The following is a 64,734-nucleotide window of genomic DNA, read 5'->3' on the forward strand; positions in this document are numbered from 1 at the left end:
TTAACTCTACTGTAACTAGGTTATCTTGACATATACTTTTCTATTTGATATCTAAAAAAAATCTTTAATCATTATAGAATGTTCAATCATTCATCTTTCAATTCATTTGCGTGCAGTTATGTAAATACCTAAATTGTTTCCTTGAAGTTCATAACAAACAATTAAACTAATATTGTCTTAATTTTATTATTTTTTTACCAAAAAAAAGTTCTCAAAAATGGTTTGGATCACGGATCGGGTCAAGTTGACCCGGAAAAAACAGTGTTTTTGCTTTGGGTAAAAAAAAAAAAAAAAAAATTCAAGTCTGGTATTTTTCGGGTTGGGTCAAAAGATTCTGACCCGTTTTGCCATGTCTACCCTCAACCAGGAGGATTTCTTGTGGTGGAGGCCTTACTAAAAGCCGATTCAACCATGTTATGGTCCTCAGTAATTGCAGAAGAATGGAACAAGTTTGCAATGGGAAAAGGGCACCTTCCTAGAAGGAAGGAAATCAACATGAAAGCAGACTTGCAGCATCTAATCAACGTGGAATGGGAAAAGGGCATCTAATCAACATGTCTACCCTCAACCAGGAGGATTTCTTGTGGTGGAGGCCTTATTAAAAGCCGATTCAACCATGTTATGATCCTCAGTGATTGCAGAAGAATGGAACAAGTTTGCAATGGGAAAAGGGCACCTTCCTAGAAGGAAGGAAATCAACATGAAAGCAGACTTGCAGCATCTAATCAACATGGAATGTCTGTCACTCTATTTAATTAACCGATTGAATCGTGACTGGTTCAAGCACTATTTGCGAACAATATTAAAAATGTCTGATTTTCTAATGAAAAATACCGGATTAACTTTTGGTTTGCAGTTAACCTCATTGGACCGGACAGTTCAGTTCAAGTTTCAAAACCATGGAAATGACAACATTATAAATGATATCAAACATTATGGATTAAAGTTCAAAATTGTAAACTTCAAGTATCAAAATCAAAATTATCCCAAACATTTGCATTTTACATTTTAGTCTCTAAAATTAAAAATTACCCATTTTAAACATAGAAGGCTTTAGAGTTTCTTAGCGCTCCCCCCCCCCCCCAGCCCCCCCCCCCCCCCCCCCCCCCAAAAAAAAAAAGAAAAAAAAAACCTCAGAGTTCAGACAAAGAATTTGGGAGTAAAAAAACTATAGTAACTGCTGCAACGTTACCCTACCACTGCCATTGCTCATGTCTTTGTTTTTCTTAAGGATTTGCCTCCTTGTTTTATGTCTAACTTGGACTGTTAAACGATGATGATGTATTGTAATTATTTCTATTAATTGCCTTGTTTTGTGAGAGGCGGCTACAACATAGTGATACGTACACAATTTTTGAAGAGAGAAAATATAAATATTTAGAGGGCTAGGAAATAAAATTTTGGTTGTTTCTTTTTTTTTTTTAGGAAGAAATTTTGGTTGTTTCTAACGAAACACTAGATATGTAATAAGAACAAAAGATAACAAAAGAATAAAGTTTAGATTTAATTTAATGAAATCCTAACCTCTATGAACCTTTTGGATTTGATAGAGAAAATCATGACGTCAGAAAACCAATTAGGATCCAATTTGATAAAACTTAAAATAAGAAAACCAATTAGGATCCAATTTGGAGAGAGAAAATATAAATATTTAGAGGATAGGAAATAGAATTTTGAATGTTTCTAATGAAACACTTGATATGTAATAAGAACAAAAGATAACAAAGAGGTAAAGTTGGAAAGTGCCTTTCAGTCTAGTAAAGGTATTTTTGATAATATTTTGGTGGCATTTGATACTTTGCATCATATGAAATCTAAAAAATCTAAGAAGACGGGGTTTTATGGCTATGAAGTTAAATATGAGTGAGACGTATGATAGAGTCGAATGAGAATTTTTGATAAAGATTATGGAAAAAATGGACTTTTGTGAAAAATAGATGTCCCTTATTTTTTAGCACATTAGTACGGTGTCTTATTCAATTTTGGTGAATGGGGAGTCTAAGGGAGATATTAGACCATCAAGAGGGATTAGGCAAGGCGATCCTTTGGCCCCCTACCTTTTTTGTTATGCTTGGAAGGGTTAAATAGAATACTCCAAAAGGCAGACCATAATGACCAAATAAGGGGCTTCTCATTATGTAAAAATTAGGGTTGTAAATGAACCAAGCCATTCATAAGCAGCTCGGGCTTGGTTCGATAAAAAACTCGTTCATGTTTGTTTGTTTATAAACAAGTCAAGTTTAAACTTTAGTTTTAGGCTTGTTTAATAAATGAGCTGAGCCCGAGTAAAAAATATTGTTCATGAACAAGCTCGTGAACACCAAAACTCGATACAAAAGTAACAAAACAAGTTAAGTTTAAACTTATTTATGAGTTTGGTAATAAAATTGATATGAGCTTGACAAGTAAACTCATATCCTTCTAAGAATTTAATTAATTATAAGATGAGACTACTCATTCAAACCAAATAGGCTAGATAATAAACTTGATATAGGCTTGATAATATACTTGTGTTGGATCTCAAGTTCAAAAACATGATATTGAGCTTGAGTTTGGGCTTGATATAGAGCTCGAGCTTGGCTTGACTAATGAATCAAGCCAAGCCAAACTGAGCTCAAACTTTTATACTTTATAACAAGTTCAAGCCAAATTTGAACATTTTGTTTTTGCTGTCGAGTTGAGCTCAAACATTCATTACTCGACAAAACTCGACTCATTTACAACCCTAGTAAAAATGGTCCAAAAATCTCACATCTATTTTTTGTGGATAATAGCTTGTTGTTTTGTTGAGCTACTATGTCTGACCTACAAGCAATTCAAGCCATTCTCTCTTTATATGAACGTGCCTCAGGCCAAAAGCTCAACCGGGAGAAAACTTTCATATTTTTTAGCAAGGCAGCAAGTGAAGGAACAAGAGTGGTGATCTTGGATTTCTTGGAGGTACCAATAGTAAAAGAGTAGGAAATATACCTTGGCTTACCGGTGGCGGTGGGAAGGAATAAAAAAGCGAGTCTACAATATATAAAGGAAAGGATACGGAATAAACTCCAGGGTTGGAAAGAGAAGCTCTTATCACAAGCCGATAGAGAAGTTTTACTTAAGGCGGTGGTGCAAGCAATACCTACCTTTGCCATGAGTTGTTTTAAATTACCGGTGAGCCTTTGCAATGAGATTGAGGCCTTGGTTCGAAAATTCTTTTGGGGTAGAAGGAGCAAAGAAAAATCCATTGGAAAAAATGGAAAAATTCTTTGTAAACACAAATCAGCGGGAGGAATGGGATTCAAAGATTTGGAGAAATTCAATGATGCGATGTTGGCCAAACAAATGTGGAGATTGCTAAGGGATTAGAATTCTCTCCTTTACCGAGTCTTCAAAGCTAAATACTTTCCAAGGGGTTCAATGTTGTAAGCTTCAACCTCATCTAGGTCCTTTGCTTGGCAAAGTATTATGAAAGCAAGGAAGGTGATTCTAAAAGGAATGAGGTGGAGGATTGGAGATGGAAAGAGCATTGATATATATTATGACAACTGGTTACCAGGTGAGGGGTCTCCAAAAATTATATCTCCACGGGCACTAGAATTAGAGGGGGGGTAAAAGTTTCAATCCTTATATCTTTGGAAACAGGCACTTGGGACTAGAATCTATTACGCCAACATTTCATTCATTTTGAAGCTCAACGAATTATGGCAATCCCACTGTGTATGACCCTCCAAAAGGATGTTTTAATCTGGCCTGGCTGTCTTTACGGAGAGTATTCGGTCAAATTAGGCTAAAAACAACTGTGTGAAGATGAAACCAGTACAGAGGCATAGACGCCGGATGGTTCGCTCCAGAAGTCCTTTTGGAAGCGAATTTGGAAGATCCGGGTTCCAAACAAAATAAAAACATTCGTTTGGCTGATGTGCTCGAATGCACTACCTACAAAAGTGAATTTAAAGAAGAGGAAAATCCTTGAAGACACATGCTGCAGCATCTGTCTTTCAGCGCAAGAGACTACCTTTCATGCCATTTGGAGCTGCGAAGAATTACAGTAAGTTTAGTTCCCCTGTTTCAATTGGGTTAGAACAGAGTACCCGAACATTAGAGAGACTCAAGAATTGGTTAATCTGATCGGCTTGCAGAAGCAGAGAATGGAATTGTTTGCGGTAGTGGCGTTATTCGTATGGAATCACAAAAACAAATTACGGCTTAAAGAGCGTAGCTTGGATCGAGACAAAATTTTTAGTGCAACAAGGCTTTACCTCTCAGATTTCCAATTGAAATTTCCAATAAAAGAGAGCAAGCTTCCTATTGCATGGGGTAAAATGGAGCCCCCCCTTGGGCGAGATGTACAAAACTAATTATGATGGGGCAGTATTCGAAGATTCGGAAAAGGCAAGGATCGGAGTCGTAGTTCGCAACACCAAGGGAGAAGTGCTAGCTGCATTATCCTAAAAAATTCCTTATCTAGGCTCGGTGGATTTGGTGGAGGTCCTAGCTGCAAGAAGGGCAGTCTAGTTTATTATGGAATTGGGCATATCACAGTCCTATTTAGAAAACTAACATCTCGAATGTCTTAGACTCAATTTCACTGTAGCAACTCTAATATCAAAGACTCGATTTCTATAAAAATCAATGCGGAAATCGAGTCTAAGAATCGAGTTCCACAAACTTATTAAGAAGAAAGGGTAGAGATCACAAAAAAGGCGGTAAATCAACAAAGAAGAAGGAAACAACAAACCCAAATCAATCAAAAACAACGAACCCACTCCTCTGCTCTTTGAACTTTCGTGGCCAAGCTCCTTGGCTCTTCCTCTGACCATCCTCTCGAACCAAAACCATTTTTGTGATTTGTGGGTTTGTTCCTAAAGTGGGTGTGGTTTCGACCATAGGTGGGTGTTTTTGGGTTGTTAAGGTTGTTCTTGATTTTGTCTTTGTGGGTTTGTTCTTGATTTTGTCTGGCCTTAGGAGAATGAAGCCAAAAAAAAGAGCAAATTCCCTTAAACTTGAGACTTTTCTACTTAATTTGCTACAGTAAATTCAACCCTAAAAAACTCAGAAAATTTGAGATGTTAATTTCCTAAATAGTTATTAAATGATGCTAACTAACAAAATTGTTAGAAAAATAATGTTATTTTGAAAAAAATAACATCATTTTGTTTTTTTTTTAACAAAATTGTTAGAAAAATAATATTATTTTGAAAATCCTAACCTTTATGAACTTTTTAAATTTGATTGAAAAAAATAATGCCGTCTGGATACCAATTAGAATCCAATTTAATTAAACTTATTATACCCGTTGCTACAACTTAACAATAGAAAAATAAGACATTAAAATCTAATGGCACCTATTTTTTCTCGGGTCACTTAAACGTTGGCACCTACTATTTCTCAGCATCCCAACTCTTCCATAGAGGTCACCGTCTACACAAACACACGTCCAGTTTCATTACTTTTTAACTGAAATATTCTTTTATTTGAATTAGAAATTGTCATATTACCCGTTAATTAAATAAAAGGTAAAAATTAAAACTCACTGCCATACCATTTATCATTGTGTATTTAAAACAAAATGAAATTTCAATTACAAAAAGTAAGCCAAATCCAATTCCAAATACAAGTATGTATCACAGAGATTTTTCAATCACTTTATAATAGAAACGTATTTCACTCAAATATTTTTATTTTTATTGTTATCACGACTTTATTCTTCATTACCTCGAAAATAAAAAAAAAACAACAAAATATGGTAAAATTATAAATACAACATTGACAAAATATCAATCACAAAAACCGAACAAAATTAAAAATAAATAAATAAGTAAATAAATAAAAAAGAATGTTTGAAGCCATCTAGGAAAGGAACAGTAAAAGAGAAGAGGCGTTCCTTACCCTCAAACAGATTCAGATTACTGTGTGCCCCTGTCTGAACCACACGGCGTTTTTTGTTTTTTATTTGCACCATCTGGTTATTCTGAGGCGATCAAACCACTCAAAAAAAAAAAAACATATATTAATGTTTAAGAAAACCCATAAAAGAAGAGAAGAAAAAAGAGTAGTAGATGTGAAAGTAAAAAGAGAAAAAAAATGTGAAAGGCTTGTTTGGGGGAAAACAGATGAGAGAGATACAAAAGAGTCCCCATAAATTCAAAAAGGCCTTTTTGTTAAATTTGATATCTGCCTCCTAACTAAGCCAGGTATGAAATCCAGAGTTCATATGGCTACTCTTTGAGGCAATCACACTTTTTTACATCACACCAAATTCAAAAACCACAAACACACCCACACCGCAATAAGAAAGACAAAGAAGTTGATTTTCTAGCCGACTTGAGCTGCCACACTGTGGGATTAGGGTTTCAGATCTTTCCGCTTTATAAGATTGTGTGCTGACAACTGCAATTACTAAAATACCCTTATTTAAAATATGAAATTATCTTGGTCGGAAACCCTACCATTAAAACTAAATGCTATTCTTTTTTTTTTTTCTTTTTTTTTTTTATACTACTAAACTTTTTTTTTTTATATATTTATATTTATTATTTAAAAAAAAAAAAAGGAGCCCTTTTGAATATACCTTTAAAAAAAAAAAGGTGTAAAGTTAGTTTGTGTTTTTTCTTTTTCTTTTTTTTGTTAATCTCATTTCATTTTAGTCCTAAATTTTTTTGAGATGGTTTCAATTTCATCATTAACCTTATTTACCTCATTTTAAAAAAAAAAAAAAAACCTTATTTACCTCATTGAATATACTATGTAGTATTAATAAATTGCATGTGTCATTTAATTACAATTTAGGTTCAGTTAATGTATGTCTTTTGAGCATATAATAATCATCAATATTAGGAAACTTTTTATGGAAAATTTAAAAAGTTGTCAAAAAAGTTAATTCCCTTTTCACTCTCTCATAAAAAATTTCCTAAAATAGTTTACCCAATTTAATAAATATTTAAAAATAGTTTCAAACTATTACCTATTTCTGATTATAGTTATTTATTATCAGACCAAGACATCAATTAGTATTTGATGTAGATGGAGATTGAACAATATATCTCTTATTCAATCATCGAAGACTTTACCAGTTAAGTTCTCAAATATATATATATATATATTAAAATAATCATGTTAGCATCCACACCACACTAGTTTGTGTATAATAAAAAAAGATATGAAATTTACATATTTAAGCCCCAAAATTACTCACATCAATCTATCTATAAATGTGTATATTTTTTTATTTTTGAGAAAGATAAATGTGTATATTTATTATTTACACAATTGCTACAATAACCATGTAAAGAATCAACATCGTTTGTACCACTTTGTATTCCACAAATAAAAACTTGCCACATATCTCCATATTTAATTAAACCATCCTATTATGTTTTTTCGTATTTTAATTACCCAAAATATATTAAGAAACCAAACACCACCACCATCAACCTTGGTTGACGCCGACTACCTTCACCCTTGACGTGATCGGTCACGGCAACCACCATCGCCTGATCTAAAACACCGTCGGACATCCAAGCCACTACCCCCTCTCAATCCCATGGGCAATAATAGAATGCAAAATTTCACATCTTTCTTCATTTTTAAATTTCTATTAGACCCCATCGAACAGTACCCATTAGTTAAATTTCTCATCTTTCTTCATTTTTAAATTTCTATTAGACCCCATCGAACAGTACCCATTAGTTAAATTTCTCATCTTTCTTCATTTTATATTAAGAAACAAAATCAACAATAAAAGAATGGAAAATAAAACAACATAAACAAATCCAACATACAACAATCAAAACCAAAAGGATCTCTAGAACTAGAAGAAAAGTCCAGTGGTTTGAGATGGGGTTTAGTCCTTGGTGGCACTAGCAGTGGATGGCCATCAATGATTGATGGTGTTGATTCCGGCGAAGGTTGGTGGAGATGTTAGTGGGGGTGTATTGTGCTAGATCCACCATCCCTTCCTCCAATTCTTCCTCTCCCAATATGCTCAAAGACCATGGTGGCAGTGGGCAACCATAAGTGGCGGTGTTGATGTCGTCATAGACCATTGCTAGTGGTGCCGATGGAGTGATGCTAGCTATGGTTGGTAGTGGCAGCAAGGATGTATTGGATTATAAATTTATTTTATGTAATAAAATAAAAAATAATAGAAAATTAGGATGTGCTCAAATAAGTGGACACATGGCAGGTTTTTATTTGTGGAACACAAAGTAGTATAGGGAGAGTGGGATAGAAAATGTTGATTCCTATGTAAATATGCACGGTTATTTTAGCTTTGTATTCCATTATTTTACTAATTCACAATTTTTCTCCTTTTTGCTCTCTCTTCTCTATGCAAACCAAACTCTTTTCTTTTCTTCTCCCTCATCTCACAATTTTGCTTTTTTCTCCTTTGTTACACATAAGCACATCCACATGAATACACCGAGAGAGAGAGAGAGAGAGAGAGAGAGAGAACACTGTTGTGAATTTGTGGGTGGTTGACTGGAATAGAGATCGATGCTTGTGGGTCGATGAGAATGGGTCTCGATGCTTGTGGCAAAGATCGGTGCTTGAGAGAGAGAGAGAGAGAGAGAGAGAGAGAGAGAGGTATTTTGAAAAGGAGATAGAGTTGAGAGGTATTTTGAAAAGGAGATAGAGTTGAGAGGAAATAAAGCTGAGAGGAGAGAGAGACGTTTGAGATGAAATGTCAGAGACAATAGAGATAAGGACAAAATAAAAAGGGGGGAAAAATAAAAGAGAAATGATTGTTTGAATAAAATAGAGTGTAAAATAGATAATCTGATATAGGTGTTTTTAAAAAAGTGGTTGTGTAAAATAGGAAAATTAGGTTCTTATACTAAATAAACATAAATTTTTACATGAGTTGATGCAAATACTCTTAGATGGTTTAAAAAAAATGTCACCATCCATTAGACTTTTATCTTTTTATTTCTACATTTTGTTATTTATTTCTTCTCTCTTATTAGGTCCTCTTTCCCACTAGCAATTGCCATAGTATTTTCATTCATAAACATCTCCTATGGGCCAAAAGAAAAGGGTTTAACTATATATTTGGTCCCCAATCTTTGACTTTTGTTTCAAAATCATCCTTATAAGTTGAAATGTTATATTTCAGTCTCAATACTTCAAAAAATGTTAGAAAAAGGGTCTTATCATCATCCAATCAATGGATAAAATACTTAAAAAAAAAGTCTTTATCATCAATCATCAAATGGATTTAAAAAATGCTAACATATCAAACAGAATTTAAGCATGTTATACAATCTATGTTATCAAAGTGACTTGTTTCATGAATTTTATTTACTACGTCAGTATTTTCCAACTATCAGATGATGTTAATAAAAATTTTGAAACATTTAAGTATAAAGATAATTTTAAAATAAAGGTTAAAATTAAGGAATAAATTTGCAAATATATTACCCCCAACCTCCACGACCTAATGTCAAAACATAAAACACAAACTCTTTTTTTGGTATAATGTTAGAACTAACATTATTGACCTAAACGTTTGTATCAAGCAATCATGGGATTTATTCATAAATGGCCATATGTTTGGAGGTGTTTTTACACCCAATTAAAATGAATTTTATGTTACAAGAATGGTGAATAGGCAAAAGACGAGGGTTTTGATCAAAGTTATCAATACCATATTGGTATTAGCCGTATTCACCAATAAATTTACTTGAATATGCTTCCTTTGCTAGTTAGAATCTAAGAATATTGCTTTCGACTATTTGTTTTCATTGATGTGCGTGAAATACATAATAAAGTACTTCCATATTTGCATATGAACCTTACTTTTATGTTATTTCATAATTGATTATGAATTATCTCTATTTTTAAATAATAAAGACTTTACATGTTAATGGGTTTTATGTAAAGCATAATTATGGACTCTACTCAAGTGGGTTGATCCCAAGTCATACTCAAAGACCTACAATATGTGGTGAAACCTAATGAAATGAGGGAAAAAAAAAAAGGAATTGGGGGGAGACAAAGAATTCAAAAAAGTCAAAATTTGGAATCAAGAATTTTCTGCATATATCTTAGTATTTCGAGCATGACTCTCTACTCAAATATTGGATTGCAGTTATTCAAGTTAGACTGAAAAGTTAACTCAAAGGACTACAACTTTGTAGCCGCTCAGATTCACACTTATACTAGGTCAAAATCATTCTTTCAACATGGACCTGAAAATTTGACGAATTTCACCATCTAAATATCCTTATTCTTTTAGAGTTTCTCTACAATGATGAGAGATATAAAGAGGCTAGGACTGAACATGAAAAGGTGGCCAAATAGAAGAAAATCATATAGTGAAAAAGAGGAGATGGTCGTCGCATGTGAAGTTACTCTATGGTTTTTCTTCTGATAACAACACAATGACTTTTCTCCTTTAGTTTGTTTTTGTTTTATTTGTTTAGTTTAATGTTTATTATTTGCTTATTGTGTTTTATTTCAATGACCATGAATGGATAAATTTTTTATTATGGTTGATGATGAAACCTTGTTAATGATTATCACCATTTATTCATGTGATTTGATTTTCCCATAGTGATTAATCTTTAATGATTTAATTTTTCTTGTTTCATATCAATTGACAAAGATAGGATTCTAAATTTGAGCTCAATCATGTTTTTCTCATGATTTAGGATCATCTTAATCAATTGAATGCTTGGCTTACAATTTTTTGATTTTAAAGTTGAATGACTCTTGTGATTTGCTTGTCAATGAATGCAATTAATGATTTGATTTTAAATATAGGGAGCAAAAAGTAGCATGCTTTAGATTTTGAAATAGCAATTTTATTGAGAATATCTTCCTTGATAACGATATTGAATTTTAGATTATCATGCAGTAATTTGGGAAAAACTAATGATTATGAATATTTGCTAATATGAATTCAAAAAGTAAATTCCAAAATCATAATTCCTTTCTCTTGATTTTTGTTACATCTCTATATTGTTTTTTAATATATCTTTGCTTAAGTTAATTGTTTGCTTAGTTTTATTTAATTTTAAAACACCCGCTTTTTACTAAACTATATTAGGATTTATTTAGTTGAGATTCGGTTAATTTTCCTATATTCACATTGGTGTCTGTGGGTTCACACTCATACTTACCAAGCTAAACTATAGTATGGTTCAACGGTTTATGCATTTTCAAGTATTTTAAAATCTTTGATGGTTGTATAAGAGATCTAGGATTCAATCTCCGCCTACACCAAAAACTAATTGGCGTTTTGATCTGATGATAAAGAGCTATTATTAAGAACGGATGCCATAGGTTGAAACTCTTTCAAAAAAAAAAAAAGTATTTTAAAATTTCACAACATATCTCAATTATTCATTGCTAATTGCTTTGCACCTATGTCATTGAATTCGCTTCTCAAGCTATAATAGTATAGTTGCCCTTCACTTTAATGAAAGGAATGTTAAGTGAGTACCCTTTTGTTTGCCTCGAAATTGGCATGTCTCCTATGCTTTGCTTGTGTAAGCATTAAGTTCATAGATTCTAAACTCTTCCAACTTCGTTTATGTTTTTTGTCATCACCTTTGTAATCTAAGCATCTTGGGAATGGTTTATGGCTTCGGTTGTAGTATGAATTTGAACTAAAGGCCTCATCCAAAATGATAGTGAGGCTTCCGTTTGACACCCTGGCCAATGATAATTGTATTTTGGATCCACTTGATAATGGATCATGAGCATTTGGATATGTGAACTTGGAATCCCCTTTATAATGAATCATGAATAGGGAAATTCTTCATTTACATTATATAGTATAATATAAATTTACATTGTAAATATATAAAAAGTGACAAATGTTGTACATATTTATATAAAAAAATGTACAGAATTTACCACTTTTTTTAAATGTGTGCAAAACTATAAATTTACCACTTTTTGTATCTTTATAATGTAAATTTACTTTGTAAGTACAATGTAAACATATAAAGGCCTCGCGGGTATTAGTATATGTGAAATTTGGACCTTTTTGAGTATGATATTCTATGATTTGAAATTGATTCTTGATATGTGAAATTCTAAACCGTGAGAGACATTTTATACTCTTTGCGATCCAGGAATTCAGTTATTCATATTTGAAATTGAGAGCTACCATGACATTTGAATAGTATTTGATTTTGTTATTCAGTTATGAACTTAATAGTATTCATATTTTAATAGTTTTTGATTTTGTTATGAGTTATGAACTTTGAATCATTTGAATTATGATACTGTGATAAGATTTGTAATTTGAAATGCTATATAACTCAGATTAATACCAAAAACAAATTATATAAGAAATTGATAAGTTTCAATAATTAGAACAAAATTTATTAATCAAATGAATGGGTCATATAAGTCACAACCATACATATCACAATTATAGAAGAATAAACAATACAATATGAATGTGTTTGACCTATGGTCATTAGAACCAAAAACCACAAAACAGCCTCAAAGCCTTTCTCTTCCTCAATCCCATTATTCAACCCAATGATGCATCATGCCTATCAATTGGGATGGAAAATAAGGTCGAGATAGAAGCCTTCACACAATCCCATTTAAGAGAGGTGAAAACAAAGATAAAAAAGAAAGAGAGCAATTTAGAACAAAACTCCAAATGTTAAAGCAACAAGAGAAGCGAAAATGGTAGGTACAAATGCAGTGGCATCGGAGGTAGGACTAGGCGCTGAGGCTGGGGCTTCGGCAGCCATCACATTTTGGATTGTAGATGTGGCCATCAGCATAATCACCATGGCAAAGAAAAGTCTCATACTGAATGCCTCCATTGTAAGTTTGCTTTAGCTTAAATTTTCTTGGAAAGATTTTTGCAAAGAGAGAAAATGTGTGGAGGGAAGAAAATGTTGCAAAGCAAAGCAATAAAAAGACTCGGTGTATTGTTGGGCCAAATAAAGGGTTTTATAGGTGTGGGAGGAGAGAGAGAAAGTTGGGATTACAGCTTACAGGTAGGCTGCCCGTAGAGGCCGTTGCTCCAATTTCCAACCACTGAAATTGAAGTAATGCACACGGTTTCCTTTTCTGGGCTTTGTACAACTACAACATAATAAGCTTTTGGCTGCCCTATAGGGTGTCTCTAAAGCCTTTTGATACAATACAGCTGTTGCCAACCAATTTGTGGGCCTTTCTTTTTTTATGGGTCCTCATAAAATTTTAGCACCTCAAATTAAAATATATATATATATATATAAATAAAATATTGTAGTGTTGGCAAGGACATCTATAACCCCATTTCAGAAAATGTTGTGGGCTTCTACTTCTAAAAATAGTAAGCGCAATTCTGGGTTTGACAATTTTACTCCCCATTACCATATTAAATATGACATGTGATTGAAATGTGGGACGGTGAGCTGTTAATTACCTGGAATCACTCTCTCAAATTGTGGCTGTTGCTGATTGCTGAGTGGTAATGATGATTATTAATTCAATAATTTTGTTTCCCATCAAAAATTAGATTACTTTTTTTTTTCGCTTTTGCCGGCTAAATTGGGTCTGAGTTCTGCAACAGCTTTTTATGACCTTTGTTTTTTTTTGTGTTGGGCACTAGCTTGTTTTTTGTTTTTTGTATTTAGAAACAGCTTTTTATGACCTTTGTTTTTTGTATTGGGCACTAGCTTGTCATCTCCATTGCTATTTAAATTAGTGAATGAATGAGTTCTGCAATTTGAACCTCCATTTTTACAACAAGCCAAATTCTTCTGGTGGGTGTCACTCGATGCTGAATATTTAGCGCCCCCCCCCCCCTTTTTTTTTGTCTAACACAATAATGGAAAACATGTTTCTTGCCTATAAATAACTGCATTTTTCGCTTCCTTATTTCAATTGCCTGAAAAGTTCATGTTTATCATAAATGTTCGTTTGAAAAGTTTCTGGTTTCATAATTTGAATACTCATAAATTTACTAAAAATAAAGAAAACTTTAGCTTAAATTGCAAGGTAGTCTATAATTTAATCTAAACTATCATGTGATGGTGGGTCAATAATTAATAAGATTCCATAATTGGGACCAAGGACCAAAGTTGTTGAAATAGGTTATTTTGCCACATCGTTTCTGTTATCATGCACTTGGACTAGATGAAGAAAAGACAAAGTTTATGGTGAGATATTAACTCAAAAAGTGTTGTATGGCACTTCAAAAAAAGCCTAATGCACTATGATTTTATGTTATGGCCGTTGCCCATTCTGAAAACTAGTTACAATCTCAAAACTTTCTCTATGCTTTCTTTTGAGGGCAGTCAACATGATGATTTTGAATTGTGCATTGGACTTCTAATGCATGTTCCTTTCAATTCTAACATGTTTTTTTTCTCCTTTTTTACAACCTTTTTTTCAATTTGATAATCATAACATCAAATGCCAAATGAAAGGAATTTATAACTGATGGTCCAAGTTAAATGTCCTAGAATGGTAGTAAACATGCTAAGTAAGTATTTGGTATCCTCTAGTAAAGTTTATCCTTCCTTTTTCGAGGCATGAATAATTCTGTATTCTTTTCAGTTTTATTTGTTAACTTTGTAGTAGATTTTGATAACATGTTGTGTGTATATATATATATATATATATTTAGATGGGTTCAAGTTACATCTAGTGTAACTGTACAAGAGTTACATTTTTTTTAAGTCGTAGATTTATGAGAGATCCAACGGATAAAAACAAAGTATCATTATCCATTACAGCATTAAATACTTACTTAATTAATAGTCTCCTCATTAAATATTTCTTATGTCTCTTTTTCTCTCTCCTTATTAAGTCTTTCTTTCCATCTTTTTTGCAATTTCTCCTACGTTTCTACTTTTAGTTTTTTTTTTTTTTTTCCTGAATATCACTTCTCTTATACCTATTCAAAAAAAAAAAAAAAAAAAAATTCCTAACAAGGAGTAAGTACTATTGTATCTAAATTCCTAACAAATTTCCCAAAAAAAAAAAAAAAAAAATCAATTACGCTCAAGGATGCTAGAAAGTGCAGAAATAAGGAGAAATAAAAAACATTAGTAGAGAAAAATGGATGAAGATAGTAAACCAAATTTTATCAGATTGTATAGATTACAATAAGATAGAAACTACCCAAATTTGATCCAATTAGAATTTGTTTGTAATTCAAATTCGTCCTAATGTTTACCCTCATCGTATGACAAATTGACAATTGGATGGCTAGAGGCCTATAAGTTCTTACAATCATAAATACCTTTCTTTTTGTTAAATGTTTGAAGATGTAGTATATAATACAGCAAAACATTTCTCTTTATTTAAAGGCATCAAAGAATTTAGTGTTTTAATGTGTGCATTAGATTTAGAACCATACCTCCGAATAAGATCTGCTGGCAATGCCTCCATGTCAAACCGCCACATACTCTTACAATAGTATGCCTTTAAATAACTTTCTCATAATAGTGTAAGGAAAGTGATATTCAGGAAAAAAAAAAATGTAGAAACGTAAGAGAAATAGTAAAGAAAATGGAAAGAAAGACTTAAATTTCTGTTGTTAGACAACGTTCCTTCTTCTTTGTTAGACTTATTTTGTGTTTCAAATGGTTTTGAGGTTTCAATTTTCCTAATCTCCTAATTCACATACTCTCTTAAAAAAAATGATAGAAAACTTTATGGATAGAGGTGACAGCCACAGAGACAAAGCAAAGCCTCATAAAAAACATTACTCAAACATCATACTTATATTTCTACTTCAAAACCAATTAACCAAGTCTCCTAAACGGGGAAAAAATATCTCAAAATTAAAGCTTAAAAAGCCTCATGGGATTTATTTTCTTGCAAAGTGTTGGTTAAGCTTCTTAATTTGGTAAATTTTTTAATTCATAAAAAAACCATTTTGTTTTATCTTTTCTTCCTCTGCTCAGATCACGGTGAGAGAAAGAAGTAGAGAATTTTGTTTATTATTGGATAAGCAAGAGAGAGAAAATAGGTGAGAGAAAGAAGAGAATTTCTTTTTATATTGGGCAAGAAAGAGAGAGAAAAAAGGATAGAATTAATTTGTCATAAATAAGGAAGAGAAACAAAATAATCATTAAATGCTATTTTTCCAACCATTGGATCTATTAGAAATCTACGGTATAAAAAAGGTATAACTCCATAAGAGTTACACCAGGTGTAACTTGAAGTCTTGAACCCATCTCATTTTTTTTTTCTTTAAAAAAAAAAAAAAAACTGTATCTCCTTTTCATTCTCATCATTAATTATAAAATATTATTTTTGCCTCACCCAGAACCAACGGCCGTGAAGCTAAAGCCACAGCAGCCCTGAACATTAGTCTCAACGGTCAAGAAGAAAAAGGAAATCATGTCGTTTATAAAAAGACACTCACCTCAAGCACAAAATGGACGTTGTTGCCACCATTATTATTTTTTTTTTTTTAGAGTTATAACTTATGGCGACTACTTTTAAAGATAGTTTTTTTATCATCAGACCAAAACACCAATCAGTTTTTGGTATAGGTCTAGACACGAGATTGATCTCCAAATCTTTTCTTCAACTATTAAAATTATCAGTTGAGTTAACGATGTAAAACAGAAGATAAAGAAACAGTGCGGTTTTCATTATGCCAAACGTATCGTTTCACATAACAAAATTTGTTAACTTAGTAACACCACTGGACAAATTTTTTTTTTGGAGAAACAAAACCTAAAACAATCAAAGGCATTGTACATGTGTTTCAAAGGTACTCTACTACATAAAGTTCAAGATCATCTAGAGTTCTTAAGATACTCTATCACATAGAGTTCCTTAAATCTTGACTTTCCTTTTCTAATTTAAAGGTCCAAATTATGCCAAGTCATCCAAATTATGTCAAGTCAACATTCCACTAACAACTCATTAAAATAATAATTTTTTAAAAACAACAAACCCAATTAATTGTTAATATTGACGTTAATGCTAACGTTTCTAGAGAGAGAAAATACTATAAGTCTGTCCAGCCAAGACTCCATCGCTCCTCAATCATCCAAAACACTTGTCAAACCTTTGCATCACCATATGAAGCAATTTGGGCTCAAATTTTGGATCTTTCACTAACCGTGTAAAGGAGAAAGAATGATTCGGGAATGCAGCAGGATTTTTAAGAAGAAAATGAATACAAGTTAAGGCAGTGAAATGGATGATGCGGCCATGGGTGAGGTTGTTGTTGTTGTCGTTTTTTTTTTTTTTTTTTTTTTTTTTCGAAAGGGAAAAAAAAGTTCAGATCCAGTAACATGATGATAAACTAAGACCAAAATTAGCCCAATCTTAGAGGTAGTAAGATAGATAGAAAGAAAGAACACTATGAGTTCTCTATTTTCTTTCAAAAAGCCAGCCTTCTATGTGGAAACGTTAATGTCAAAGTGGGTTTTTTAATAAATGGGTTTGTTAGTGGAATTCTAACTTGGCATCATCTGGACCTGTAAATACAAAAGGAAATGTCAGGATTTAAGGAACTCTATGTGATAAGAGTATCCTAAGAACTCTAGGATCTTGATCCAAAAAACTCTAGTCCTACACACACACACACACACACACACATAAAACATAGACAAAATTCTTAGAGCATGAGCATCAAGTGTATGAAATACTAAATTTTTAACATTTGTCACACCAAAACCAAAAATCACCTTCATGAGATGTGTCAAATGCCAGATTTATTAGGCATTTGTTATAGTAACCTTCTAGAGCACTAGCATTAGGCGTGCTATGCCAAATGCCATTTTACCACACCAAAACTTTCTTTATCAATTTTAGTACATCATTTTACAATACGCTATATATCTAATATTCTATTTTAACATTACATAACATTAAAATAATAATAATAATAAAACTCAGCTATATTAAAAAAATTAACAAAAACAAAAACCAAACCAATCCAAGCACCACCGTCCATCATCCCCACATCCCACCACCACCAGCCATCACCCCCATAACCCTCCACCACTACCATTGGAACTCACCACCTGAGACAACAAAACCACCACAAAACCCATCCCAAAACCAACACACAAGCACCATAGGACAAATGAGAACAAGAAAAAAAGAAAAAAAAGAAAAGAAAAGAAAAAAAAGAGAGAAATAGATAAATAAAAGAGAGAGAGGCTAGTGGCCACTAGTGATGGATTCGCTAGTGTGCAAGAGAAGGACACCATTGCAAAAGCCGTCAATCTCAGCCCCACCACCACTTGAAACACTGATTTCAAGCAGTAACAACAACCAAAAAAAAAAAAAAACTTCCTACAAGTGTGAGATAAGAGAGAAGAAAAATACAAGAGGGAAGAGAATGTCGATCTCAACCCAGAAGAGAGAAAGAGAGGAAAAAGAGAGAGAGAGAGAGAGAGAGAAGAGAGATGGCCTTAATCTATCCACGTGGAGAAGAGATAAAAGAAAAAGTATAAATAAGAGGGGGAGGAGAGAGAGAAAAAAAATATTATTTGATTTTACAACATGCTATAGTACCATTCTAGCATCAGGTGTGCCAAATGCCAAATATTTGGCATCTAGCACACCAAACATCAAAAAACATCTCACATAAGATGTTCTAAATGACAAAAAAATTGGCATGGATGAACAGTATCATTCCAAATTTTGAATGGTACCGACACCAAATGCTAAAAAATAAATTAATTTTTTATTCAATTCATCTCTCCTCTCTCCTCTCACATCGTGTTACACTTCCTTCTCTTTGTCAGTTTCATATTTCTCTCACCTCTGTTAAAGATCTTTCCCCACCATTGGTACTTTCATCTTCTTCTTTGATTACTATTATTTTAAGCCAATTTGAATTCAGTTGTGTAGCTCACAGAATTACAAATAAAAGTAAAAGGTTTATGTCGATACCATATTTTGTCCAAGCCCAATTTACGCGTCAAAACAAAGGCCAAAAAAAAAAATCAAAAATTTTTTTTAAAAAAAGGTGAAAATCATGGATTTCAAAGCCAAAAAGGTGAAAATAAGTTCAATATGTTTGAATGGTAAATCCAAAAGTCACAACATTTGAAAAATCCATTTTTCAACAACTAAGACCAAAACCCTAACTACGTGTGGTCAAAAAGTTGACATTTTGATTCAACTGTTGGATCGTGTTGAATTTTAGACCATTTCGTAGGGCATATTTTTCCCTTTGAAATTCTTTTTAAAAACCAAAAATCTTTTTTCTCAAAAAATATAAACCAAACTCTTTTTTTTTTTTTTTTGAAGAAATCCGAAACTTCAAAAAAAAAAGATTTCAAAGCTTTTTATGAAATGTTCTCCAATGTATTTTCAAAAATGTTTTTTTTTTTTTTGCTTCCTTTAAAAAATACAAGTTTTCAAAAAAGAGTTTTCAAGAAGAAAATGTTTTCATAAAACACTTTTACCACGTAAAAAAATTGTTATTCTCAAAATCTCATAATAAAATATTTTCTAAGAAAAATAGGCATTTCCAACATAATATAGCTCACGGTGTAACCTTTTTATTTCTTAGCCTTTTTCTAGAATAGTTGTAATTTGTGGATTTGTGTTCAAAAGGCTCTTTCTCTTGAGTCTTTGAACACCCAGTGAGCTTACATTGTCCCTAACATTTCTTGGCACAAATAAGTTTCTTTTTGTCATGTTTTTACACAATTAAAAATGAGAAAATGGGAGATGACAACAAGGTCCAAAAAAACAAAAATGTGTAGATCCAATCAAAAAAAAAATTAGATTTAATTGCACACCGAAATCAAAATAGTAAAATAGCAAAACTATTGCTAATCGATTTTGAACATAAAAAAATAATGAACATATTAGATGCAAATACACTGACTTCTAAAATAAGAATCTAGATGAATATGGATTAAGTCAAAATTGATGTACTACCACGGATTTAGTTCGTATCTTATCTTATCCATTATTATCTTATCTGTTTTTTTTTTTTCAATAAAATAAATAAAGGCTTCTCGTATCCTAGCAAATCTGACGAATCCATCGTTTAAATAAGTAAAATAAAAAAACCAAGTCCATAGATGGAACAGAGGGAAATAGATACATTTATTCATGATCAGATTATATTTGTTTGATATACTGTTGTTAATATGAATGTAAATCTTAAGAAAAGAACACAATGTGGATAACCATAAATTAAAATAAAAATAATTAAATATTGAATTAATATAATAAAATATAAATTATACAAATAAATAAAAAAACTAATGACTTGTATTGAAAGATAGTGACTATTGTTGAGGGTCATTTTGTAAAACACAAAAAAAAAAAAAAAAAAAAAGAGGAAGGAGGCCCAATCCAGTAATACAGGCAGCAAATAGGAGTGGCAAGTAAAGAATAAAACCATTAAGCCCCAAGCGGTAGGAATAATGGGTCACAGGTCCATAAAATAAATAGATGGGCCTTGAGGAAGCAAGTGGGCTCGAAGGGCCCGGAAAGAGAAAATAACAACCCATGGGCAGTGTATGATGTGAAAAAGTAAGAATGAGCCGCGACAGGCTCAAAGTAATGTAAGCAAAGAGAGTAGGGAATTGTTGGTAGGCCCACAAACCCTAAGGATGAGTATGAAGTAATTGGGACGGGGAAGCCCAATGAAGTAAGTAAAAGCCCATGGGAACACAAAGTTAGAAAAAAGCCAAGGAAGCCAAAGCAAGTAAATGGGCCGAGGAAGCCCAAAACAAGTAAATAGATCGAGGATGCCCAAGAGGACACAAGAGCCCTAAGTAAGAAAGCCCATGGTCATGCAAAGCCATTTAGGGAAGAGAGTAAAACGGCAGGTCTAAAAGATGACCAACAGGACCAAGTCATTACAGCAAGAATGACAGAATAATATAGCAGGACATGAGGGCAACTAAGAAATAGGCTAAGGGAAATGTAAAACCCAGTATCAAATGAAGCCTAGCCTTAAAGGGAGCAATAAATTATGAAATGGTCCACTTAAAAGAACAAAGAAGCACGGCAAATTGTGCAAACAAAGCTCTAGATCGTGGCAAATGCATAAGCAGCAGGCAGATTTTAAACATACATGATAGGAAAGTACGTGCAAAGCCCAAGCACTAGCAGCCAGTACCCAGCCAATATAGGACGTGGTGGGGCCATAGGCCAGAGGTAAAAGGTAAGGGGGTGTGGTTTGGTGGTGGGGAGAGGGAAAAATATCTATTCCGTAGCTCCTGCTCAAGCCCTTTTGGGAGGTACGTCCTGCTGGGATGACAGACCATCCAAAAGAGGCAAAGTTGAGGGGGGACCGTTAGGTGCATGCCATGAGGGAAGGAGAGAGAAAAGCATTTACACCGTGGCAGGAAAGAATGCCACGGTGCACTAATAAAACAAAACAAACCTGCCTCCGTCTGGCGAGGGTAAGTGGTACACAGACGAACTCCTTGGTGGTCGGCAAGTACGCCTAGACCAAACATAGGCGGTTAAGGGGTAAGGTGGTAAAATCCAGTCACGGCAGGCCCTATAGAAGGACCCTTGCCGTGCCCTGTAGAGGGGATCAAAAAACAGAGTATCACTAAGAAAGAGGAAACAAAAGAAAAACAAAGGAAAGAAAAAAAGATAAGAAGGAAAATAGAAAACAGAGGGAGATAATACAATGGGCATGCACCAGTAGGTCGATTTCCTTCTCTCTCCCTCGAAATCCTACTCTCTTTGAGATAAGCAAACAAAAGAGATTCCTTTGGGCACCAACCATTTAGGTCCGGTTTCCTCAAAGTCATTAATCTCCACGGCAGGATCTTTTCCTAGGAGATTAGTTTCATTGAGAGGAGGCGTTCTTCCTCCTTGGTCTTTGCCTCCCCCCCCCCCCAATAGACCTAAACCTGACTTGACATTTATTTTCGATTAACTCATATCATCACTTAATCCTCTATCTCTTTTGTAAAGCTATTGTTATAACTACCGTTGCCATTACTGTGATTGGTATAAAACAGAGATTACTTGGTTATTTTTCATTAAGAAAAGGTCACTGTATTTTTGTTCTTTTGCTATTATTTTATCTGCCTGCCATAAATCATTTGCAACAGCTCTGCCTGCCGTAAGCACGCTCCTGGCAGACGAGGCCTAGTTTACACACAAGCCGGCCCAAAGTGAGTTATAGTTGGGCCGGTCTTAACTCTCCTACTCAGAATACTCAGGCCCATCACCGCAGGAGGTAGCCCAGTCCAACCCATGACTCAAAAAAGGCCCTTACAACTATTTACAAGAAAAGGGAGCAATGGAATACACAACTGCGGTAGCCGAAACGGCTACTCTTCCAACCAGAAAATGAGGGATGACAACAAGGTGTTACTTTTCCAACCATCTCTTTTTTTATGTTGTGTTTGTTTTTGTATAGTACTTAGTATTCACATGCTATTGTATAGTATATTTGTATGCTCTCTCTCACGTGCTAATTATATATATATCTCACATGCCTTGATTGTATATATTTTGTTGGAGTTAATATTCACATGTTAGCTATACATAAATATTTACTCGTGTGTGTGTGTGTGTGTGTGTGTGTGTGTCTCTCTCTCTCTCTCTCTCTCTCTCTCTCTTTATATATATATTATATATATTGTTCGCAAAAACCTTTTAAAAAATAAATAAATAAAATGCCAAGTATTCTATTTTTTCATAAAAATTAACATTTAGAATATATTAAAATGAGGTACTATCTTCGGATAGGTTTTGCGGGGTGCCTAACACCTTCCCCACATGTAACCAAACTTCCGAGTCCAAGATCTTTGATTCAAAGACTTTTGGTTTACCTTAATTAATGAACCTTTAAATTTGGTTTAATTAATTAGGTAACTTAAAATAAATTAGATATCTAGGTGACCATTCACACCTAATACAAAATCAATGGTTGGTAGTGACTTCTAAAATAAAAATAAGAAAAAGGGACTCACACACACACACCCTACTCTAAATACACAAGCACATAAGAGTCACGTCGCCAAGGACCCAATGTGTGATGACCCAAACCCGCAAAATGGGAAACTTTTTGGAAGCGTCCACAGTTCATGTTCATCATTAAGTTTTGCCGAGTATCTCAAACCTCGCCATGGAGATCGACATGGTCAATGGTGGAGATGAGATCGACGTGGTGGGAACATGGAGGAGTGAGGAGAAAGATGACGACATTTGCATTTGATTTCTTGGATGATTCTATTGGTTGGCTGGAGATAGATTGGTTTTGAAATGGGCTTTTTAATTGTGATTGTGAATGGGTATGAGAAGGTGGAACAGAGAGAGAGAGGAAGAGGGAAGAAAGATGTTCAGAGAAGATAGACCATAGACCGAGAGGAAGAAAGATAAAATTATGTGTTAAAATGAATAGAGTAGATTTTTTTTGTGTTAAAATGACATACTTTTGCACCAACTAATGCTAGAGTAGGTTTTTTGATGTGTTAAAATGACATACTTTTGCAATAATTGATGCTGATGCTCTTAGTAGAATTTTAATATAGCATGTTGCAAAAAAATGGGATTTTAGCATATATGATGAGTGTTTTTTTGTGCCAAATGCAATTTAGCATTTTTTTTAGCATTTGGCACACCTAATACTAGTATTGTACAAATAGATGTTGTATAAATATTTGGCTATTTTTTTTATTTAAAATTTTGTCACTCTTCTTGACCGTTGGGGACTTGGGAAGTAATTAATAATATTCAAACATTCTCTCTCCTCAATCTCTTCACACAAACTTTGGGAACAACAAAAAAGAAAACATAAAAAGAATTAAAAAAAGATTATTTAAATAAAATGGTAAAAGAATAGAACATATAATGTATGGTGTATTGTAAAGTGATGTGCTAAAATAAATAAAGTAACTTTTTAATATATTAAAATAGCATTTTTTTAGAACGTCTTATACTAATATTCTTATTCAATTAATCAAGATTTGTAAATCTCATTTTCACTAATCAATAGAAATTCAGTTTTCTTCTCAAAAAAAAAAAAAAAAAAAAAAAAAACAAACAAACAAACAAACAGTTTCTCTATTAGTCAATTGTAATTTTCATGATATTAGACTTTCATGGCCAATACAAATTCTAAATCTTCTCCAACCTCTAGTTCATCGAGTTCATCCACAGTTTCCATAGATGCTAATCCATCAATCAATTTGTCTTGGTTACTACTTTCCAACATGTCCAGTATGATGACTGAAACTGGACTACACCAACTACGTGGTGTGGAAACATCAAATCGAGATAATTCTAAAAACCTATTCAATGATTGGTGGCATTGATGATTCAATTACTACACCTAATCAATTTCTTAAGAACTCCTCTGGTAATCCTACTATAGAGGTTAATCATGAGTTTGCTAATTGGAAGTAAGGTTGTCAAAATCACGATCTGTATCGTAGGATTGCACGATTTTACGATCCTGCCTCACCAAAACATTTAGAATCGCACAAGGATCGTAAAAATTATACGATCGCATGTAGGATCGTAGGGAATCCTACCGATCCTACCAAAACGTAAAAATCCTTTTTTTTTTTCTTTTTTTAAGTTCATCTTTATAAGTTGTAATTTGTAATTTCAAGACTAAGACATTGTACTTCATAAATGTATCAACTAGGTAGTGAGACTCATATGGAGATGACTTTCTTGAATTGAAAATTTTTGCTATAAGAATATTGAGCTTAACATATAGCTCTTCAGGTTGTAAAAGCAATTGAAGTGCATTTGAAATAGTAAGAATAAATGACTTTAGTATATTATCCCCCAGTTGAGAATTCTCTATTAAAATTAGTACAACTTTAAGTACACTAAAAAAGGAGAAAATTGTTTAATTTTTTTTTTTTGAATGAGTTGGTATTTGTTATATAAAGCTTGAAGATAAAAGAGAAAATACCTAAACCATCAAATGTAAAAGAAGAAATTAGTTTGAAAAATTTATCTTCGAATGAGCAGTTAACAAAGAAGACCAAAAGATGATGGTACAGATTTTAATGAAAATAATGAAATAACAATTCTAATGCCTTCCTTTATAGATTAAATAAATAAATATAAGTTACATGTGTATAGTGTGAATGTGTGATCACTATTGTATTATTTGGTTATCAATGTTATGTGATGATGAGGGTTCAATAGCTGCTACTGAAGGAAAAAATGTGCTAGTATTTTGGTACTTTGTTGGTTTCTAATTAAACATTCATTGAACTTTTTAAATACATTACGTTAAAACTTAAATATATTTGTTTCATTAGTATAGACATAGCGATGTAGGATATGCAAATTACATCATATGATCAAAATCTTTATTTTTATTTTTATTTTTTATGGAAGATTCATAATTTACATGATTATTCAATATACAAAGTCACTATTAGTGTGCGTTTGAGTTAGGATGAAAAATGAAAATTATTTTACTATTTAGCTTATTTTTGTTAGTATTCTTGGACCCCACTACACTTTTTGGCACTATTCATGGATCACACTGTACTATTTCAACTAACTTTTACATTTATTTACAGTACTTTCAGCAATAATTTTTCACTTTCAACAAAATAAACGGTATCCAAACACACCTTTAATGAGTTTTTTGCTTCAAATCTGAAAATAAGTAGGATCTTACGATCCACGATCCGATTCTACAATCCACGATCCTACCTACCTCTTGCGATCCTACGTAAAATTCCGATTTTGACAACCTTGATTAGAAGAGTTGAACAAGCACTTTTCACATTCATCAATTCCACTTTATCACCTTGATTCTCATTCTTACTAAGGGGATGAAATTTGAAAAAAGCATTTAGAAGGTTTTGAAAAAGAGATTCTCTTCCATTTCAAGGTCTCACATCATGAACCTTCAAAATGAATTGATTGCTATCAAGAAAGTGAACAATAGGATTGATGTGTATTTTCAAAGACTCATGACAAGCTAACTGCAATTTGTGTTTAGATGATGAGGAATTGCTTCATATAGCACCTGTGATGGTCTGTCTTCGAAATTTGATGCCTTCAATTCGGCCCTAAGAACTAGAAGTGACATTCATTCCATTAAAGAATTGAATACTTTGCTCAAATACAGAAGAAAGAGCCATAAAGAAGAAATTTGGATCAGGATTTTTGAGTCAAACACCTTGGCTATGGCTGTCAACTCTCAATTTGAAGGTTTCTTTCTAGGTAAAGGAAGAGGAGCATATAGAGGTCTTTGTGGTATAACTAATTTCAGTGGACATGGTGGTTACAATCCAAATCAGAATCAAAGCTCGAGTTATGATTAGTATAGTGGCTTCAATCCAAATCAAAGCTTGAATTCCAATCAACCGAGGCCAACTGGAAACCCAAACTGAAAGGCCACAAACTGAATGACCCCTTGTGATAAAACCAACTAATTAATTAGCCAAGTTATTAATTAATCAATTTATCATACAATTGCGTGGAAGTACAAAAAAATCACCAAAAAACTAAATATGCAGCGGAATTAAATGACATGGTGATTTGTTTACGAATGGGGAAAACCTCGCGGCAAAAACCCAACGGGGTGATTTTCAGGTCACCACTCCTGAAACTTCACTATTATCAAATCAAGCGGTTACAAGTAAAGGAATCCCAAGTACCTTACCAACCTACAGTTGAACTCTTACCCCAATACCCAATTGGACTTGATCTGTAACGACAATTTCCCACCTTTGATGCACAGCTCCCAAGTATGTGACTAACCAATGCGCGGATCTCAATACGCGACTTCAGAACACCAACTTAAGGAAGAAAGGTTGGCTGCAAAGTTCTTCAGTTCATCCTACACGATGAAGATCAGGAAGATGCTTGGTCACAAAACCCTATGGTGCAAATACACAGCAACTTCTTGAAGAAAGATGAACTAGGTCAAGAATTTCGTCTTTTGATCACAATTTGCTTAAACAGAGATTGCTCAATGAATTTGCAACTTGTGTCACACTTGACGGCTCTTAAAACAATCATTTTATATGTTTAGGGTTTGGAGAAAAGAAGGCTCAAAAACATATTCACGGATCCCAAGAAAATCATATCAAAAAATCTGAATTTTTAAATCTCGACAGATAGCAGGTGTCGAGGTAGCTATCGAGCAGGTGTCGAGCTTTAATGAAATTGCACTTCAGCTTGCTTTTTCTTGGACAGACTTGATGACTTCAATACTTGACCTTGAAACATTGTTTCTTGAAGTATTAAAAACACCTAGAACTACCCAATTACAAGTAGAGTGCGTTTTGTCAAAGGATTAGCCAATTTACATAAATAAGTGACATATGTTTTTAACAAGTGAAAACACATATGTCCTAACACAAACCAACGACCTACCTGTCAAATCTGTGGTAAAATTGGCCACATTGCCATTGATTGTTACTACAAGATGAACCTCGCCTATCAAGGTAGACACCCTCCATCAAAGCTTGCTGTTATGGCCAGGGCCACTAACACATCTGAGTCATAAGGGATCGCTTCTTAGTTGACAGATACTGGGGCTTTTGACCATTTCATTCCCAATCTGTCCAATCTTTCACTCTGACAATGGCCTACCAATGGAAATGAGATTGTTACAGTTGGGAGCAGACAAGAACTTCCAGTAACACACATTGGTCATGGTGAGCTTCTTACTTCCTCTCATAAATTTCAATTGCAAAACATTTAAGAGTCCCAAAACTTACTTCTAAGCTACACTCAGTTCATAAATTGTGCAAACAAAATAATGTTTTTTGTTTTTTTTATTCCAATCAGTTCTCAATTCTGGATTTGCCTACCGGGAAAGTCATTTACAAACAACCTAAGTAAGGATAGTGTCTATCCCATTCCTCTAGCCTCTTCTTTATCATCTACTACTGCATATTCCACCCAATCTACATCTAAAAGTCCTGCAATTTCTACCATAACTCAAGATCAAGTGTTGCTTTAGCACAATATACTCAGTCATTCTAGTTCTAGGATCTTGCATTCTGCTATTAGTGATGTTCTTCTGCTTCTCTTAGTCAAGTAGAGTTTGTTTGTTCAACATGTATATATTGTATAAGTGCTAAAATGCACAGATTTCCATTGAATAAACATGTACAAAATTCTACTAGCCCTTTGGAACTTGTTCATAAGTGATGGTTTGGGTCCTGCACCCATTACCTCTTTGCTTTGTAGATGATTTCACTAGGTTCACTTTGATGTTCTTACTTAAGCAGAAAACTGAAGTTTGCAAGTGTTTTATCATTTTAAATCCATGGTTGAAAATTACTTTTCTACTAAACTTCAAACTCTTAGAAATGATGGAGGAGTATATAAACAATGCTTTTAAGAATTTTTGCTCTATTTATGGAGTTCTTCATCAAGTCTCTTGTCCTCATGTAACTTAACAAAATGGTGTCTTCAAAAGAAAACACAAACACATTGTTGAAACAGGTCTTACTTTACTCTATAGAGCCAATCTCCCTCTCAATTTTTGGTACTATGCATTTATCATAGCCCTTTACCTCATAAACAGACTACCCTATTCATTATTTGCCTTTTAAGTCTCATTGGGAAAGACTTCATTCCTCTCCTCCTAATCTTACTGCCCTTAAGACTTTAGGTTGTGCATGTTACCCTCTTCTTAGACCCTACAATAAGCATAAAGTCCATCCCAGGTCTGCAGAATGTATTTTTCTTAGGCTATCCACCCTTAACAAAGGCTACATATGCTATGACCCTTCAAATCATAAAATTTACATAACCTATTATGCTAGATTCAATTAAGACCTATTTACCTTTGTCAAAACTGCCTCTCATTCCTCCCTTTCTGATTTGGATTCTTGGTTTTCATCATGCTCTCTTGATTCTACTCCTTCAAATTCTACTACAAAACCTGCAACTACACCTCTCAATTCTGTCTCTCTTTTACCTTTTCTGTCATCCTCACTTTCAACCTCTCAATCTATTACTCCAGCATCTATTGACTCTCGTTCTTCACATCCTGTCTAGAATATACTCTCATCTGCAAATTCCCCATTAAACTTGCCTCTTCAACTGCTAATGCTCATCCCATGGTCACTACGTCAAAGCTAGGAATTCATAAACCCAAAGCTTCAAGCTACAATTATTTCACTTTCAAAGAACCTCCCGCATTTAAAATTGCTTGTCACTTGCAAATGAGGGGTATAAGTTGAAGAAACAAGTGATGGCTCAATTGCAAGGTATAAGGCTAGGTTGGCGGCAAAGGGGTATTTGCAACAGTTCGGCTTGAATTATGATGAAACATTCAGCCCTGTTGTCAAGCCCACCAAAGGATTTTGTACTGATTTTGGGCAATCTGTTTGATTAAACCAACTTTACTAGTGCCCTTTTAGGATAAACAACCCCATTAAAAAATTGCTAAATTTAAGGGACCTTATTAGTTTGCATTTAATGAAGTCTAAATGCTTTCTCAAGGTTCAAGGCAATTAGTATACTCCCTTTTATGTTTGTGGCTAGCACATAGGGTTATGGACTTTGCAAGTATTCCCAACCCACTTGGCAAAATACATTTTCTAAGCCTTGGGTAAGCTCAAAATAAAATAGGCCTTCTCTTCGCCCTTAATACCAGACTCATCCAATTTCCCCATTAAGCTATGCTGAGTTTGGATCATTTAAGGCTAAATCCCTAAATGATTGGGCTTTAGCCTTGTACGGACCTTAGAAAAAATGGTCATCACCGAATATTAAATATTGAAGAGTTCCATTTTATTTTTGCTTCATCTTTCCCTATCCATCAAGGAAGTCAATACCGTACCGGAGGCTGTACCGGTTTGGTCAGCGGTACGATATATTTCAGATACCGGTCAATACTGGTGTACCGTTTCGGATTTACCGCTATTTTTTAATATTTTATATAATTTACAAAATTATATTTCTAATAACTCAATATATCACATTTGCAACTTTTTATATATTTTTTTATGGAGTTATTAACTTTTACCACAACATATGATAAGTTGTGAGGGGTGAAAAAAATTGTGAGTACATGTGGGTTTACATTTTTATCACTTATAACTCTTCATATTATAAATTATGACAAAAATTATTTAAAATATTGTAATATTAGCATTGTTTAAAATATAAATTTGTTGCAATACCTTGGCAATATAGCAATACATATACATTATGTCACATCATTTGGGTTCAAAGGCCAAAGCTGAAAGTAGTGATGGAGAGAGCTTTCACGTTGGAGCTCATCTTTTATTGAAAAATTAAATGCTTTCAATATTTTCAATGCTTGGCAGCTGGTGTCAGTGTCCTGCAGTCACATGTAGAGCTTAGGAAATTTCAAAAACAAATACAAAACAAAGAAAGGGAGAGTGAGAAACCACACCACATACATAACAAAGTTAAGCAAAAACAAAAGAGAGAGGAGATGGACAGACCAACAGAGAAGAAGAAAAAAAGGTTCAGCTAAAAAAAAAAAAAAAAAGAGAGGGAGACGGACAAATCTGACAAAGAAGAAGAAGAAGGAAAAAAGGTTTAGCAAAAAAAAAAAAAAAAAAGAGGGAAAAAGGTTCAGCTAAAAAAAAAAAAAAAAAGAGAGGGAGACGGACAAATCTGACAAAGAAGAAGAAGAAGGAAAAAAGGTTTAGCAAAAAAAAAAAAAAAAAAGAGGGAGACGGACAGACCTGACAAAGAAGAAGAAAAAAAGGAAAGAAGAAGAAGAAGAAGAAGAAGAAGTTGCTTCACGGCGCCACCCCTGCTTCATCGCCGTCTTCTTCCTTTTCTCCTTCTTCTCTGTTTTCTTTCCCTACAAATGAGACTTTAGACTTTTTGTGTTTCGGCCCGGTATTCATTTACAGGCCGAAATAGCCGGATTTCGCCGGTACACGGCCGGTATTTTTTCCGGTACGAAAAGAAGGGGTTATCTGTACCGGTGCAATGACCGGTCCGGTATATACCGGCGGTACGGTACAGAATTGACCACCTTGCTATCCATTCATCATGGATGCCTTCCCATGGTCATTTTTTACTATGACGCTCAGCACATGCACCAGCAGAAACCTGACATCCCCTCATTCTAATTTGTCATATAAATCAAATTGGTATAATCCACCAAATTTTAAAATACTCTCATCCCTTTGACAGAGGTTTCAAATATTATATTACTACTAATATCAAATAATTGAGACAATTTTTAATGGGTTACACATGAATTCACATATTCGCATCAACAGCCACAATGAAGCTAAAATCATGAATGTCGTTTTTAACTTTTTCCCCCAAAGTGCCAACTTAGACGAAAGGTTCTAAAGATGTAAATGCCCACAAGACATTCCTCATGACAGGCCACCCATTAAAAACCGTGAAACTAGAGAAATAAAGATTTATAACACAATACACACTAAACAAAATTCCCCATCAGATGCATATGAAGATTCCCTAGATAATGATCCTCAAAAAACGAGAGCCCTTTTACATAAAGTTAGTTCAAGAATTCTCATTGAATAAAACCTCCACATGACAAACATGCATCCTCAAGCAGATCACAAGCTAATTTGGTTTCCGCATGTTTCGCCCAGCACGAATTACTTCATCCACCAATAGCAACTGGGATGCAATTACAGGCCTGCAAGAAGAGTAGCACATCGCATTTGCTCATTTATGTAAAACCAGAAAACATAAAAGCAGGGTCAGAAATTGACAATGAAATTTAAAGAAAACTTGGGAAAGAAAACCTCCATATGTTTCCTTGGAAACATGAGCTCTTATGATGGTACTGGAGAATGCCACCATTCACAAGGTGATATGGCACATGAAACTAAGAGCATGATGGCATTTATCTTATTCGGGGGGAAAAAAATGTAGAGAGAGAGAGAGAGAGAGAGATTCAAATTCATCCAACTGAAGGATTTTTAGATAAGTCCCTTGATCAAATTTAATAACAAAAGCAGACTAAATAAAATATTACAAAAAGGGCAAAAGAGTTAAAAAGTATTATAATTCAAATACAACTTCCAACTTACCCTGAGTTTATGATCTGGCGCTTCACGGAGTAGTTATCAAAAATTCCCTCCATTTGGGGGTCAATAGGCTCTCCTGTGTGCTGGTTTAATCCCACAATATTCCCTTGATCATGCTCTCCCTGATCATCCAGTTGGCATAACAAAGTTCAAACATGTTTATTCTTCTCATTTTGCCCCATTTTTAGTAACGGAAAGAATACGGAAAAAAATGGATATAAGTTTTAAAGAAAGTATACCGTAAGAGCAATGATCACATCTTGAGTGTCAAGCCCAGAGTTCTCAGCAAGTGTCTTGGGCACCACAAGAAGAGCATTGGCAAAAGCTTCAACACCAAGTTGAGCACGCTGATCCAAGTTTGTAAACGCCAAAAATGATCAAGAGAGATAACTAATGCTTTAAAAAAAATTATGTGCAGGGAAAATTTTGGGAGACATTTTGTTACCCCTTGAACAGTCTTCTTTACTTCGTTAATTAGATATTGTCTGGCAGCAACTTCAAAAGCTCCAGCACCCTGAACAAAAGACAAGCATACTTCATCATCCAAAATATACACCAGTAAAGCAAGCCATTATTACAACTAGCACTGATGCAAGCGTGGTCTAAAGCTGAGTCTTACAACAGCCAACCATATTCAAGATTCAAAACAATAATCTAAGTTAAGAGCACATACAGGAGCTAATGAACAACGAATTTGGCCTTTGTATTACTCAGCAATAAATAAACAAAAAAAAAATTCAGCCATTGTAATAGTTGCTGATGCATCCTATTTCTTTTTCCTGATCTCTCTATTTTTCCTTTTTGTTGAGGATTTGATCTCTCAATTTATGTTCCTATCTCTAGGATGGGAATATGAAACACCAATACAGCATCCAAAGAATAACCAGCAAGTTTCCAGTGCAGGGTGGCAGAACATGAAGGAACAGTCTCCTACTAAGCATGTCTAACCAAGAAAGACTCAATCTTTTTGTAACCTGGCCTACTCATATTCCCAGCGAACAAATTGTAGTAAGAATTCAATTGGCAGATATATGCACCTGAACAACTGAAAAAATTCCTTCCATCAGGTGTTTAATCAAACCTTAGGCATGTAAACAAAATCCTATAATCCCACTGTATGTTTCCCCATCTAAAAAGACAAATCAGTCCCCTTGTTGCAATCATTCTGATAAAACTCACAGTAGAAGCTTTGTAAAAATGCTAGTCTAAACAACTTCAGGTTTGATTATGTTAAGACAGGAAGTGGAATTAGGTCACACTAATCTAGCATCCATCATACCTATGGGGTCTACCATATCATGGAAGACTATGTCAAATTTCAAACTTTTCTCATCTATCACTTTTTTTATAATAAAAAATAAAAAAAATCCATGTTCAGCATTTACTTCAAGAGGGATCAGAACATTGCAAACTGTAGAATAATACTATTTTTTTTTTTTTTGGGTAATTTACATATGCAAGAGTTATTTGTATCAAGGATATTAAGATAAACATTATCGAGGAAATTAACATGACAATATTTATTGAATTGGTATGAACAGAAGGTTCAAAATCTTCATGCAAATTCCAAGAAACTTCTATAGAGGAAACTCACTAAGACAACAGATTCATCTTCTATAGTATTTTTGACTGCCCTCAAACCATCACGAACAGCATCTTTTATCTGGGCGATTGTATGGTCGTTAGGCCCTGCAGCATCAATGATGGCAATAAGGATTAAATCACAACTGAGTTTACCCATGGTCATAATATAACACATACCATAAAAGCATGGCCAAAAAAAGATATTGCAATAGCCTTCTGGTCAAGTGGTTGAATAATGACAATAATGTCCAACTTTTTAACAGTTAGGTGAAGCTATAAAAATGGTTCAAGTACCTTTGATTAAGATTGTACAAGAATAAGGGTTCTTCACATTTTCAACAAAGGTATACTTCTCTTCCCCTAGGATATGCTCATAGACTAGTCCAGCCCAACCAAGGGAATCAGGAGTTAAATCATCTACAGAATTCACAGCCTCTCCTCCACAGGCTAAAACCAATCGTTCCATATTTCTCCTCTTTGCTCTCCGAAGGGCAATAATCTAGAAAAGCGGTGAATTAGAAAACTGGAAACAAGTTAAAGCAAAATGCAACAAATTATAGTATAACTAATAAGCTTACAAGAAATTTACAATGCAAAACAGCTGCTCATGTAATCCTCATACTCAAACAAATATTGCACCAGGCATGTGTAACAGAAGTTTACAGCATGATTATATACTGAACAGTAATCATCAAATAAGTGACTAGAATGACTAGATAACAATGATTTGCAACATGTAAATTTAGCATCTCAAAGGAAGTAGTATGGCATCAAGTATTAGTTCCGCCCCATGTTTTATTCACTAACATTGATTGAGGATTAAATTTGACAACAAAGTGATCAAAATTAATACTAGCATGGGATCCATTTAAACACAAAGAGACCATTCAGAAAACACTGAAAGATTAAACAAACACAAAGTTAAATCAATAAGTGAGAAACAAGACAACAATGGTGCACAGCTTACCCCTGCCCTCGCAAGAAGGTCCAGTGATGGGGGATCAATTCCCTTTTGATTAATGACAACAAAGTTATTGTCATTACCAGAACAAACCTGCATGCAACCACAAGAATTAGCAATATATCAAAAACCATAAATTCTACACATCTACACTAATATGCTTACAATCTAAACAAGGACACAACTAGAAGTAGCTACCTTATTTTTTAGTTCAATGATTTTATTAACTCTTTCGTCCACCTGACGCCTTTCAGCTGCAACCATGGCCTCTCTCTGCTCTGCATTTGAGTAGAAAAAGCCTGCATTTACTTCACTGAGAGGAAAAGTATTAATTAAACTATGTTCTCAAACAATATTGATAAAATCACACAATGCTAACCTTGGATCTAATGCATATACATACATACATACATACATACATATATATATATATATATGATCAGGATAAATGTTTCCATACAGTTGTATTATTTTGGCAAAAATGCAATTTACAGCCACTAACTTTGCCCAAAAATCATTTTAGTCCTTTAAGGACTAAAGGGCTAAAAAGATTTTCTATGACCAACTTTAAACTTAAAGGACAAAGTAAAATGACCAACTTCAAACTTAAAAGACTAAAATGATTTTTGGGCAAAGTTAGCGGCTGTAAATTGCATTTTTGCCTATTATTTTGAAGGAAATAGATAATAAACAAGACTCCCATTTCTACTCATAATGAAATTGACTTAAAATATATGCTAAAATCTCTTTTATTTATTTATCAGAACCGGGTTTTTATCTTCTGGATAAATAGTGGTTTTAATGGGCTGAATAACAGAGGTATGGAGAACAAGTATGGTAACAAAAGAAAAAACCCAGTTGACAAGATGAGACAACATCATGAACAAAATATACAGCACATATAATAATCATAAGACAAATGACACTGCTCATTACTTACACCCATTGCTTGTAGCTCAGAAAATGGCATAAAAAATCAAGAGCACACATTAACTGACATATTATCAACCATAATACAACTCATGTTTGTTTTTTGATAAATAAATACAAAGGGTAACTAAGTATTACACACACAAGAATGTCCATTTATAAACATACATAAAAGCATGCATACTTTTATATACTCTCTTCATCCCATATTGTTAGTCCCATTGAGAAAATCCAACATTTTAAGGGAACATCATTTAATGCATTGTATTTTAAATAAAAATGTACAAGTTTCAGGACCTACCCTTCCTTAATTTACACTCTAGTAAAAGAGGGGGGGTTGGCTTTTTAAATAAATGGTAAGTTGGGAAATTTATTTATTGACATCTCCCAAAATGGAATAGAAGACTAACAAGCTGAAACAGAGGAAGTACATAAAGTCATAAACATATATTTTTACATACATAAGATGTATATAAATCAACTTAAAAATAACAAAATTGAAATAATAAAAATAAAATCCTTCAAAATCTCAACATAGGTCATCTTCTTTCCTTTCTTTGTTATCTATGCTTCTCAATATTTACCTTTTCTCATACTCCAAAGAGACATTGCATGTCAAGATGTAACAATTCTCCGCTCGTCGCTTCATATCAGGATGTCTGGAGCCATGATCAAGGACAAGACCCTCAACCTAAAAATGAACATAGTTTAAATGAGAAATTGTGGGATAATTATAGATAACTCATATATAGGTCAATCTATTATTAAGCTTACACCATACAAAGAAACCATTCAGAACTTAATGGTAGAAGTGAAATGGAAACATAATCACATCTGCAATGTTTCTTCCAAGCAATGGAAGTGAGAAAAGATAGAGAATTAACCATTTAATCATTTGCAATGAACATAGTTTAAATGAGAAATTGTGGGACAATTATAGATAACTCATATATAGGTCAATCTATTATTAAGCTTACAGCATACAAAGAAACCATTCAGAACTTAATGGTAGAAGTGAAATGGAAACATAATCATGTCTGCAATGTTTCTTCCAAGCAACTGGAAGTGAGAAAAGATAGAGAATTAACCATTTAATCACTTGCAATGAGTTCAACCACCAAAATACATACATACACATAAAATACTTTCTTGAATTTTTTTCTGTATTAATAAAATTGCATACATTGTTGTCCATAACAATTCTAGGGCAGAAAGCATTGTTTCAATTAAACCACGAATGTCATCACACAGGAGGCATAGATTCAGCCTCCAGATACAAATGCTTTATGAAAAAAATTAGAAAGTAAATGATAAGAAAGCTCTGCACATAAATGACCACAGATCCTGCATATGTATTAGAGTTGATAAAATACAAAAATTCACAACTTGAGAACCCAATTTTTTTTTCAACAGAATTAATCCATATTATATTCATGATAAAAGAAAGGGTCCCAAACCAACATTATAAAAGATAAACATACCAAGCGTGTGTCTACATCAAATTTATGCCGCATGTGCATTATCTCCACCATAAACAAATCAATGGCTTCCTCAGGCTTGCGAATGCATAACACCTGTCATACAGAAACCACAGCTTACTACACAAAAATATGTAAAGTTCTACCACAAACTGCTAACTGCATAAGCCAGTTAACTAGATGAAAAAAAGGAGCTTGAATAGCTTTATGAAAACTCATGCAGTCATAAATAAATTTCAGGGCACAAAACGCACCGCATTAACAACTATGTCCGTCAATTGATCTGCAAGTGCTTCATACAACTGCAGACAGAACAAAATGTCAGAGTCAAATCATAAATAATGGATTTTTGTGGGGATAGGTTAATACAAGTATACAACTCATGAACCCATAAGGTCATTTACCAAGAAAGAACCCGTTTAGTCTAAAACCCCATGACCTTCTTCTCCACCTAATTTATATGGGCAGGAGGTGCCATTTGATCTAAAGACCATTAATAAATTATTTAATAAAATTCTTTTATCTAGTTTTTGATAAACAAAATACAAAACGAAACCTACTCCCATTCCACCTCATGCTTTGAATGGAAAATTTAAAAGAGAGATTACAGGTTACCTTTGTTCTAAGTGTTGTCCTTGCTACCATTTTCAGAATCTCTTTGTCAGGCTCATTACCCATAACAACAGGGGTTTTAAACTTTTCAAGAAATTGGAGAGTTGCTCTTTTCGCAATCTCAAAACCATCAACCAAGACACGGGGATGCATTCCTGGAACAAGAATAAGTTTCATGAGCATAAATATTTATTTTTTTGATAAGAAATTAATAATAAATTTTATTGAACAAAAAGGAATGCACTAAGTACACAGAGAGTATACTAGATGAACAACACAGCTAAGTTCTAAGATTACAATGATCCATAAGTCTCAACCACCAAACATGTTTCTCCTTTCAGAAAACTAGAAAGAATAGCAAAGTTACCACCTCCCTTTTTTTCTTTTTTCTTTTTAAGAAGGGGGTGGGGGGTCTTTTGGGAAAACCTGGCAACACAAATTCATTTCCAATTGAGCTAGGAGGCAATGTAGACCTAAAGAGACTGTTGAGCTAGTAAAATCCTGATTACATTTACAGAATGTGATTAAAGATGATTTCAGCACAAGTTCAAGTGTTAAAGGTCTGTCAATTAATAAATTCATTACTTTCAAGATTTAAAGTAAATTTTGGGAGCTCCAGTAGATTCCCAGATTTTGACACAGCATCAATTCATTCACCACTGACCTTCATCAATACATCGTTCTGATTGTTTCATAAGCTCGCCAATAAAGATCACAGTGGAAGTTGTGCCATCACCACTGATGTCATCTTGGGCAACAGCTGTCCTTGCAATCATGATTGCTGTTGGGTTTTGAATTTGCTGCAACCATTAATGAAATACCAAGCAATGAAACACAATTTAGAAAGATACACCCATTAGCTAGCATCTGAATGTTCGTGAGGAAGTAACAAATTACAATCACACAAAGTCATTAAAATACTTCTTAGTCTATAATACTTTATTGTCCTCGAATTGACCCAACTCAACTCAAATCAACTAAGTCAAATTGGGGTGGATTTTATGGATCCTCGTCAACCAATCTAAGTCAGCCACATACATTGTTTTCTGCCATTCTATCTGATCTAACATCATGCTCTCTATCATCAATAAATTTTTTTTTTTATTATTATTATTGGTAAGTTTCATGTACCTCTATTATGGGAGAAGAAACACACAGAAATAAATAAATATATAGCCACTGAAAGCCAACACTGGCAACACGCACACTTTTGAAAGCCCGAGCTGCTATAGTAAATAAAATCACCACAAAAACAAACTAGTGCATTTTCTTGGATGACACAATAAACCTCATTGTGACCATAATAGAGATCCAATGCTCAGAAATTACTTTAAAATTTTTATTAAAAAAAAAATCACATAGTAAAAACGCTTTTTAAAACGAACAATCAACCAAGCCGAGTTTATATTTTGAAATTTTTTTTTTTTTTTTTTTTTTTTTTTTTTTTTTTTTTTTTCTTTTTTAAAACCATGAAACAGAGCCTTACTAACTAATTTATCCCATATTTTCCATCCAATGAAGTAGTTGTTAAAACTTAACGCTAAACAAATTAATTTAGTTTTTTGTTTTTCAATAACCCTAAGTAAAAATTTCATAGAACTTAATTAAAAAAGAGAGAAAATGAAGAAATGGTGCATTGTAAAAGAGAAAGAGAAAGAGAAAGATGTAGGGTTAAGGGGAGAGAGAGAGAGAGAGAGAGAGAGAGAGAAGTGACCATCTCTTTCAAAAGAGTGTTGCCATCTTTAGTAAGCTTGATATCGCCAGCTCCTCCAACAAGCCTGCAAAACAAAAATCACAGAGACAGAGACAGAGAGAGAGAATCAGAGAGAGAATCAGAGAGAGAGAGAGAGAGAGAGAAAGAGAGAGAGAGACATTTTGATGGTGCCTTTGGGGCCGAGGTTGGACTTGAGGACATCCTGCAAGCCCTTGGCGGCGTTGATGTTCATATGGAGTGCTGCCGATTTGTTCAGCACCTCCGCGTTTGGATTCAGCACTCTAATCGACATTTTTCCCCCGCTTTCACTTTCACTTTTACACAAACAAACAAAGAGTGAGTCTCAACTCTCAACTCTGAATGAAAGACGGTTTATTAGGGCTTTCCAGACTCTCTACACTACACACACACACAGAAAGAGATAGAGGTAGAGATCCCTCTAGAACTAGAATAAGTGGGTTATGGACTTCAAGCTTGAGCCCATGTCCGGCCCAATTCTATATTGAAAAAACCCACCCAATATTTTTTCTTTTTTCTTTTTATATTATTATTCTTTCTTGTCCAAAAATAAATAAAAATTTAATTAATTAAAAAGAAAAAGACATCTCACCGTAGATTCCCAATCCAACGGTTATGGTAATGGTTCAGTTATTTTTATCAGTGGCATAGGAAGGATAAATACACAAAACACAGACAGACAAACAGAGAGGAAGGAGAATCCACAAAGGGTTGAGAGGAACAAACAGGGAAACCAAGACTGAGAAACAGAAACGGAAACAGAGGACCCAACCCATAACAGCTACAGCCTTTCAGAGGGCAGAGAAAAGTAATAATACGTAGAGAGAGAGAGAGAGAGAGAGACAGACAGACAGAATTTGAGTATAATCTTATAAGAAACGATCTGGGATTTCTTTTGTTTCGATAAATTATCTTGCTTCTCACAATAAAATCTGTTACTTTTTGTGGTGTCTTGGATTTTCTGCCATGAATTTACCTACTTGTAAGACTTCTTCTTCTTCCTCATTTGTAGCTTCTTTGTAACATAGACTCTCTCTCTCTCTCTCTCTCTGTGGGTTGGTTGATTAAGCCTTTTAATTGCAGGGTAGTGTGGGAAGGAATCTTCTTAGGTGTTGTCTTAGATCTTGAGGTTAGAGATCAATCTTCTACAACTTCACAATCTCTTGTCTTTGATTTTCCTCTTATGAGTCTTTTTGAGCATCCATGAAAGCCAATTTGGTTTTCTGAACAATCCCTCTGATGTTTTCATCTTCCTCTCCACTTCTGCTCCATTGGATTCAACAGAAGAAAACCCAAAATTTTCTTCTTCTTCTTCTTTTATTTTTATTTTAACAATTTTCTTTGATTTTTGCTTTTTTGGGTTTCTGTAGAAAACCCAAGTGGTGGTCTCCAAAATTCTTCATGTCCTATATTTCTGTGTTTTTGCTTTTGGGATTTCTCAGTTGACAAAATTTTCATTTTCATGGTGGTGTGTTGGTGTTTTGAGGGCAGATATGGAGACAGAGGAGAGGAATCAGAGAGCTTGTAAACAGCCTTCAGAGCCTGAACTTTTCCTACAGTGGGGAAACAGAAAGCGAGTCAGATGCGTGAGAGTCAAAGACCCTGAAATCTCAGCCAGATTCAACGCTGGAATCCGAAGAAAAATCACTTCTAGATTTGCTTCTTCCGACAAAGATGCCTCTCATCTTCAACTCAATCCCCTCACCAGGTCAGCAAATTTTCTGAATTCTTTGTTTTCTTCTATGGATGCTGAGGAAACGAGGGAAAACTTATAATAATAATAATAATAAAGCCTAAATCCTGAGGTCCTTGTTGTGATTTGTGTTGTTTTGGTTTCAAAGGTCCTTTTCTTTTTTTTCTTTTTCTTTTTTTTTTTTAAAAAAAAATCCCTATTCCTCTTTCTCAGCTACCAAACAAACAGTTTATTAAGAATTACCTTTCGGGGAAAATGAGGAATTAATTAAAAAGTTTTTTTTGGGGGGGTCGTTTGGTTACAGGAAATCCGCGTCCCCAGAGAAGGAAGAGAGGTATTATAGCACAAGAGGGTCAGTGGTTGTGGAGGAGAATGGGAAATTATCGGTGGATGTGAACAACAATAGCAATATTAATAATAATCATAACCATAATGGGGATGAGAGAGGGTTGATTTGGCCAAAGCTGTATATAACTTTGTCAAGCAAAGAGAAAGAGGAGGATTTTCTGGCTATGAAGGGTTGTAAGCCTCCCCAGAGGCCTAAGAAGAGGGCTAAGATCATCCAAAGAAGCTTACTTGTAAGTCTTTTTTTCTTTTTCCTTTTAGTAATTGGAAGGAAATATGTATTATATGTAATGAGAATTTGTTGTGTGTGATTTATTGGTTTGGGTTGAATTTTGATTTGGTTTTCTCTGGTTTAGATTTTGTTGTGAAGTAGTGGGGGTATTATTATTATTATTATTATTATTTAACCTTTGTTTCGGGGTTGTGTGGGTGGGCAGTTGGTGAGTCCTGGGGCATGGCTGACTGACATGTGTCAAGAGAGATATGAAGTTAGAGAGAAGAAGAGTTCTAAGAAGGTACTTGTTGGTTGGTCTTTTGTTTGACACTTTTAGATCTGTATCTGTCTGGTTAATGGTCTTTTGCTTGACACTTCCAGCCTTTTCTTCCTCTCTCATTCATTGTTTTGTAATTGACATGAGGGCTGGTTTTTGTAGATTTTGATTAATGGGGTTCTCTTTGTTTGGGGTTGTTTTCTGGGTATGTGATGCAGAGACCAAGAGGATTGAAGGCCATGGGGAGTATGGAAAGCGATTCAGAATGAGTGAGAGAGGCAGAGAGAGACAAAAAAGCTAAAGAAACAAAGCTCTTTCCTCAGGAATTTTTTTGGGAATTCTTTTGGAGGTGATAATGGTGTGTAAACTTAGGTTTGTTTTATTAATTGTTATTATAGAGCTTGTAGCCTGGAGGAGAGGGGTAGAATTGTCTTTATCTCACTCGCTTTTTGTATACAAGAAAATTCCTATTTACAATCAGAAATGATTTTATTGATGATTTTATCTTCGCACCATGTCTTCTTTGTTATTGTTATTATCGTAATGCACTTTCCTCATGCATCTCTCAAAGTTTTTTAACTTTATTTTTAATTTCAATAGCTGAGGGATGAGGAATTTGAACCTCCATGCTTAATAAAAATACCAGAAATGCGCTAACAAATTGAACTTGTAGTTTCTTGACATGCATCTCTTAAATGTGATGAAAAAAAAAAAAAAAAAAGTTGATTAACCAACAAATGAACAAGAAAATGTTTCTCTTTTTTTTTTTTTTTACAAAATAAAATGTCTACCTGCTACAGTGAAAGTGAAACTTTGTCTAAAAGGAAATAAAATGAAGCGGTAAAACAAGCAAGATTTACCACACGTTGGTGACACGCTCACACAAATGACACAATACAATGTGATATGCTTACACGGCTGTGATGGAACAGTGGTAGTGTAGGCATGATGATGACGAGAAGAACACGTTAGGTCTTTATCTAAGGCGTGAGGTCTAATAAAAGCATCTAATAATTTACACCCTCAAATATCTCTAATTTTTGTTTTATTAGGATTGTATCAACAAAAAAAAAAAAGTTTTATTATAATTGCATTTTGGAATTGCAAAAGCAAAAACGGATAATAATATGATGAAGAGAGCTGCCACTTCCTCGTACTACCCTGATAATTCAATTTCAAATTAACCTCACTTCCCCATTTCCATGTACTTGCGCATGCAACTGTCTAGGGCTGTAACAAGCCGAGTTTTGTTAAGTGCTGCATGTTAAAGTTCAACTCGATAACAAATGTAAAATATTTAAATTTGGCTTAAACTTGAGCTGAACCTATAAACTATGTTTAACCATTTAAGCTTGTCAGAAAGTCCAAAAGTTTGAGTTTGGCTTGGTTTGATTCATTAGTCAAGCCAAACTTGGGCTTCATATCTAATTTTTAAGCTTAAGATCTAATACAAATACATTATCATATCAATAACCTCATTTAATTTGAAGTTGGGGTCCCAGCTCTCAATCAATTAAAAGCTTGAATTAAATTTGTTACCAGACCCATAAACCAACTTAAGCTAGTCCTATTTAATATTGAGCTCTATTGTTCACGAGCCTGTTCATGAATAATTTTCTTTTTTCTTAAGCTTGGCTTGTTTATTAAAAAAACTAAAATTAAGGCTCAAGCTTGGCTCATTTAGAGAGAGGGAAAAAAAAATGAATGGGTTTTTCATCAAGCCAAGTCTGAACTATTTATGAACGGGTTGGTTCACTAACCCTACAACTATGAACTCTGTAATATTACAAATATTTGTAGTTAGTAGTTTAGTACCACTTATTAGTTAGTAATTTAGTACCACATAACTCATAAATCTCAATGTTAATCTTTTGCTCAAGTCCCAAATTTTTTAGTTTTTGCAACTTTACGAATCTGATCTCACTTATTGTTACTAAACCTCATTTTGCTTCTCTAATAGTTTTATAAATGGGTCTAGAGGTTTAAAGGATAGAATTCTATTATAAAAAAAAAAGTGCATTTACATTTACATCGAAAAAGTTGTTCACTAAACCGCACAAACCGCCCACACCAAAACCGTTCGCAAAATAGTATAACTGCACCGCACCACAAGTAACAATACACCACACTGCATGGTGCAATGCAGTTTACGGTTTTATTATGAGAAAACCACACAAACCGCACCGCACTGCACCGCACTCTCTCTATATATTAATATATTTTTTTTAACATTAAATATATTATTAATAGTTTAATAACCTTAGTTTTCAAAAAAAAAAAATTATATATATAGTTTAATAGCCCTAGCAAGTATTGATTGGGAAATCCAGCCCAAAATAAAGAAAAATTAACTCAATAGCTTAAAACTTGGCCCAAAACAAAGGGAAAAGCAATTTTGGGTTGGGCAAGAAAACCCTAAAACTTGAAAAATATACTAGTTTCAAACAGTTCAAACTGCATTTTAAATACTGCACCGCACATGTGACCGCAAAAATGAAGTGCGGTACAGTGCGGTTATGCTTTTGGCTAAACAACACCACAAAGTGTAATGCTAAAAACGGTCCAAAACCGTACCGTGAATACCCCTATGTACGGTTGTACCTAAATATAATCATTTTGAATCTAAATAGAAAGAAATAATCTTACTTTAGATCCAAATCGTTATAAATATTCATCTATAACCATATCCATTTCTCAAATGAGAGTACAGAATAGCTCATAACTTAGCTAGATATAGTGTAGGGACAAGGCCCAAAACGGTATATTGGGCCTTAGTCTTTATTCGAGAACGTTGGAATATCCGAGAAGAAACAAATAGTTGAGAGATTCCAGCTCAGTGTCTCATAGGTAAGAAAAGAGTAGAAGGCGGTCCGAGGAGTAATATCTCCTCAGTCACGACAAACATTGCTCCAATGCATATTCTAGCAACGAAAATTACCTTAATAGAGGCACTAGTGTCAGAGGCATGTTTCATAAACGCATGAAAAGGAAGGAAACCCAAAAATATCTAAGGAAAAGGTGCTACATTTGCATTAAATGCACTGCAGCTACTTTTTTTGCCACATTTATGTGGAGAAGACCCCTGAACAGTGTTTCCTTAGTCACTGCAACTCACAGGGAGCCAAAAGAGGTGTCTGATGGGACGGGTAATCGAGTAGTGGCTTGGACAGTTGACAAATGGAGGGCCAAGATGACCAGGAAGGAGATATATAATGTGAGAGACCCCTGAAGGAGGGGGGATGAGAAAAAATAAAGAAAGAACACTGTAGCAAACAGAATTGCACTTGTAATCAATTCCATTGATCTATGCAAATATTTGCCTCCTCGGACAATGCATTCTTCCAACTTTACGTGCTTTGTTCTTGCATAATTGTTCTTCAAATCCATTCTAGCTGTTGTTAGATTCACTAGGGCCCAATTCTTTGACCCACTCTCTACAAATTTATTGTATTGGGCTCATAAACCCACAATACCATACATATTGGGCTTGGGCTGTAAACCATGCCCCTACATATAGTATTCATGTCGCAGGTCTCTTAATGTGGATGAAAGATGTTTCTCTACATCTTCTCGTTATATTTCAAGCCAACTTGGCTTCTCTTCCATGGAAATCACAACTTCTTTCTTAATAAGAAAAAAAGAAAAAAAAAAAAAGGGTATAGAAGATAATAATTTAGAGACCTTATCAAGATTGAGGAATATGTTGCATTATTGCTACATGCAACTCAATGATAATAACTAATAAGTACAAATATTCGGAACTTATTTAGATTCCAATCACTTATTTGTATAATATTTATAAAAAATATATATATAGTTTTTAGTAATTTTTACTTTTTATGCTAAAAAGTGTGAGACAAAAACTAAAAATGACCTTATTTTCGAAAAAAAGTTTTTTTTTTTTTGTTTTTTTTTAAAGCTGAAAAAAAAAAAAAAGATAAAATTTGGCAACAAACTTAGTGTCCGTTTATAATCCGCTTATTTTGTTGAAACTGAAAACTTTTTATTGAAAGTACTATAGATAAAGGTAAAAATTAGCTAAAATAGTACAGTTGAACCCATGAATAGTACCAAAAATAAGCTGAATAGTAAAATAAGTTGGCAAAAATAATCTTTACCAAACGGACACTTAGTTGTAGTTTAAGGCTACAACTTTGCTTAATATCTTTTTATTGGATGTGAATTTTTATAAATCCACCATTAAATTACTTTTTTTTTTTTTTATATTCTCCATGCTTGCAAAATTTTCAAAAGATCAAAGATCATTACTTATATCATCAATCAAATGTTTAAATTTCAAGTTTTTGTAAAATAAAATTATGCATTAAAAAAAAGCTTATGGATTGAATAGTAAATAACAACCGATTGACATGAAATTTGACATGCATGTTAAGAATATAAAGAATATGAAATCCAATGGTTATTTCAAAATATATAACCATATTAAGTTTTTTTTAGTAAGAGTTGTAGCCAAACTTTTTCCAATAAAAAATTAATGAATACTAGCCTCATCACACGTGTTTCGTGCGTACGATGAGGCTTTTTTTTTTTTTTTTAGTGTCATAATTTTTGGCACATGCATTGCCATTAAGGTTTCAAGATTAATTGGAAATATAAAAAATATTTAAAAAATACTACATTAAATCACGGTTCAAATTTTTTTAGCAAAAAAAAAAACCTGAGTTTTTGTTTATTGTGGGGGGTAAAAACTCAGAGCTACTCAATGGGCCTGGGGCACCATGTCGAGGAGTATTATATTTCCGATGAGCAATAATTGGTTGGAACAGCCCATCTGAAGGCAGGAAGCTCAGAAGTAGAGGGGGAGTACTGTCCGAAGAGGCCACTACTGGTACGAAGATGTCTTACTCCTCGGTCACAAGTAACCTTAATCAATCAAACGTGTGGAAGGTCCAAATGATCTTCCTAGCAATCCCAATGATAATGATAAGTTCTAAGTAGGTCTGGAGATGATCAGAACTAAAAAATATCTAAAGGAAAAGCTGTTACCGCCGCATTTAATGCACTGCAACAGCTTTTCTGGCTGTATTTATGTGGAGAAGACCCCTGAACAGTGCAACCTCAGCTATCGCCACTCACAAAGAACTAAAGTAGACACATGACGTGACATGTACTTGAGTAGATACGTAGATGAAGAACAGGTGGACGGTGGAGATGATGGAAAAATGGTGTTATATAAAGAAGAAGGATCCCTGATAATGGGAAGAAGAAAAAAGGAAGAAAAGTTTTACTGTAGCTCTGAATGTTGTAATTACTGTTCACTTAATAAAACATCTCTTCAGACATTCATTCAGGGAGTTGTTCAAGCATTATTTCATGTTATCATCACTGCAAGTAACCTAGCCAACCATTGTTTAATTCATAACCAGCCCAGCTCTTTCGCCCACTCTCTATAAATTCATTGTCCTGGGTTCGTTGGGCCTTTAACCCATATCTTTTGGGCTTGGACTACAAAAACAGACCCTACAATTGGCGCTGTCTGTGGGAAGAGCTTGTGTAGGGACGAAGACAACAGTAGGTGATGGCTGGACACGGTCAACAAGAAGCGGAGTCTAGGGCATCTCAGCACGTGGACCCTTTTCTTAACCTAGAGCGAAGACAAGACCGCGAGGGTAGCGTACACACCGTGCCCCCTGGTCAGAACCAATCACATGGTGGGAGTCGCATGTCCCATGCAGAGAAGAACCGAGATTTGCAGCGGGAGATTGAAAAGCTAAAAAGGGAGTTACGCCATGCAAAGAGGAAACGGGCTTCCTCGTATTCTGATGAGGACCCTGATGACGAGCCGGACATCACTTATCAACATGAATCCAGGACATCAGCCAGCGAGTCCTATACCTATGAAGAAGAATCTCATCGCAAGGGGCAACGCAGAAGTCCATCACGTGGAGATGTGGGAAACGACGCCATGAGCAGGGCTCTAAACTAGATTTCTAGGTCACCCTTCACGCGCAGGATTGAAGAAGCGAGACTTCCTCGGCGCTTTAACCAACCAACGTTCACCATCTACAACGGTAAAACAGACCCCGTGGAACACATGAGTCATTTTAACCAAAGGATGGCTGTCTACTCCAAGGACGAAGCGCTGATGTGTAAGGTTTTCCCTTCCAGTCTTGGGCCAGTTGCCATGAGGTGGTTCGATGGGCTGAACCCAAATTCCATCAGCTCTTTCAAAGAGCTCACCCAAGCTTTTGGTTCACGTTTTGTCACCTGTCGAAGAGTGGCCCGACCTTTGTCTTCTCTGCTGTCTTTGAGCATGCAGGAAGGAGAAACACTGAAGGTGTATTCGGACAGATATTGGGAGATGTTTAATGACATGGAGGGAAATTTTGATGCAATGGCCCTAGAAACGTTTAAGCTCTGCCTTCCTACTGATCATGGTTTAAGGACATCCTTGTCTGGTAAACCTGTTACTAGCATGCGTCAGCTAATGGACCGCATTGAGAAGTATAAGAGAGTTGAAGAAGACCAACAACAAGGAAAAGGCAAGGAGAAGGTTATCCCCCAAGAGAGGAGGGATTTTAGGTTGGATCGATACACCAACAGCAAACCGATGAGAGATTTTCTTGCGCAGTCAGGAGCAGCCAACCCCTAGACTGTCAACACCGTATTCAGAGATCCAGTCCATCAAGTTTTAGAAAAGGTCAAGAACGAGCCGTTCTTCAAGTGGCCGAACAAGATGGTAAGGAATCCTGATAGACGTAATCGCAATCTCTACTGCCAATACCACCAGGATCATGGGCACACGACTGAGGACTGCAGGAGTTTGTGGGTTCATTTGGACCAACTAGTCGGCGAAGGGAAACTGCGACATCTCTTACATCACACCAGTGGCCGAGGAGGTCCGATGAGTGCGGAGTCCCTCATACTGGTTACCTCAAGACCTTGCATAGCCTTTAAAAGGATTTTTATTGGTCTAGTTTGAGGTAGGATCTGAAACAGTATGTGAAAGAGTGTAATACTTGTCAGAAACTTAAACATAAGACTTATTTTCCTATTGGTTTATTGCAACCTTTGCCCATTCCTGAGAAACTATGGTTGGATGTGAGCATGGACTTTGTTGAAGGTTTGCCTAAGTCTCATTTGAAGTCTGTGGTGTTTGTAGTTGTAGATAGACTCAACAAATACACTCATTTCATGGCTTTTTCCCACCCTTACACTGCTGCCAAGGTTGCTAATCTTTACCTACACTTTGTGTTCAAGTTGCATGGGATGCCATCTACCATTGTTAGTGATAGAGATCCAGTGTTTAACTCTCTTTTTTGGAAAGAATTGATGAAGTTACAAGGTGTTTCCTTGGCCATGTCCTCAGCTTATCACCCTCAGTCTGATGGCCAAATTGAGGTGGTGAACAAGAGCTTGGAGCACTACCTAAGGGCTTTTGCAGCAGGCCTAGTACTTGGGTGGAGTGGGTGTCCTTAGCAGAATTCTGGTTCAATACCAACTTCCATACCTCAATTAAGATGACACCCTTTGAACCTTTGTATGGATACCCTCCCCCAAGGGTTCTAAACTATGTGGCTGGTACTATAGGAGTTAATGTAGTGGATTTGATGTTAAGGGACAGGTAGGAGATTCTATCTTTGCTCAAGCAGAACTTATGTGCTGCTCAGGAACGTATGAGGTGGTTTACCAATCAGAAAAGGGTGGAAAGGTCCTTTACTGTTGGGGATTGGGTGTGCCTAAGATTGCAGCACTATAAGTAGACTTCAGTGCTTAATAAAAGGCTTGTAAGCTTGCTTCAAGGTATTATGGGCCATTTAAGGTCCTTTAGAAGGTTGGGGAAGTTTCATACAAGCTAGATTTGCCTCTTGGTTCCTTGATCCACCTTGTGTTCCATGTGTCCAATCTTAAGGCTAAATTGGGCAATCAAGTGGTGCCTAAACCAACTCTACCTGCTGTAAATGCTGATTTGGTGCTTACTCTTGAACCTGTGATGATTTTGGACAGGAAATCAATCAAGCTAAGGAGCAGGACTATGACTCAATTGTTAGTGCAATGGCAAGGGGAGAGTGGGGATGATGCTACTTGGGAAGTACTATATGACTTGCAAGCTAGGTTCCCTCACCTTGTGGGCAAGGTGCTTTAAGGGGGAAAAATTGTTAGGATCATTGTTGTAGTGCATTGTCTGTTGTAATGCATTGTAATTCAATACTGCCTTACTGTTGTATGAGGGTTGTATGAGGGTGCCTTATTAGTTAACTATAGTTAGTAAGGCTAGGTTAATAGGACTAAGGGTGGTTAGTAGCAGTTAAGGGAAGTTAGTGGTAGTTAGTTGGTTAGTGTGAGCTGGCAGAGTTAATTAGAAGTAACATATCATGTATAAAAGGCTGCGGGTAGGATTGAAGCACACTTAAGCATTTGGTTAATGAATTATATCATTCTTTCTCTATCTTAGTCTATCCATTCCCTATCTCTTCTATCTTTCTCTATTCCCCTGTTTTTGTATTCTTGTTCTGGAGGTGAAGCTGTCCTCTAATTCAGCAATTACTCATAGAAGCCAATGTTAATCCTTATAAGATCTCTTCCATCATGACCTAGCGGTGCTTATCAAGAATGCAAGAAAGGAGCTCTGACCCAAAGAAAAAGAGAGAAGGATTGATCAAGAGTGCTTGGGTTCATTGATTATGGCTCAAATCTCCGAATAAAAGCTAGATCAAAGACATGCAAGATTTATTCCACCCCTCTTCTCTGCCCCTTTCCTCTTTCATTTCTTACTTCTGGGTTTTGTTTGTGTTTGGAGAAGAAATTTTTAGATTTATTGTGTGGATTAACATGTTTGTGGGTTTGTGTTTGTGTGTTAGTGTGTATGATCAGTATCATGTGTTGGGTTTGATTTTTTGGGTTTAAGAAATTGGTACCCAAGTTTTTTTTTTTTGATAAAGTTACCCATGTATTTCTGTGAAGAAGAAAAGAAAGAAGAAGAATGAAGAAGAAAAAAAAAGGCCATTGGAGTGAGTCTGTGAAGAAGAAAGAAAGAAAGAAAAAGAAAGAAGAAGAAAAAGAAGAAGAAAAAAGCCGTTGAGTGAGTCTGTGAAAGGAGAGAAAAAGGAAGGAGGAGAGAAAAAGTAAGTTGGAGAAAAAAATAATAATAATAAAAGTAAGGGTGTGACTTCTCTCTGACTGTGGGTCTCTCAAATGTGTGCATATTTATCAAAATGTCATCATAACTCAGTTTCTATAACTCAAAAACACCAAAAAGTTATTTTCAGTTTTGCTAACCCATCACTCAAAAATCAGAGAATTGAGTGATGGAAACAAAACTTGAAAACACAGCCAAACAGACTTCCTCTCCATGAGACCCACTAATTTTGAGTTATGGGTGATGAAAACAAAGTGATGGGTGATGAAAACTTGCAAATCCAAACAGCCCCTTAAGATGAGGCCTAAAGATTTTGAGAATTGGGTGATGAAAACTGAATTTTAAGTTAGAGTTTTGGCTAAACTAAACGCCCATCTTCTTGGAATTTTTTTGACATTTTAGGCTGCTGGTAAAGATATCACCCTTCAAGGAATTTGAAGATCTGAAGATTGAGTAAACTATGAATCACAATTTTTATCACTACTTATGTCGTCATTGCTTCTATCAACTCCACCATTTTTATCATACCATTACCTTACCAATACCACTACTTATGTCATTGTTGCAACTAATACCATTCTAATTTTCTTAATTTTTAGATTTACTTATCAAAGTAATGGAAATATCAATAGTTGGAATTGAAATTCCGATCCATTTTTAAATTCCATTATTTGTAAAATCTTAAGAATCTTTCAAATTTTGTCTAAATAAAACTGTAAAGATTGGACGTAAGGAAACTGTCTTGAGGTTGATTTCGGTAAATGAGAAGTATTCTACTTTTTTTTTTTTTGATAAACTAGACTTCCATTAACGGAAAAAACTAAGAAACAAAAGTAGAACAATTAGTCTTGCAAATATCAGCAAAAGTAATTGGGAGGTTGGATTTATTACAAGAAAAGGACCTTCTAAGACTACCAGCCAGCTTAGCAGAAGCATAGGCTGCAACATTATAGTCTCTACTAGTCCAACAAAATTTACAACTTAAAAAATTCTTACTAATTTCATAACTATTCTTGATTAAAGTGGAGATGGACCAGTGCACTTGATTTCCCTTTGAACTCATAGGCACTAGAGAGTTGATACAAGTTTTTGCATCCCCTTCCACAATAATTCACTCCCATTTTTTCTCAAGAGCAATTTGAAGAGCCCATAGAATAGTTGCTGCCCATAGCTAAATGATTTCTTCATTATTATCTCTAGCTACTATAGCCAAAGTGGAAACCTCGTGGAAGATTGCAGCATCTACATTGAACTTGTTCCAACCAGCTGGGGGGGGTGGGGTTGGTGGTGGTGTGGGGGCAGTGCTTCGCATCACCTTACATTTTGAATGGCTTTTCACTTATTATTGCAGAAGTAAATTCTAGGAACTTATTTTCAATGTTCTTGGCAGTAGCAATAATGTTACCATGGCCGCCACTGTGATTTCTCAAGTTCTAAATAGAATCCAAGGTGAAGGCCATATATAAGGACAGCTTGAGAATTTCTTCTTTGCTATGTTGTTGTTCACACATCCCATGTTTTGTAGGTTCTATCAACACTTTGATAATATCTTCGCATCAGTTTACTGGAGCATTATTTGATTTTAAACCCCAAACCATATTGCTCTAGCAATAGGGCATTTAAAGAATAGGTGAGTACATGTCTCCACAGTACTTTCACATAAAGGATAGAGATTATCATTAAACCCCAATTTTAACATTAGATTTTCTTTGGTTGGTAATGAATTTGAACCAGTTCTCCAAAGCAGCATCTTTACTCTCTCTTGTGCTTTTTATGTCATTGCATATTTCTACTTCAGATATAAACAATTCTTTAAAAAAATAAAAGGCTTAATATATAAGATCATATGGTGATGGTTACGTCTGGTGAAAAACTCCAACTTAGGTCACCTCCCTCTACTCATTTTTCGTTCATAAAAAAAGAAAAAAAAAAAAATCATATGGTAACTAGAAGAAATAACCAAAGATTCCCTAGTCTCAATAGTGTGATTTGAAATCTAGGAGAAGAATTATTATACATTCATACTTATTATTGTTATATTTCTAATAGAGTTGGGTTAGGCGAGGTGAGACAATGCTTTTTATTGCGGACTCCTAGTCCAATTCCAAGCTTTTACTACGATTTTTTTTAAAGGGAAATTTGGCAACTTTAAAGATATGATTTGTTTACAAATCATTTTTATTGTAGACCCATTAGTTTTTCTCTTTCTTATGTGATAACGATAAAAAATTTTAATGTCATTTTCAAAAAATTTATATATTTATATTATTTTTTAAGGGGCTTCTCTTGTTTAAGATCCTCATTTTTTTTGTTCAAAAATACTTCTACATTCTTATGTTTAAATAGAGATAAAACTAAAGGACAATCCGGTAAAAATATAATTCTAACTCCCACTAAAACATTGCCAATAAAATAAGGTTACTTTCATCTTAATTTTCAAATTATTTTATTCACGTATAAATTAGATTCTCAAAAGAAATATATATATATATATATATAAATGTAGGGTCTGTTTTTGTAGCCCAAGCCCAAAAGATATGGGTTAAAGGCCCAACGAACCCAGGACAATGAATTTGTAGAGAGTGGGCGAAAGAGCTGGGCTGGTTATGAATTAAACAATGGTTGGCTAGGTTACTTGCAGTGATGATAACATGAAATAATGCTTGAACAATTCCCTGAATGAATGTCCGAATAGATGTTTTATTAAGTGAACAGTAATTACAACATTCAGAGTTACAGTAAAATTTTTCTTCCTTTTTTCTTCTCCCCATTATCAGGGACCCTTCTTCTTTATATAGCACCCTTTTCCATCATCTCCACCGTCCACCTGTTCTTTATCTGCGTATCTATTCAAGTACATGTCATGTCATGTGTCTACTTTAGTTCTTTGTGAGTGGCGGTAGCTGAGGTTGCACTGTTCAGGGGTCTTCTCCACATAAATGCGGCCAGAAAAGCTGTTGCAGTGCATTAAATGCGGTGGTAGCAGCTTTTCCTTTAGATATTTTTTAGTTCTGATCATCTTCAAACCTACCCAGAACTTATCATTATCATTGGGATTGCTAGGAAGATCATTTGGACCTTGCACACGTTTGATTGATCAAGGTTACTTGTGACTGAGGAGTAAGACATCTTCAGACCAGTAGCGGCCTCTTTGGACGGTACTCCCCCTCTATTTCTGGGCTTCTTGCCTTCAGATGGGCCGTTCCAACCAACTATTGCTCTTCGGAAATATAATACTCCTCGACATGGTGTCCTAGGCCCATTGAGTAGCTCTGGGTTTTTACCCCCCACAATAGCCCCTCAAAATCTTAATTTTTCCCTCTCATCCGAAGAGAAAAAATGGGATTTTGACTTGTCACGGAGTAAAAACTTGAAAACAGACAAAAATTCGTCCTGGCACGTGTGTAGGTATAGATGCGCGCGCTTCATCATTGCTGCCGTNCGTGATGCCCCCCCCCCCCCCCCCAAAGGGCTATCATGAACCTGCTGCAACACCACAGCCTTCAAATCCTGATTAAAGTCCCCCAAATACAATCTACCTTTGTAAGATAGTAGCCCATTGCAGAAGGTAAACCCTAAAGGACTGTTGGAACCTGACTGAACATTTTGCAAAATGGCCTTAAGCTTGGTATCAGAATCATAGCTGCTCTTAAGCTTAGACAGCCAAGAAGGAGTAGGAAAAGATATAGTACATAAAGTGCTTGTAGAAGCATCACAAGCATCAGAACTACAGGAACCACTTGCAACAAGAACCAAGGCTTCAGATTGAGCTAAATTAGAATGAGGAACAACAGCAGCATCACATTGCCTCCTAAAAAGGGCATCAGCAACCACATTCTCCTTGCCTTGCTTATACTCTACTATGAAAGCATATCCCAATAGTTTAGAAATCCACTTTTGCTGGGCTGGAGTACCCACCCTTTACTCCAACAAGTACTTAAGACTATGATGGTCAGTCTTGATAACAAAAGGCCTTCCCAACAAGTAAGGTCTCCATTTCTTCATTGCCACCACCAAGGCCAACAACTCCTTCTCATAAGTGGAGAGAGAGAGAGGGCTTACTTCCTTTCAAAGCCTGGTTGTGATAAGCAATAGGCCTGTGGTCTTGTATCAAGATAGCTCTAAGGCCCAAACCAGAAGCATCACACTCCACAATGAAGGGTTTGGTAAAATCAAGCAAGGCAAATATTGGGGGGCAAGAAATAGCTTCTTAAGCCTTTGAAAAGCAATGTCAGCCTCTGAAGTCCAAACAAAGGAATCCTTCTTCAAAAGTGCAGTCAAAGGGGCTGCAATTTGGCCATAACCCCTCACAAACTTCCTATAGTATTCAATCAATCCAAGGAACCCTCTCAAGGCCTTCACGTCTTTAGGGACTAGCCATTGCTGCATAGCAGCAATCTTCTTAGGGTCAGTTCTAACTCCCTCACCAAAAATAAGGTGTCCAAGGTACTCCACCTCATTACAAGCAAACATGCATTTGGACTGTTTAGCATTACAAGAATTCATAATGCCCTTCATGCGTCCTAAATGCAATTTTGTGTATATCCTCTTCCTTTATTTTGATTTGATGGTAACCGGATCTCAAATCTAACTTTAAAAACACACAAGCATCTCACAATTCATCCAACAACTCATTAATGACAGGAATATGGTATTTGTCTTCAATAGTCTCTTGATTTAAAGCTCTATAGTCAATGCTCATTCTCCATGAACCATCAGCCTTCCTAACTAGAAGAACAGATGATGCAAATGGAATGCAACTATGTCTAATTGAACCTACAGACAGCAATTCCTTGACTATCTTTTCAATTTCATTTTTCTGGTAAAAGGGATACTTGTATAGTCTTTGGCAGATGGCTTGGGCACCCTCCTTGAGCTGGATTTGATGTTCATGCCCCCTAATAGGAGATAAGCCAACAAGAGTAGCAAATACTGCCTCAAATTCCTTTAGCAAGGCAGCAACCTAGGTAAGAATCTGAGCAACACCCTCTACAGGCTGAATGGAATCAGAAATTTGCAAGACCAAGCCCCTCTTAATAGGCTCCTTCAAGAAATGAACCCCATCTTGAATGTGAGTACCTCTTGCTCCCTTCAAACCATGGAGAAGCACAGACCTTTGGCCATACAAAATCCTACCCGTACCTTTTTATATATGATCTGTTACTTCTAACTCTACTAGCTCACACTAACCAACTACCACTAACTTCCCTCAATTGCTACTAACCACCCCTCAATCCTATTAACCCAGCCTTACTAACTATAGTTAACTAATAAGGCACCCTCATACAACAGTAAGGCAGTATTGAATTACAATGCATTAAAACAGACAATGCACTACAACAATGATCCTAACAGATTGGCGCAGCTGCTGCCCGTCAGAGGTGATCTTGCAAGCTGAGTGACGGTGGAGATTGGCACTGGTTGAGGTGGAGATTTCCTTTGCTGGGTTTGTTGAGGGTTTTGGGAGAAATAGGGCTAAAGCGAAAATTTTGGGAGAAATAGGGCTGAAGGGAAAAAATAAATGAAATGGCTTTGGTGCTAGTGTATTATGCGGGTATGCTAACCATGAGCCTAACATGGTGCTCAGGCAATGGGTCCCACAAAAAGTAAAATTTTTTGAGTTATCAGAAGTTGGAACAAGTGCCAAATATGCCACCTTAGGAAGTTGGGGTATTTTCAGTAATAAGTGATGAGTTATCATTTTTTTTCATCCAAACAGCCCCTAAGAGAACTTTGTTTGGTTCAATTTTTGTTGTCAATTTCCATAACTCAAAACTTAAAAAATTGAGTTAAAGTTACCAAAATTGAGAACTAATTTTAGGGTTTTCAAGTTATGGAAACTGAAATATTGTGGCATTCTTGTAAATTTTTGCAATTTTCTAGGTCCCATGGTCATGACTTGTCTCCATCAAGTCAGACCACAACACACTCTCCCGATGACTCTGACACCCTTTCTTCCTTCTTCCTTTACAACCAAAGAAGAGCACTTGCCCATCTAAAGCTATCCAATCGAAACTTAACACCTGCCAAATTCTTCCTAAACATACTTGAAGATGTATAAAAACTCGAAACCAGTGCACATATTATAACAACCAAAATCTATACTAATAGTTTCATAGGCACAGAACTTGTTCAGTACCCATGATTAGATAAAACCCAAAATCAACAAACCCAAGCATCGACAACCCATAGTTAGATAAAACCCAAATCAAAAAATCAAAAAAATATTTCTAAAATGGAGTCCTAAAATCAACAATTGTCATCTTTAGTGGATCTGAAAAATTTACAGAAGGTTGACAAACAAAATAAAAGAGAAAACCGAGAGAGAGAGAGGTTGAGGATGTTACCGATTGGGGTTGTATTCAGTGTCGACCGAGGAGAACAACGCCTAGAGAGTACAGATGCTAAATCCACATAGGGAATCAGTCGATCTAATGAAAAAGAGGAGAGAGAGAGGGAGAAAATTAGGAAGAGAAGATTGAAGAATTTCAAAGGAGAGTGGAGCGAGACAAAAATTGAAGGAATGGGGAGAGAAAACTCATGCAGGTAAGAACATGTCCATTTTGAACTATGAGTCTATGACAGTGTGTGGGCTCCACCACTTTTTCAAAAATTTGAGTTTTAGAGGTGAGAATTACATCCAAGAATAAGACCCAAACACAAGTCTAATGGAGTTAAAAGAAAAAAATAGATATAAAAATATGAGATATGGGTTAGAGGTTTGAGCGATGAGAATTGAGTTTTGAGTTGTCTCTAAACCAAACACATTAAGTCCATAAAACTTCAATCATAAACTCCATGAGTGTGAAACCATTAAGCCATCGCAAGCCCAACGCTCATGAAGTTGTTTATGCTACATGAGTCAATCAAACAAGGTGAAGATATTGCTAATGCTTCATTGCATTATCATGGACTCTGGTGCAACTGCTCCATTTACAGCATGCAGGGAAATGACAAGGACTTCCTTGGCTTCTTGTATTGTCTTCCATGATCACATCAACCGATAAGTGTTATCTTCACATCAAGACTCTATTAGGAATAGTTTCTTAGAGCATTCGCATCTGGGAATTTTATCCCATCCTATTTTACCATCCCAAAAAACTACTTTATCAACTATACAATACCATTTTACAATACATCCAACATCCCAACTTTTATTTTCCTATTCTACTTATTAAAATAATATAAATTATACAATAAAAAAATAATATAAAATTCTCTCCCTCTTTCCTTTATCCCTAATTTCTGTCACTTTTCCTCATTGCCTTTCTCTCTCTCAACCACACCGCCACCAACAACAAGCACCACCACACCAAAACCCATTATTTAACCACCAAGAACCTAGCTAAGATTTTTCTCAAAAGAAAAAAAAAGAAAAAAAAAGGCGAAGAACAAAGTAGCAAATCCACCAAATCTCCCACCGATCAAAGCATAAATTCAAACCAAGCCAAAACCCCACCATCGGAGCCACTAATGAAGCCCCACACACAGCATCTATCCAAACCTAGAAACCCACCGATCTCCACTGAGAAACCCACCGATCTCCACTGAGAAACCCACCAATCTCAGCCATACCCACCTCTTCCTTTATGCATCAGTCACAAAAAAAAAAAAACACCCAGAACACAAAACACAAGAGAGGAGAAGGATGGTGTCTGATGGTGTCTTTGATGTGGTTTTGTTTAGGTTTGATCATTGATGTGTGAATTTGGATTTGGGAGGAGGATGGTGTTTGGGTCTGAAGAGAGGAAAGAGCAGTTGAGAAAGAGAGAAGAGAAGAGAAATAATGAAGGAGAGGAGAGAGAAATTTCAGGAATTAAAAAGTAGAATAAAATATTAATATTTTTTTTACAAAATCACTACAGTGCAATTCTACATGTAGAGTTGCACTGTAGTAGCAGTATTGCAATTTTTTTTGCAATATTTGGCTTCTACAAGTTCTGATGGAGTGGGTATTTTGGGCTTAAATGCCAAAAAATGCTTACATTTGGCATTTGGCATTTGGCATTTGAGGTGTGAATGCTCTTAGATGTGTGGCTTGGACTCAACTTGTCATGCAGTTGTAACACAAGCCTTTCTTGCTGCATTCTCTAAGCTTAGTACTAATGAGTGGGGGAGCCTTAGTTCCAGGTCCATCTTGTGGTAGAGTGCTAGGACATTCAGGGCATTATCACGTTTTATTACTTCACGGAGTCATGCCAGTCAAATAGAAATTGAGAGTGGCATCGTCAAGTAAGCACATCCATTTTGATGTATCTTTGAGGCCCTTGACAAAACAACTAATTTGGCGGTCTTGTGATAAAGAACTTGCCTTGGCCAAGAGCTTCTCAAATTATGCCTGATAATCTTTCACCGAACCATGTTCTTGTAGTTTCAAGAGTTCTTCAAGTAGTCCAAGAACTGTGTTGGATAACCATAACACACATGTAGCCCTTCCTTGAACTCTTTCCACAGGGTCACTCCCTTCTCCTGTTTGAGCAACTAATATCACTTTTGAGTTTCACCCTCCAAGGGAGGGAAGCAAGAGCAACTTGATCTTCAATGGGAGTCTCGTGTAGTTGGAGACACTACTGCCCATGTCTTTTGTGTTGAGCATTAGAGCTTGCTTCCTCATCTCCGTAAGAATGGCTGGTGTTGACTCTAGTGAAAAGCTCCATAATACAGTCCATTAGATTTAGTTCTTGCTAGCCAATTACCAAGGAACTAACATTTTGCTCAAGTTCCTGATCCTGATGCTCTATCCCCAGTCTTTGATACCACTTTGGAAATTACATGGTGTCCTTGCCTATTTGTAAGGATTTAGGAAGAACAAAGAAAGATGAAATTTCTAATCAAGTAAGAATTCTTGGTAACAGGGGGCTTCGAGAATGCAATAATGTTATTCACCGTCTAGGGCTCATTTAACTAATGATAACAACGGTAACATGATAAGTATGCCAACGTCTTTCTCCTACAAACAAGCAACAGAGACCTATATTTGCAGAGAAATGCTACGTACAAAGACCATATCTGGGGCTTACAATATTCTCATCTTGACCCAACACTATCATCATTGTAATTTCACTAACAGCTCTTTAAATAACTTCTGCGTCGTGACATAACAATGGGTTATTTGAGACTAGTAGCGTGAGAAAAATTTAGAAATAGCATCTCTTCCCATAGAATTTAAACTAGGGATTTAGATACTTGACATTTTCAAAATTCCATGAAAATTTTCATTCAACTACTTTGGTAACCCAAATCGAGGAGATCAACATTTTATATTTCCAAATTACAACTTGGGAGTAAAATTTCACCTCAAAATTCTTCGACTAAATACAGAATAAAGGAGATTTTTTTCAAAAAAAGGTTAAATGAATTTCTTGCCACAAAAGACAGTTTTTGATGCCGCAACACTCACTTTCACTCATACGGTTACACCACTTCACAGGAAAAACAGCAATAGGATCAAAATATGAATCAAGTACGTAGGTTAAACTCCATAACCACAACTGATAACAAATGAGTCTTTGGAAAGTAGTAATAATTTCATTACCAAAGACCTTAATATTGATGCCAATGATATCCGTACATTATTCATGGAAGCCATCATACAACTATAATCAAATCAAACCTCACCTTTAACTTACACGCAAACACCTGATACAGCATTAATACCAGGTAATATTCGATCACACTTTCTAGGGTGAAGGTTGGCCAAATTAAATACTCTCTTCCAGATATAAAATTGATCCATCATCTCTTCAAAAATAAAAATTAAAAGATCCATCAGGTCCATCAAATGCATGCTCATGAAAACAATTGAGCTTGAAACAAGTGCAGGGATATATAAACACTATGATATTGTCTCATATATATTTCAAATACAACTGGATTACTTGACAGAATTCTTTATATAATTCCACACAAAAATCAAAAGAAGATGAAACATTTAATGGTATTTTCTTTGAATATCTCATACCAACAGTTTTGATTTTATTGGTTATTTACGTGACTCATTTAACCACAGCAGCTGCTAAAAGTAAAACTTCTAGAGCATATAAGAGAAATAAGCTAAAAGTATACCAATTTGATAGTCACCTTTCCACCAGAGTTATCTTCGTTCACATGTTTTCCACGATTTAAATTTGTCCATGTACACAGAAGGCAATTGTGAAGTGCTGCATGATCCAACATAATGAAAATATCTTTGTCCACAAATCTGTTATTTTCTACTCTGGAATCAATCAGCTAGGGGCTTAGCAGCTTGAAGCATTTCAACTACAAGAGTCTTCACATCCCTAGAAAGATACAAGAAGATATTAGTTTGCTGAAAGAAACTAATTCAGCCCAAAGAATGCAGCTAAATATTATATTAGCAACCTTTTTAACCTATTATCTTTTGCAAGAGACAGTACATGCATGGTAAAAACAAAATTTCTCAATGAAAAGGGGGGAAAATTTTAAAATTTCAGCTTGAGCAAATTCAAAATATTACAGTATTCAGAAAAGGATTTCTGTAATTAAATGGAAACAACAAGCACACTGCAAGAAGCAGTGACCTCTCTTATTGCTATACCACAAGGGATATAGCAATGATTACATTGCAGGGGATGGTACACCTCCTTCCACACTCCTGTGTATGTTTCCAAGTGAACAGAGGACAATAGTACGGAACCCAAAATATGAAGAATAAGTTTCTCCGACCCACAGTTTACATGACACTCTATGGAGACTTGGAAATCTGTTGTCATCATATATTATAAAATATTATGGCTATAAAAATGGTGTATCTCTGAGGATATCTGTAGGGCCACTTAATGTTTCTTTGGTCCTTTTGAGTTGGTTTCAAGAGTTCATGTAATGCACTAGTCACCTCCCCAACTTAGGAGTGGTGGTGGCATGTTGGTCCTTCTGGGGTATGCCCCTTTGCTCTTGTGGGGGGACAAAAGCAACACTTTTCCATTGTTGCATATCATTTGATATTTCATAAATTGATATCAATTTTTATCCGTGACCACTGTCTAGTATCAAACTAACTAGAACCCTTGCAGCATAAACTCAAATAATTAGAGTGAAACAAAAGCAGAAGAGCACATGTGCAGAGTTTCTCAAATAAAATGTCTCACTTTCTATCTTCAGCACTCCTAGGGAAAGGAATTCGAAGCTTGAAATTTGTCCCTTGATAACCAGCCTAAAAGAAGAAACAAGAGAAAGTTCAAAACAGAAAATGAACGACTTCTTTATAATTCAAAAGACAATTTTTATTTAATGTTAGTGACCAAAAAAAAAAAAAAAAAAAGGATCAAATACTAAAGTAAAGCCCCCTTTAGCTCAACAAAAGAAAAAATGAGTTTTCAAAAATATAAACAGCTACAAAAAAAAATTGTTAAACATTGAGAATACCTTAACATTGAAACCAAGGCTATCCAAATCCAGCATGTAAGCAAAGTCCACCTGCCGAAAAACCAAATTCCAGCTTTTATGAAGTGAATCAAACTCATCTCTATCTCTCTTGCCCACATATGGGTGCGAGGGCATGTAAGTGTATTTCATTTCTTTAAAATGGCATCATAAACACATCCAGGCAATTGAAGAATGCACATCATACACCCAGGTCACATGGGTAGACTCAATAGATTCTGGTGTAACCATATGGCACCCAATTTATTGGACTTTATCACTTTTAATTTTTACCAGCCAGGGCAGTCTTGGGTGTATAATGATGAGAAGATATCCTACACTGATCCAGAAACAAAAAGAAAGAAAAAAAAATTCATCTGCTTCCCAGTTCAAAGTAAGAGTGATATTTCAGATTACCGGAATTGATGTCCAGTGTTGCACAATGACTTTTGTATCTTCAGCATGATCTCTATTCATATGAGACTGGAAAAATAGAGTTTTAATTAAGGAATACAAATGGCTTAAGTTTGATAAGAAAAAGAAAATTTTATCACAAAATATTAAATCCCATACAGCAACAGGCTTAGAAAACTGGGCTATTGGATCAACTTTTGCAGATTTGTACTCCTCTCCACTGAACTCTGAAAGTAGAAGCAAAAGAAACATACATTAAATGAGAACAGGAAAGAAGATTAAAAAAGATAATAATAGTGTAACAATTTAGCAGAAAGCATAAGTGACCTGCAGGACATCAAATCCCCTGTCCCTCTCAAGAACAGAAGAACTTGAAGAAGAATTGGACTATGATCAAAAGAAGAAATATAAAAGACTGTTATGGTTCACCAACCTCCTGATCCTAACTGAGCTGTGGCAACCCCTGAAACATACCGCACAACTTTTGGTACAATGCGCATAAATTGAAAGTCACCAAAGTCAACCTTCAAATCAAAAGTATTGATTTAGTAGTCCACTTACACTAAAAGGATTTTTCTTGTGTGTGTGTGTTTTTTTTGGGGGGGGGGGGGGGGGGGGGCGGGGTGGTGTTGTTTAGTGGAGAAGAATGCTAGAGAACAAGAGTGCAAAAGTTACCCAAAATNACTTTGTTCTGTCACCAAATTAACAGGAAGACTGACATATTAGTAAAATATTATTTGAAAAAATGATTTAACATTTTTTAAATGCCAATATTTTTAAAAACAAATTAATTACTCAATTTTAATTTAAAAAAAAACAAAAAATTTATTTTCTTTCAAACAAAAATTTTACTTTCTTTTAATAAAATGATTTTTTTTTTAAATTCCAATCTTCTTCTTCTTTTTTCAGAAGATCACCACCAAATCAAACCACCTAGCAAAAGAGCATTATTACTTATCATTATTATTTTTCATAAGAACATTACAACTTGTTCTTCTTGTTCTTCCCAGATCAAACCCAGCAATCAAGAACACAAATCCAGCAACCAAAAACTCAAACCTAGATCACAACAACACAAACAAACAAACAAAAAAAAAAAGGAAAAGAAACAAAGACCAAACGAAAAAGAAAAGAAATAAAGACCAAACACAAACACAGACCTAGAGTTCTTTGTGTTCTTCCCAAATCAAACCCAGCAACCAAGAACACAAATCCAGCAACCAAAAACTCAAACCTAGATCACAACAACACAAACGAAAAAGAAAAAGAAAAGAAATAGAGACCAAACACAAACGTAGACCCAGATCACAAATAGAGATCAAACACAAACAAAACCTAGATCACAACCCAAGCCAAAATCATCAGTGGACCCAACCACCAATCCATGTTCACAACACCCACATGCAAGCCTTCAAAATTTTCCCATTGTTTTCACGGCATCAAGACCCCACAGCCTCCATGATCAAAACCTCGAAGATAGTCTCTTGATTTGCTCGCCGTTGGTCAATATCAGGCTCCAATATTGAATTGGTGACTGGGTTTTGTACAACAGAGCCATAACTACACATAAATAAACTATGGGTTTTCTTTCTAGGGTTTCGTACACCTAATCGGCAGACCTTCTTGATGGGTTCGATGGGTCGATGGCAACGACAGCAGTGGACCTTCTGGGGTTTCTTTCTTCGACGGCAACGGCGACCTCATCATTGAGTCTTGAACAAGTTTGACGGCGGCAACCTCATCACTAAGTCTTGAACGAGATTGGAGAGAGTTTTGGTCAGTCAGAGTTTGAATCAGATCGGAGTTTGGCAGATTAGTGAAGATGAGATTTTGAGATTAGAGAGACTTTCCATCCATGGAGGGTGAAGAGAAAGAGAGTTTGAGAATAGAGAGAAAATGGTTTAAAAGTTAAATGTTCTTCTGAAAAAAGAAGAAGAAGATTGGAAAAAAAAAAGTCATTTTAACTAAAAGAAAGTAAAATTTTTGTTTGAAAGAAAATAAATTTTTTTTTGTTTTTTTTTTTTTTAAATTAAAATCAAGTAATTAAATTTTTTTTTAAAATTTTGGCATTTAAAAAATGTTAAATAATTTTTTTAATAATATTTTATTAATCCGTTAGTCTTCCTGTTAATTTGGACACACTCACAACGACTAACGAA

The 64,734-nt window shown here is 35.0% G+C and overlaps 4 protein-coding genes and 2 non-coding genes across 10 annotated transcripts; 2 read left to right on the plus strand and 4 right to left on the minus strand.

The window, feature by feature from the left end:
* Positions 1-5,816: 5,816 nt before the first annotated feature.
* On the minus strand, positions 5,817-5,963 carry LOC112034418 (small nucleolar RNA snoR138). The gene has a single exon (XR_002885360.1). It is a non-coding gene; the product is annotated as a small nucleolar RNA snoR138 (small nucleolar RNA).
* A 101-nt stretch (positions 5,964-6,064) lies between these two features.
* Positions 6,065-6,178, minus strand: LOC112034416 (small nucleolar RNA U19). Its single transcript, XR_002885358.1, has one exon. It is a non-coding gene; the product is annotated as a small nucleolar RNA U19 (small nucleolar RNA).
* A 24,895-nt stretch (positions 6,179-31,073) lies between these two features.
* On the minus strand, positions 31,074-39,556 carry LOC112033760 (T-complex protein 1 subunit zeta 1). Its single transcript, XM_024066537.2, has 15 exons — positions 39,291-39,556; positions 39,133-39,196; positions 38,083-38,218; positions 37,422-37,573; positions 37,061-37,108; positions 36,810-36,902; positions 35,913-36,019; positions 34,597-34,711; positions 34,405-34,491; positions 33,732-33,936; positions 33,448-33,542; positions 32,299-32,367; positions 32,093-32,200; positions 31,857-31,975; positions 31,074-31,459 (listed from the first exon to the last, which is right to left on the minus strand). The coding sequence occupies exons 1-15, from the start codon at positions 39,422-39,424 to the stop codon at positions 31,384-31,386; spliced, it is 1,608 nt and encodes a 535-aa protein (XP_023922305.1). The 5' UTR covers positions 39,425-39,556; the 3' UTR covers positions 31,074-31,383.
* Positions 39,557-39,812: 256 nt separating this feature from the next.
* On the plus strand, positions 39,813-42,187 carry LOC112033761 (uncharacterized). 3 transcript variants are annotated; one of them, XM_024066540.2, is made up of 6 exons: positions 39,815-40,132; positions 40,234-40,279; positions 40,642-40,858; positions 41,148-41,421; positions 41,626-41,703; positions 41,898-42,187. In XM_024066540.2, exons 3-6 carry the CDS (start codon positions 40,644-40,646, stop codon positions 41,946-41,948), a joined length of 618 nt encoding a protein of 205 aa, XP_023922308.1. In that variant the 5' UTR covers positions 39,815-40,132; positions 40,234-40,279; positions 40,642-40,643; the 3' UTR covers positions 41,949-42,187. The 3 variants fall into 3 exon arrangements, with proteins under 3 accessions (XP_023922309.1, XP_023922308.1, XP_023922307.1); XM_024066539.2 differs by lacking the exon at positions 40,234-40,279; XM_024066541.2 differs by lacking the exons at positions 40,234-40,279; positions 41,626-41,703 and having other exon boundaries at positions 39,813-40,132.
* Positions 42,188-47,755: 5,568 nt separating this feature from the next.
* On the plus strand, positions 47,756-48,292 carry LOC136071017 (uncharacterized). Its single transcript, XM_065781795.1, has one exon. It carries the CDS (start codon positions 47,756-47,758, stop codon positions 48,290-48,292), a length of 537 nt encoding a protein of 178 aa, XP_065637867.1.
* An 11,979-nt stretch (positions 48,293-60,271) lies between these two features.
* LOC112033752 (glutamyl-tRNA reductase-binding protein, chloroplastic) lies at positions 60,272-63,124 on the minus strand. 3 transcript variants are annotated; one of them, XR_010632315.1, is made up of 7 exons: positions 63,009-63,124; positions 62,735-62,802; positions 62,579-62,644; positions 62,165-62,215; positions 61,888-61,952; positions 60,860-61,059; positions 60,272-60,520 (listed from the first exon to the last, which is right to left on the minus strand). XR_010632315.1 is itself a non-coding variant. In XM_065781784.1 (6 exons), exons 1-6 carry the CDS (start codon positions 63,073-63,075, stop codon positions 61,002-61,004), a joined length of 375 nt encoding a protein of 124 aa, XP_065637856.1. In that variant the 5' UTR covers positions 63,076-63,124; the 3' UTR covers positions 60,581-61,001. The 3 variants fall into 3 exon arrangements, 1 of the variants encoding a protein (XP_065637856.1); XR_010632316.1 differs by having other exon boundaries at positions 60,845-61,059; XM_065781784.1 differs by lacking the exon at positions 60,272-60,520 and having other exon boundaries at positions 60,581-61,059.
* Between the last annotated feature and the right edge of the window lie 1,610 nt (positions 63,125-64,734).

The sequence above is a fragment of the Quercus suber genome, unplaced genomic scaffold (assembly GCF_002906115.3).
Source record: "Quercus suber isolate HL8 unplaced genomic scaffold, Cork oak 2.0 scaffold_278, whole genome shotgun sequence".
In the NCBI taxonomy this organism is placed as follows: Eukaryota; Viridiplantae; Streptophyta; class Magnoliopsida; order Fagales; family Fagaceae; genus Quercus; species Quercus suber.

Excerpts from the sequence above, each read along its gene's own strand:
- LOC112033760 (XM_024066537.2), bottom strand. The coding sequence starts at position 39,424 with ATGTCGATTAGAGTGCTGAATCCAAACGCGGAGGTGCTGAACAAATCG. Across the intron at positions 34,492-34,596 it reads TCATTGAACTAAAAAATAAG|GTTTGTTCTGGTAATGACAA; the intron begins GTAGCTACTTCT and ends GGTTGCATGCAG. Across the intron at positions 32,368-33,447 it reads AAGATGAATCTGTTGTCTTA|GGTGCTGGAGCTTTTGAAGT; the intron begins GTGAGTTTCCTC and ends TCTTTTGTTCAG.
- LOC112033761 (XM_024066539.2), top strand. Across the intron at positions 40,859-41,147 it reads CAACTCAATCCCCTCACCAG|GAAATCCGCGTCCCCAGAGA; the intron begins GTCAGCAAATTT and ends GTTTGGTTACAG. Across the intron at positions 41,704-41,897 it reads AGAAGAAGAGTTCTAAGAAG|AGACCAAGAGGATTGAAGGC; the intron begins GTACTTGTTGGT and ends TATGTGATGCAG.
- LOC136071017 (XM_065781795.1), top strand. The coding sequence starts at position 47,756 with ATGGCTGTCTACTCCAAGGACGAAGCGCTGATGTGTAAGGTTTTCCCT.
- LOC112033752 (XM_065781784.1), bottom strand. The coding sequence starts at position 63,075 with ATGCGCATTGTACCAAAAGTTGTGCGGTATGTTTCAGGGGTTGCCACA. Across the intron at positions 62,803-63,008 it reads AGCTCAGTTAGGATCAGGAG|AGTTCAGTGGAGAGGAGTAC; the intron begins GTTGGTGAACCA and ends TTCTACTTTCAG. Across the intron at positions 62,216-62,578 it reads AACACTGGACATCAATTCCG|GTGGACTTTGCTTACATGCT; the intron begins GTAATCTGAAAT and ends GTTTTTCGGCAG.